Source organism: Molothrus ater, chromosome 1 (genome assembly GCF_012460135.2).
Source record: "Molothrus ater isolate BHLD 08-10-18 breed brown headed cowbird chromosome 1, BPBGC_Mater_1.1, whole genome shotgun sequence".
Taxonomy (NCBI): Eukaryota; Metazoa; Chordata; class Aves; order Passeriformes; family Icteridae; genus Molothrus; species Molothrus ater.
Window position 1 is genome coordinate 3833152 of NC_050478.2, and position 72089 is coordinate 3905240.

The window sequence follows — 72089 nt, forward strand, 5'->3', positions numbered from 1 at the left end:
GAAAACAATTTTTTTGGCAAGGTATGTCCTCAGCAAAGCTCAGAAATTTCTTCAGGCTAGGAAAGAAAACTTATGAAAGGCTGACAACTGAAACTCTCCCTCAAATCACTGGAAAACAAAAGTAAGGATAACCAAGACACTCCTTTAAAGGAAAAAGAACCCCAATTAACAAAAACCAAAACCAAATAACCATGCACCTTGAATCAATAAAGATATCTCTTTAAGTAATTGTTCTGGACACTTTTACTCCAATTTCTAAGCCCCCTATAATTGCTTATAATTTTAATTATGATTTTAATATATTTTTCCTACTGTAAAGATGGGCAACTAGAAGGAAAAAGAGCCAAGCCCTGACCAAGGTTAGACAAGGAGTCTGTTGAAAATTAGAGAATTAAACAAGGTCCCTTAACTTCTAGGCTAAGAACATATTTAAAAACACCAGCCAACAACAGAAAAATGTCAAAAAATAAGAAACAACCATAACTCACCCCCTCCCTTTTTTTTTTTTTTTACTAGAATCTAAGGTGTGAGAAATATTTTTCACCAAAGGCTGAAGAAAAAGCCCCAAAGCCTCATTTTGCACACCTTCAGAGCTGAGCACCACGAAGTGAGCAGCATTTTGGAGAGCCAGCACTCAGATGCAGTCACTCAGAAGTTGTGTGCTGTGTTTTCCCTCGCTCCTCAAACACCCAGGCACGTTTTCTGATGACAGCTTTATGCAAGTGACAGCTTCTCTGTCAGCAATATGCTGCTTCATGCAGGCAATTTGGCAAGCAGAAAGCCCCTTTTACCAGAAACAGGGTGTGAGATGATGTCATTTCTCTATAAAGATATCTTCTCCTAAAGAAAGCTCTGGTCAGTGAAAATACCTTCCCTAATAAATATTTTAGAGCTTTTTTTTTTTTTTTTTTTTGTTAATAGCTGTCTGTTCAAATCCTGCCTTCTGTATATGCACACCACAGATAAAATATTGGAGATCAGCCCTGTGTGCCTTTGCTTTGTGTCTTGCAGGAGCAAGGCAACATTTTGGAGCTGGGGGTGCTCAGCCTGGAGCAAAGGAGACTCAGGGCTGCCCCCATCACTCTCTGCAGCTCCTGAAAGGGGCCTGTGCTCAGCTGGCCCTGGGCTCTTTCTCCAGCAGCACTGACACAACCAGAGCACACAGCCTCGAGCTGCACCAGGGGAAATACAGGTTGGATATTGTGGAAAAGTGATAAAAGAGTGATAAAGTTCTGGAATGGCTGCCCAGGGAGGTGGTGGAGTCCCCATGCCTGGGTGTGTTTAACAAAGCCTGGATGTGGCACTGGGGGCCAGGGTTTAGTTGAGCTGTTGGGGCTGGGTTGGACTGGATGACCTTGAAGGTCCCTTCCAACCTGGTCATTCTGGGAATTCTGAGCCCCTTGTTTTGACACTGAGATTTGGGTTTAAAGGCAGGATTTGTGTCAGGGGAGGTACATCTGACCTGCACAGAGGGAGGCAGGGTGGAAGAATGTAGGGATGACTCTAGAGGTTGCTGCTCATGCCTTTGGATGAGAACAGATTGGAGGTGGCACAGGCACGATGCTGGCCATTTGTGGCAATGTAAATATAGACCTTCAGCAGGGTGGAGCAAATCTAGGAAATGAACATTGCCAAAAATTGTCAATTTTTTGTTTCTTTTCTGCTAAGGTTGGGATTAAATCGTGAGATGGGATTTTTTGTTCAGATCAGATGTTTATTAGTTCTTATCTATGTTACAGTCTCACAGAGTGTGAGTTCTGCAGTACTTTAACAAGCTACAAAATGGCCTCAAGTCTCTCTCTGCCAGGCTTTCTAAGGATGAACTGTCTAATTAAGAAATGATACTTAAATTACTTTTACTTCTAACCTAATAACTAACTACCCATGCTCTGCAATGTGGACTTTTTTATCCAATGATACAAAACCATCCAAACCCATGGAGAAGAAGGATTAGCTTCTGATTTAGAGCTTCTCTCTTGTTTTATATATATATTACTATTTTAAAACCATAAACTCTAAGTTTTCCACCATGTGATATTACACACTTTTATTCAAACTACACACTCATAATCTCAGTTTTATAATTTCATTTTGGAAGCTTCTCCAGGGCCTCAGGTCAATGCAGTGTTCTCTTGGGGGTCAGTGCCTGGCAGCGCAGAAAGTCTGAAATTCTCAGCAGCCAGGGTTCCAACAAAAAATAATTGAAACAAATGGAAATCTTTGTGATGTGCACTGGGAGTGCTGTGGGAGGCAGAGCTCTGCTCTGGCTCTGGAGCATGGGAGGAGCATCAGAGAGAGGCAGAGCTGGTCAGTGGAGGTTGATTCTCACATTGGGGGTTTCATTGGTCAGGTCAGGGCATTCTCCTCGTGCAAAACCAAAAGTGAATGCAAACCAAACATTAGTCTGGATTACATTGAAATTAAAAACTACCATGATGTCAAATGGAACTAAGACATTGTACAGCAATCCTTTCTAAAAAATATAATGAATAAGGATAATCTATTTTTCACAAGGGTGATGGACAAAGAGTGGGACAAGCTCAGTATGCTGTACTGCAGGACACTGAGATAAGCCCTGCTTGAGGCCTTTTGCTGTATTTAGTGCCCAACCCAGACACTCTAATCCAAAGGGGTTCATGGTCCTGGTGGGCCAATATTTACCAAAAAAATATGTCTCAAAAGGAGATTTTATTTAGTGTTTCAATATAAGGACTGGAATTCACTGTCACCTCTAGTCCTCTTGTCTTCTACTTGCAATTGTTGTCATGCAAATCGTGTATAAAATTATATTTTTAAGTTATCTTTATTAATTTCATATTTTAGAATAAGGATTGCTGTATTATGTTTTAGTTCTATTTGACATCATGGTAGTTTTTAATTTCAATTTAATCCAGAATAATTTATCTTTATAATCTGACTGCTATGTATAAGCACACAACTATTTCAACACACAAACTACCCATGAAGATTCAGAAGCACAGATCTATTACATATAAAAATGTAGACAAAAATCCATCTGTGCAGACATAAAGAAATGCAGATTAAAAACCAAGCTGTAAATTTATTTCTATTTCTTTTTGAATTTATTCAATTCCAAACTTGAAAACAAAGCTGGCATAGAAGACAGCATAAATACTGAGATATGGCTAACACAAGTCCATGTGTATTGTACTGTCAGTGCTGTCTCCTTGCTTACACCACCAATTTGGGAACAACTTTTAGCTTTGATTCAAATGTCTGCTCATTTTGAAAATGACAAATGAGTAGGAAAACATTTCCACTGACATGGGGACATTGGTTTCTTAGAACCCTCAGCTCCAAAAGCATTGGGTGGTCAAAATTATGAAAAATTGTATTCCATTTTCCCTGGGAGGGATGTATCTGAGACTGCCCAATTTCTTTTTATGCACTGCCACATTTATTACTATAGTAACAACATACAGCTCTCTAATTTGCTTGATTGCAGGCCGGGGATCAGAGAGAAAAGCAGATTGGGGAAATTCTCAGTAAGATATGAATCTTTCTACTTAAAAAATTGTCCGAGAAGGAACATTCAGTTCTCTGCTGTTGCTATACAAAAATGAAGCCATTTTATTTTTTGTCCTCAGCAAGACCTGATGGAAGAAAAAAACAAATTACTTTTGCTTTCTTTTAGCTTTTATTCCTTTTAGTTTTGTCACTGTGAATGTAGAACTTTCAGAAAACTTCCCCAACATTGATGCTTTCCATCCACTCTTCTTTTTTTTTAATTTCATTTTGGATTGTTTTGTTTTGTCATTGTTTTAACACCAGTAGCTCTAAAAACCAAGATTCCACTTAAATTTGTTTTCTCCTCAAATGCCACATACAAAGAAAGAGGAATCTTCTCATTGCTATCATTGTCCAATGATTTGGAGTTAAGAGAAGTGGATTTACTGAGGTTTTGCCACATCCTTTGCTCTGTTTTTAATCTTATGGACAACAAACACCATTTTTATATTTATCCTCCTGCACTTTGAGAAGGGTTGGGAGACCAGGCTTGTGCTGGTAAATTGGAATATCCTGAATTTGTATTTGCTGCCAAGTAGGGCAGCAATGACAAATTTCCCTGTGCTCCAGATGTCTCCTGTAGTTACAGACACCCAGAGAAATGCCCAGGGCAGGATTTCCCCCTCTTTTTCTCTGTATATATTTGAAAGCCTCTGGCAGAACTGCAAGAGAAGCACCCACAGGTTCTTGACTTAGACATTTACAACCAGCCTGGTTGAAATACAGCCACTGCCCCCCTCACTTCAAAGCAAAGTGCATTTTTGCCCTGCTAAAGCTAAACCTATTTTGGTGATTCTATACTATTCAGATTACTTAAAATCAGAAAGCCATTTTTTATGTTATTTTTCACTTGAATGTGAAATACTTTTATCCCGGGAATGCAAAACAGGAAATAAATTATATTTTGCTTGAGAAAAAAGTATTTTTGATAGAAAAAAAAAAAAAAAAACAGCTCACTTGCCTGGAGCTGTTATTATGTCTACCAAAACCAAAAGTGCTCTTAAGTTACCCTTAAAGCAGCATAATATGCACACAGCAAAAAATATAAAGCAGAAACTCTGCAAGTTACTCTCCAGTGTAATTCATTTCGGGATCCAGCTCCTCCAAAGTCATTATACACTTGGTAATAGAATGCTCCAAACCAAATACAGGATATGTTTTCTAAAGCCTATTATGGCTGACATCAAAAGAGTCAGGAAAGCAGATATTTCATACAATTTGAATAAACTAATTTAAATGCACTGCATCTGCCCAATGATCAAGACAATGTGTGGGACTGATAAGGCTTTTTTTCTTTTTTAGTTTTCTTTTTCATGCTTTCAAGGGTGATTTTTGTTACAATTTCCATCCTAATGGCAACTGTACTTTTGGAAGGAACTCATAAGAGATTTAAGTGAAAAACAAAGAGAGAAATACCAACATCCACATGAAAGTGCAGAGGTCATATAACTTCATGCTGAGTTCTGTATAACCTGAAACTCCATCAAGCAAATTGTCAACAACCTCTGGAAAATCCCTGTGGATGGAAAGGCACCACGCCATGAAGAGGAGGATCAGAGTATGAAGTACAGGATCCTGAAAATTAGGGAATCATAAAATGCTTTGGGTTGGAAAGGACCTTAAAATTCATCCATTGCCACTCCCTCTCATGGGCAGGGATATCTTCCACTGTCCCAGGTTGCTCCCAGCCCTGTCCAACCTGGCCTTGGACACTTCCAGGGATCCAGGGACAGCCACAGCTGCTCTGGGAACCTGTGCCACGGCCCCAGCACCCTCACAGGGAACAATTTCCTCCTAAACTCTAAACCAAGTTTCCCCTCTTCAATTTGAAGCTATTCCTCCTTGTCCCAAATCCTTCTCCAGCTCTCCTGGAGCTCCTTCAGGCCCTGGAAGGGGCTCTGAGCTCTCCCTGGATTTTCTCCTCTCCAGGTGAGCATCCCCAGCTCCCAGCCTGGCTCCAGAGCAAAGTTCCCCAACCCTCAAAGCATCTTTGTGGCCTCCTCTGGACTCCTTCCAGCAGCTCCACATCCTCCCCATGCTGTGATGAACCCATCACCAGCCCAAGCTGTTCTACAAGGTTATAATGCACTAAATCCTCTACCACAGGCCCATGGGATGATCCCAGTGATAAGGACAAGGCCCAAAATACTCAGGAGATAAGGAGATGAGGTGAAGTCAAGCTTTTCTTTGAAAAGGAGGGAAAATCAGTTCCCTAGCTTGAAACAAGTTCTCAACTTTTAACCAATTTTGTGTTGGCATTTTTGGCTGGTTGGTTGGTTGGTTGGTTGGTTGGTTGGTTGGTTGGTTGGTTATTTTGGGTGTGTGCTTCTTTTTTTTTTTTTTTTTTAACCAAACATACCCATTTAAAAAGGTAAAAGAGCACGAGTTTGCACGTGCAAAGGCACAGTGGAAGTGTGCAGCTTAATGGATAATTTGGGGAGGGTTGTACCCCACTTAACTCATAGCAGGAGAGAGAAAAAGAGTTCAGGATGGGATAGATGTGCCCTAATTTAATCCTTTTAAAGGTAGAGGTCTAATCTTGAGACAGTCATTGCCTTTGACATCCACAGAGGGAAATAAACACTCCTGTGGAATCATAAAAATTCATCACATGAGTGAGCTCTGGGGGAAACTGCTTCCAGTGACAGAAGAGAGCAGAAGGTGATCATTGATGTATTTGACAGAGAAAACACAGAGGAAAGAGTTTAATATCTTCCAGATTTAAATAAAAACCAAACAGGAGTTACTTCCCCCAGAATTTCATACACTCTCCTGAATTAATAGATTTCTGGTAGTTTTGTACATGAAGGTACAACCCAAGGTGAAGCAAAGCTCAGGAAAAAAGTTCCTTCAGATGAATTCTGGAAAATGTTTTTTAGGAGCACAGACATCCACTTCTCCCAATAATTACATTAAATATGAACTGGGTTTGGCACAGAAACAAGTTAATAAGTGTGAACCACTCAGAAGAGATGCTCCTCTAATTTTAATCAGTTTCACATGGGTAACTGTTAATTTCCTAGCAAAGTGAATAATCCTGTTGGAGAAACACAAATATGTGAGAGTAAACAAGCAGACTATAACCTTCAGCTGAGAGGGAAGGGGAAGGACTTTCAGAGTATGAAGTACAGTGAGTGAAAAATCAGCCATATTGCCAGCTATTACCCCTTGACAGTTGCTTTGGATACCAAGGAGCATTACTCTGCCTGTTTGTGCAATGTGAGAAGTGGAATTAAGATTTCAGGAGCATAGTTTATTATTCAGAGAGGCTAATACATATGCATAAGTTAGGAGCATTAGTTTTAATAATGAAATTCATTAGATTACCTAGAAGCATTTTATCAATTTTTATTAAAAATCCAAGTGGTACTCTGTTAAAAATAAATTACTGTTGGCTGATAAGGCCCAAATTATTTAGCTTCAACCTACTTTGTTATTTAATGCAATGAGAATATATGGTTTCTTCAGTGCTTTTGTGAAATGGGGGGCTATTAATAAATTTGATTTTGCTTGGCTTTCTCTTCAAGGAGACCTTTAAAATAGTTATATATTAATATTGAATTTATTTTTGGGGAGGGACAGACCCTTAGCTGGCCATCACTACCTCTTTTCTACCAAGGGCATGATTTATGCTAATTTCTTTTGGGTGAAAAGTATGAATATTCCAATACAATTAATTTGCTGAAGACAAAACTAGATCCTAAAAAGGAGCAGAAGTGCAGGCTTGCTCTGCAGTCTTTAAAGCTCCATGTTCAAAGAATTTCCTATAGATAGAGTATCTTTTGCAGTATTAATTGAATCAGAAATCAGAGGAATTTAGAGGTATTTATGTACCTGGAGAGGAGCTCAGGTACCCAACTCCTTTATGGAGGTCTCAACTGCAACACCTAAATTTACAGTTCTGGAACCTTTAGAGAGAGGACCTGAATTGCACCCCTAAAAATAAACACCACAACTTCTGTCCCTCTTTTTCCATGATATTTTCTCTCAGTCTCATTTAAAGGTCTTAAAATTTCAGAGTTTGGACAATTCAATCTCAGCTTATAATGGATAAAGGAAGATAAAATTAATGATTGGGGGATTTCCTCTAAAACTTTATTACATTCTGAGACATCTGAGGAAGAATAATTTAAATAATCCATTGTTGTGAAGAAATGGTCAAACCTACACTTGTCTATTGTGTTTATTTAATAAAATTCTGTGGCTTTTAAAATCCCACAGCTTTTAACAGGGCATTTCCCAGTCCAGCTTTGGCTGTGAACATTGCTTGAAACCAGACAGCAGAACATTTTAATGTGCAGTGAGAGTCAGGAGTGTAAGGTCTCTCTTTTTCAAAGAAAACAGGGCAATGAACATGGAGAGCCATGCTGGCGACAGACTTTGAAAAGGAGCAGGAATGTATCAAGGTCTTTAATTGAGCTCCTTCATTCTTAAAATGAATCCCTGGCAGGAGTAGCTGGGCTGTTCTCAAGAGCTGCCTGACAGTAACCACAAGGCCAAATTAATTCTCCTGACACCTGAAAGCATCAGCCCATCACATGATGACTTCATACTCATTAAAGTCTCTTCTAAACCACCTTTGATAAGCTGCAGGACTGCAGAGCAAAGAAGAAATAGACTTGGTGAAATTACTGCTCCTAATTTGTAGGACAAGGGTCGAAATTATCATTTTCTGTAACTCCTTGAAAAGAGAATGTAGCAAGAGGAGGGTCAGCCTCTTCTCCCAGACAGCCAGGGACAGGAAGAGAGGACCTGGCCTCAAGCTGTGACAGGGGAGGTTCAGGCTGGACACCAGAAAGGATTTCTGCACCAAAAGGGTTGTTAAATATTGGCATGTGCTGCCCAGGGAGGTAGCATTGCATTCTAAAATTTTAAGACCTTTAAATGAGACTGGGAGAAAATATCTTCTTGGAAAAAAGAGGGACAGAAGTTGTGGTGTTTATTTTTAGGGGTGCAATTCAGGTCCTCTCTCTAAAGGCTCCAGAAGTGTAAATTTAGGTGTTGCAGTTGAGACCTCCATAAAGGAGTTGGGTGCTCGAGCTCCTCTCCAGGTACATAAATACCTCTAAATTCCTCTAATTTCTGATTCAATAAATACTGGAGTCCTCATCCCTGGAGGTGTCCAAGGAAAGCCTGGATGTGGCACTCAGTGCTCTGGGCTGGGGACAAGGTGGGCATTGGGCACAGCTTGGGCTTGATGCTCTTTGAGGGCTTTTCCAACCTCAGTCATTCTGTGAAATTCCATCCCACGATCCTTTTTGAGGCTTTTTGTTTTCCTGACTGCAGCATGAAGATGAGGAAGTGTTTGAAGTTGCCCTTCAGCCAAGAAGTGGTGGTTGGACCATGTCCAAGCTGCTTTGCCAGGTGTGGTGTGAAGTGGAACCCTCTGGGAAAGGAGCCTTTTCCTGATATCCAACCTAAACCTCCACAGAAATCACAGGAAAACTCTGTTTTCTTTTTTAAAGGGCCAGTTTAGCTTCCTTCATAGTTAACAGGGGAAAAGAGAGAGTTATTTCAGGACATGGTTGGTTTAATCTATTTTGGATATTTATTTGGCCAGGGGTCAGTTTGTCACACAATCCACTGAATCTCCACTGTCAGAGGGAGTCAAAGGTCGAATATAAATATTGAAACTACAAATATTTACACTTTGCATATAAAACCCATATTCCACATTGAAAATCAGCCAGTCCTCTGGTTCCCAAACAGCCAATCTTGGGGAAAGCAGCAGGCAGCAACCACCAGCAGCCTCCCCACTACCAGAAAGAGTTCCTTCAGTGGCTGCAGTTCCAGCAGGCAGCTCCCAGGAGCAGATAAATGCTTCCTTTGGGACATGCCCACAGCCATCTACATTTGGATGACACAGAGCAGCCAAGCATGTAATTCATATTTATGTGCTGTCAGGATTTAAAACCCAATCATTTCTCCCAATCCAGTGAAAAGACATACAGAAAGAACATTTTTGCTGGAATTGTATGTTCAACAAATTGAGGCATTTTCTTTTTTCTCTTTTTTTTAATCCAGTAACTAGTGGTGAGATTTGAAATTTGTCTCAGCCAAGGAGAGCTAAACCCACGTAAACCTTTCCTAACCACTAAGCTGAAGTCTGGTGGGTTCTAAAATTCTCCTGACTTTTTTTTTGTTATTCATGCTAATTACCAGTTACCCATGCTCAAGGAAGGAATAGGATTTGTGGTTAGCTGATGCACCCAGGAGACAGGGAGCTGCATGTTCACCATGCTCTGATGAATGCATACATTACACATATTAATTGGAAGAGGGACTGAAACCTTGCTCCCTTTCCTCCAGTAAGTAACTGGCCTCTGGGGCTCAAAATCACATTTACTAATCTCTCTCTCTCTCTCAGTGGCCCAATTCATGCTGAATTATTTCATGCAAAGTGGAGGAGCTTAAGGAGAGAGTGGAAACATCTGCTTCCCACACACCAGACAAGTCCCCAGGAGCTGGGAACCTTTTGGCTGGAGGGTCTGGTGCACACACAGAGGGTTCATTTTTGGGATTATGCCAGGGTTTCTCACCATCAGGGGAGAGGTTCTGCTGCCCAGGTAAAGGGTGGCAGTATTTCCTCCATGCAAGAAAGGATTCCTCTTGATTTTGGGACTTATTTTTGGTTTGTGTGTTTGATTTTTTTTATACAGACAAAAGACTAAGTTGTTAAATTCCAGGAGCATACATAACTGTGAATTCCCCACAAAGAGAAGGCAGGTCCTTACAGTTCAGCATAAAACACTGAAATCCTCCAGATCAGTTCACAATTCAAGGGACAAACCCTCTTTAGAGTTACTTTTTGCCCAGCCAGCATTTTCCTATGGGCAGGACTGGCTGTTTTAGCTCTCCTCCTCCTCCTGCAATTCCAGCTTGGATGCCTCTGGGTTGTGCTCAGAAGCCTGGCACCTGAGGCCACTGTCCCCAGTAGCACATTATCCACCACCTCACCTGTGACACAGAGTGATTTATTAACTCTCACACAAGAAGTGTGTGGCAAATGGCAGGGCTGAACCTGTTTCCTGAGCCTTAATGTAATATCTTATCTGCTGGACTATGCTTTCTCTGAAGGTTTAAATTCTGAAAGTTTTGACAGCCAGATGCCTTTCAGTTACAATTTAATGTCTCAGAATTCAGTCATGCACATATTGCCCTGGTCAAATTCTGATTTGTGGTATCAAAGACAATTATTTTTCACTTTTTGGTTCCTGCGTAGGCAATTTGTAATGTGAAATGTAACTTGACTGTCCTGTTTGATGTATTGATGGCTCCTTTCCTACTTCACCTGGAAAAGATTATTATTTTCCTAAAACATTTTTCACATGCAATAAAATGGAATTAGTCCTTTCTTTTTCTCCCCATTCTTTTTCTTTTTTTTTTTTTTTTCCTAGCACAGCATACAAGGGACTTCTCATTCTGGTTACTGAAGCTTGAAAGAGAAGAGCAATACCTCCAACAAGGCTCAAGCCCTCAATGGAAATAAAAGTAGCTGAGCAGGATTATTTGGACTAAAACCCCATTCATTTACACTATCAATTTTATTCTGTGTGAGAGGGTTCAGTCCTCAAAAATTAAAGCCATTCTACACCTAAAAAAACAGTATGATTATCCTTATAAATCTGAACAAACCACAAGGGAGGCGATTCTCCCTCTCTGCTCTGCTCTTGTGAGATCTCACTTCCAGGTCTGGGGTCCTCAACATCAGAAGGATGTGGAGTTGTTGGAGAAAGTCCAGAGGAGGTCACAAAGATGCTCCAAAGGCTGGAGAACCCTTTTATGACCCACCTCTGAGGGATAATGAGTGAGGGTCTTGCTAATAGATCCCTTGGGGTGAATTAGAGTGAAAAAAAACTGAGCTAAAAGGCAGGTTTATTAAAAAAAAAAAAAGTTGCAGTGGAAAGGAGGTATTTGGTTCCTTTCTGTAAAAATATAAACATTTAATGAATATTTATGTAGGGGGAAGGAAGGGAGGGAGGAAGGGAGGGAGGGAGGAAGGAAGGAAGTGGCAGAAGGAAGGAAGTGGCGGAAGGAAGTGGCGGAAGGAAGGAAGTGGCGGAAGGAAGGAAGTGGCGGAAGGAAGGAAGGAAAAAAGGAAGGAAGGAAGGAAGGAAGGAAGGAAGGAAGGAAGGAAGGAAGGAAGGAAGGAAGGAAGGAAGGAAGGAAGGAAGGAAGGAAGGAAGGAAGGAAGGAAGGAAGGAAGGAAGGAAGGAAGGAAGGAAGGAAGGAAGGAAGGAAGGAAGGAAGGAAATAGTGCAGATGAAAGCTATCACTACCCATACATCCAGTGGCAAGGCTTGAGCCTTGTTCTGTAGTTTAAAATACACAAATTTAGTTGTCTAAACACAGATATCTACACATGTGCAAAGTATCTGAGTGCTCCTGCTGGCCAGTGAAGGTCTGATCAATGCTGTGGACTCCAGAGGGCTGTCCCAGGCACCAGGTGGAGGGTGGAACACCAGGATGGACCTTTGACCTTCCAGCACCTCCCTCAGCAGGCTGAGCTTGGTTTTTGGAGTTTTTGGTCCCTTGGGCCATCAGTGACTCACTGTGGATGACTCAGTGTGGGCATGTCCAGGACCACTTGACACTTGTGTCATCACAGCAGAATCAGGAGTGGGGTCTGGACACAGTGTCCACTGTGGATGAACAAGAGGCTGTTTGGAGAGAGGGATCAGAACTGCAGCCTGTCTGCTTTCACATGGGAAAATATTTGCAGACCATATTTGCCTCTTTGGGGTTGAACAATTTCCTTCTCCAGCAGAGCACGGAGAAAAGGTCACTCTGATTTTGAGATAATGGCTGCTATTATCTACAAGAGGGACAGAATGTGAGCACTGAAGCTCTTGCTTTGTGTATTCCAGACCATAAATTCCAGAGGGTACATTATTCTGAAAGTTTCTTACAGGGAGGGCTACAAGGTTTCTCTTTTCTAATGAGCAGTGAAGGAAGGAAGGTCATGTAAGAAGTAAAAAAGTCACAGAATCACAGAATGGTTTGGGCTGGAAGGGACCTTAAAGATCATCCCAATCCACGCCCTGCCATGGGCAGGGACACCTCCCACTATCTCAGTGGGTGCTCCAAGCCCCATCCAACCTGGCCTTGGACACTTCCAGGGGCAGCCACAGCTTCTCCAGGAAACCTGTGCCAGGGCATCACCACCTTCCCAGCCAGGAATTCCTTCCCAATCTCCCATCCATCCCTGCCCTCTGGCAGTGGCAGCCATTCCCTGGGTCCTGTCCCTCCACCTCTTGTCCCCAGTCCCTCTCCAGCTCTCCTGGAGCCCTTTCAGGCCCTGGAAGGGGCTCTGAGATCACCCTGGAGCCTTCTCCTCTCCAGGTGAGCACCCCCTATTGTAAATGCAGGGCCACTGATGAAGGAAGGAATGATGAGGATTCCATCTTATCAGAAGGCTAATTTATTATTTTATTATACTATATTATATTTAAAAATACTATACTATACTAAAGAACACAGAAAGGATACTTACAGAAGGCTAAAAAGATAATAAAGAAAACTCTTGAGTCTTTCCAGAGTCCTGACACAGCTTGGCCCTGATTGGCCAAAGAGTGAAAACAACTCACAGCAGAATCCAATGAAACAATCACCTGTGGGTAAACAATCTCCAAACACATTCCACATGGGCACAACATGAGATAAGAATTGTTTTCCTTTTTCTCTGAGGCTTCTCAGCTTCCCAGGAGGAAAACCCTGGCTGAAGGAATCACATTCAGAGAATGTGAATGCCTCAGCCCCCAGCTCTCCCAGCCTGTCTCGAGAGTAGAGTGGCTCCAGCCCCTAAAGCTTTATATTGGATAAACATTTATCTCAAATATTTGAGACACATAATACTCCTAAAGAACATTTATCCTACTGCTATCCAATCACTTTCTAGTTTTCACTTTCTGGTTTTGGTAACTGCTTCTAAAATCAAGCACCAGCTTTTAATTCTCATCTCACTTCCTCCTGCCTTAATTTTTTACTCTGGAGTAACAACTGATCATAGTGCCAGGGATTCACAATTCCTTGTTGCTCTGTGTCACAACAGGAGGACTCTCTGGAGAAATGGGTTTGATTCTTGACTCTGACATTGAGCTGTGACATGGTTTTGGGTAAATCTCCTTTTGATTTTGTCTTGGTTGGTTGAAAATTCTCATGAAATTTAATTTGTTTCATGTCCATATTTCTGTTTCTAGTCTTAGGTGAGATTTATTTATGCAAGGTAGGTTGGTTGCCTTTCAAAGCCTGAACTAGTCATCCTTTAAGATAAAAATTACCTTCTTAGGTGCCTATTTTCCCCATTCCTCTAAAAACTGGAAGACTTGCATAGACTGAGAGATGTAACTTTTAAATGCTTATAATTAGGTGAGGTGAATTTCATGTTTTATAAGTAGGACCTCAGGCAAAAACACTTTTAATATGTTGCTTATTTAAGTGGCTTAAATTGAGAGCTCTCATGATAAAATTAATTGTGATCAATTAACATATCAACCTGAATCCTTCTCTAAAGCTTGGGGAAGCATAAGATCTTGTGGTTTGTATTTGGCAGCAAAACCAAGGAAAAAAAAGAAAAAAAAACCACAACTGTGAAAGTTTTGAGGTTTGTCGGCTTTATTTTCTGTCATTTATGTGGTCAATTAACAAAAAAAACCACAACACAAATATTTTTATTTGCCTTTTTTGCTTTGGGATTTCAGCAGGGGCAGACTGCATAAATAGAATTATTTTATAAAATAATCTTTTATTTCATAATTTTATTTTATATTTTTTTATTTTATATTTATCTTATAAAATACTTCTTTAGGCAAGCAGGGCCTTCCTTGGAGAAGGAAAATAGGCATCCTCTGGAGGGCTTCCCAGCTGCTTTCCAATGATCTTTTTGGTTTTGTGCTTGGCTGCAAGGAAAATCTCGAGAGCGTGTCTGTCAGGCCATGGCTTTCATTGAGAGGAAATTGAAGGAAATCAGGAGCCAGGCTGCACACAGAGCTTCCAACCAGCCAGCTGAGCTCCTTGTTAGTGATACATGACTCAAAATGCACAATGATCACTTTGGAGCTTCGTTACAGCTTCAAATTTCATGTTTGTATGATCTCCCAATCATATCAACATGTTGTTAGTCCTCCATTAGCCTCCTCAATCATTTAACAGCACAGAACAAATAAATTGGCTCTTTTTAGGCTACTTGGAAGATGCTTGACAGGGAAATGCTTGATTTCCTGGAGCAGCATGTGCTATGGATAAACAGGCATGGAAATGGCTCCTTTTTCTCATGAATTAATGGCAGGGGGAAGAGCTTTTCTGGCATTCCAGGCTGGGAACAGTCCCTGAGCTTTTCTCTCCTGTGCTTTCCACAAAAGAGATTCTGGAAGGCATTAGGTCTGGAGTGGCAAAAGAAAGGTGGCAGGAAGAGCTCCTTCTGAGCAGAACTCCATCCACTTGATTAATGTGTGGAGAGATGATTTATGCTGTAAATTAACAGCAACAGCTGTTTGCCATGGTATTTTTAGTGGCTGCATCTGCAGTGAAGTCCTGACCACAATAAAAATCAAGCACTCACCCTTAATATATAAAATCTTCCATATTTCAGAGAATACCTCTCCCATGCTGGGTTTCTGTTGTGCTTCCTTGCTTCAGCTGTCCCTGACTCAGCTCTTCTGAATGAGAATTGCTTTCATTTTCCTCCAACTTTCCCTTTGCGGGGAGGAAATCATTCTGGGCTGTTCCACCAGGGAAAGAAAAGTGCTGATGTTCAAGTGGTTTGAGCAGCTCCGTGTTTGCCACCAGCTGACAACGAGTCCTGCAGAGCAGTGGCTGCCAGATGATGGGCAGATATTGCTGCCTGGAAGAGATGAGCACGGAGGAAAACAGTCAGACAAGGCAGCAGATGAATAGATCTGCTGCTCCCTGATTGTTTCTGCTGCCAAGATTACAAGTGTAAGAGACTGACTGATTGATTATCTTCCTCCTCGATACTTAATGGTTATAATAATAGCTGGGGTCAATCTGCCAGCAGTTGCTCATGAAAAGTAATTAATCTGGTTCATACCCTCACCCAGGGGAAAATAAATTATGGATGTATCTTCCTCTGGTTGTCCTTTGCAGAATTTCCTGGCTTCTAAAGCACTCTCACTCCTGACACAGAGTAAGGGCTTCTTTATTGAGAGAAATAGAAACTTAAAAATCTGTGAAAGCTCTGAAGGAAAATGTCAATCATCTAAAGGTGAAAGCAATAAACTTGGAGTCAACTCTTCATCTCTGCATTCACATCCTCTGGTACCCAGAAGGAATTGAGTTCTCTGTATGTTCACTGTCCTGCACTACAAACTGCTCGTGGGAATGAACAATCATCTTTTGAAAAACCCATTGTTTTGGGCAGACAGGTGAAACTGAATTTATTTCATCTAAAAGCAAAGTGTCTTTTCAAGTGAATTCATCAGAGGATTGGGCTGGATCATCATTGTAGGTCCCTTCCAGAGGAGAAATTCTATTCTATTCTATTCTATTCTATTCTATTCTATTCTATTCTATTCTATTCTATTCTATTCTATTCTATTCTATTCTATTCCATTCCATTCCATTCCATTCCATTCCATTCCATTCCATTCCATTCCAGTCAATTTTTGAAGCCAGATTTGTGGGTGGTCAGGGGAAACACAGAGACTCTTTCAAATGTCACTTGAATCTCCCTCTAAAATGCGGCCAAAAGAGGTTGGATGAAGTAGAGGTGGGAAGTTCTGGATTCCATCTCCCTGGATTTCATTTTAATGACAGTAGAGATGTTCTGCACAACCAGCTGGGATCTGATTCCTAACTTCAGGCTAGCTAAAAGAAGGCAAGAGAACTTCACCTGTTTACTTGTTTTGTCTGCACTAATTTATTTCCTTCACTCACTAAGACTTCTTTTCTGTCTCTGAAGGCTTCCTGAACATATTCCTGCCACCATTTCCCACAGTCTTCCCTGAGGCAATGTCTAAAAGTTACAGTGATGTCTAAATTGGGGATTTAAAGCTTGCTCCAGCAATTAGCCATGTAGGTTTAATTGCCAAGCACTCAGATTTATGCATCATCTGTTATGCACCTTTGAAAAATCTTTCCCTCCACCTAAGCAATAAAGATACACAAAGGCTCTCTTCTGCTTTCAGGCCTTTAGCAGCTGAGGACTCAACACTACAGAGATGCTCTATGGGGCCATGAATTTTGATTAATTCCCCCACAATTTGCATACCTAACTAAACAGATTTCCTTCATCATCTCAGCACTGCCACCAGTTCTTAGGATTATGTTTGGTTCCCTTTCCAAAGCTGCATTTTAGCTTTAAAATAAATATTTCATAAAAGAAGATGTTGCTTCATCAACTTTTGCTGTTCCAGTTCTTTCAGGCTTTGTTTTTCCTGAGACTCTGAAATGCTTGAAGTCTCTGTGGTTTCATTTCCATCCTCTTGAGGAGACACTACAGAGAAAGACCAGAACCAAACCTTGCCTGTGGCTTCTAACCTCCAGACAGGCATTAAAAATAAAACAAACTTTTTCTCAACTCTAACACTGGAACCCTATTTCTATGGTAACAGTGTCACTGGGTGAGGGCTGAGATCAGATTTTGTGGGACCCATTCTGCACCGCCCTTGGTCTGCAGAGCTGATCCTCTCACATAGCCTCACTCCTTTTTCTCTGGATGAAGTTGCAGGTGGCTTTTCCCCCCTTTTTAACTCTGGGATGCCAGAGTCACTCTCATTGTCACTGATGGGCTTGGCCTTGGACAGTGGCAGGCTCATGTTGGAGCCACATTGGACATGGGGGAATATTGGTTTCTCTGGGTTTGGATTGAAGGCACTTGAGACAGTAGTTCATGTTTGGATTCAAGTGTTTATTATTTCTTATCAGTAAAACAGTCTCACAACCATGAGTTCAGCAGCTTTTCATTAAAAGGCACAAAATGCCAACAATCTCTTGTTCCAAGGTCTTTTCAGACTAAACTATCCAATGAAGAGCTGACACCTGGATTATTTTCCCTTTTAACCCAATCACTGATCCCACAGAGCTGCAATGGGGACTTTTCTGCCCAATTACAAAATGCCACCCAAACCCATGGAGAAGGAGGAAGAAGAAGGTAAAGAAGAACAACCTGCCTCCACCCTAAAACCTCCACCTTGCTTCATATTTATTTCTGTATTCTAAAATCCCAAACTCTTAAGTTTCCCACCCTGTGATATCACACAATTCTAACCAACTGTAATTAACTACCTGTAATCCTAGTGCTATCAATCAATTTTGGAAGCCTTCTCCATGGCCTCAGGTCAATTGCAGTGTTCTCCTGTGGGTCTGTGCCTTTAAGCACAGAAAGTTTAAAATTCTCAGCATCCAGGGTTCCAACAGAGGAAGCTTCACAGCTTCTCACAGAAGCCACCTCTGTAGCCCTCACCACCCAAACCTCATGTGCAAACCTAATTTTCATGTGAAAATTGATACAGCTGATATGTGAAATATAGAGAGAAAGAATGTATGGAAAAGCTTGTTCTAAGGCAACTTTATTTTAGAGAATAACAGAAACTAGACAGCTGAAATCCTGAAGAATTCATAAAGCAGATTATAAGGTTTTCTTTGTTTGATTGCTTCTTGTTTATGTAAAACTTTGTTTCATGAACACTGACCAAGCAGAGCTGTAGAGAAAAGCAGATTGGAAAAATCAATTCATGTCGCAGATCTTCTTGATATTTTCAGTTTGCTCTCTGGAAGAATTCAGAACATGCAGCAACAGGTTTCTCCTCTTCACAGCCCTGAACATCTGAGATGTGAGGGGAGTAAATTAAACATTTCACTTGTTGAATGTGTCCAGAGCTGTCTCCTGAGTCTGCTGCAGAGGAGACTGAAATAAGCAGCACAGCAAACAAGAGGGGCAATGGAACAGGATTTGATGCTTCTCAGCAAGTTCACTGTGTTTCACCTGCTGCAGAGAAACTGCCCTGATTTTCTGTCTAATGTGTAGGTCTGTCTCTTCTGGTTTTCTTGGGTGGGCAGCTCCACCTGCCATCTCTTTTTCAGCTTCTGTGCCTGCAATGTCTCACAGAGCGCCTCTGTTCTTCGTTCTGCTTCTCCCTTAACTTTCCCTCTCACTCTTGGTACCCTGCATGTCTTGTTTCCTTAGGAAGCAGTGGGATACTGAAAGGGTGAAGGCTGTGGAGGATAAATCCTATGAGGACCAAGTGATGGAGCTGGGGGTGTTCAGCCTGGACCAAAGAAGGATGAGGCCAGGCTTTAGTGCTCTCTACAACCACCTTAGAACAGGTTGTAGCCAGAGCAGGGCAGTTTTTTCTCCAAAAAGTCCTGAGGAACTTGAGGACTTGGCCTCCATTTCCACCAGGGGAGGTTTAGATTGGATATTAGGAAAAACTTCTTCACAGGAAGGGGAAACAGGCTGGACAGAGAAGTGATGGAGTCCCCAGCCCTGGAGGTGTTCAAAAGACACAGATGTGGCATATGGGGATGGGGTTTAGTGGTGGGCCTGACAGTTCTGGGTTACTTGTTGGACTCAATGGTGTTACAGAGTTTTTTTCTTCCCCTCCTAAATTATTCTGTAGAAAAGATTCATCCCACTTTCAGCTGCAAGTCATTTACAAAAAAAATCACTTACACATGCATGCAGTAGAGATAGGATTCAGCTGTGATTCTTGAATTGGGATTCAAATGCTGCAATTTAGACACTTTTAAAAGTCAGATGCCTAAAAATTAAACTTCTAAATTAAACAGAGAACAGTTTAAAAGCCACTGCTGAGTGATAACACATCTGCAGTGTGGTTCATCTCACTGTTTTACACATTTTGCTTAGGAAAAAATAACCAGCCCCTAGAGGTGCCTGTATACCCTGCTGACTCCCTAGGAAGCCTCTGACACACACCTTGATCTGGATCAGAGAAAATCCAATAAATGTGGGACAGTATTTAGGGTCCAAGACAAGTTTTTAGCAATCATCAGATTCCCAAAGTTTAGCCACTGTAGTTTAGTTTTGCTGAAATGTTGTCAGGAGAATCAGAAGAGGGAACACATGAGTCAGAAGGTCTGAGATAGTAATTTTTAAACTTTGCATCCCTGTAAAAGCAAGAATACTCTGTGTCTCTGAGCTGCCTTCCCTGGCTGACTTTTACCAGGAAGAGCTTGAGTTGCACTCTGCTTCTTAGGCTTGATCTCATTTATATTTCATATCTTGGCTCAAAGATCCATCCTGAACCTCAGAGCTGAATTCCTGATGCACCTCTGCTGAAAATGGCAAGGCAGCTTTGGCCTGACTGGGACTTTTTTTTGGAGGTTTTGGTGACTTCGACCTCAGGCAGATTTTTAAGCACACCTTGCAAAGGAGAGTGTTGGAACTCTGGCTGCTGAGAATTTCAGATTTCTGTGCTGCCAGGCACTGACCCCCAAGAGAACACTGCACTGACCTGAGGCCATGGAGAAGCTTCCAAAATGAAATGATAGAACTGGGATTGTGGGGGTGGAGTTTGGATAGAAGTGTGTGATATCACAGGGTGGGAAACTCAGAGTTTAAGGGTTTAGAATACAGGAATGGATATAAAGCAAGATGGAGGTTTTAGGGTGGAGGCTGGTCCTTCTTCTTCTTCTTCTTCTTCTTCTTCACCTTCGTCTTTTTCACCTCCTTCTCCTTCTCCTTTTCCTTCTCCTTCTTCTCCTCCATGGGTTTGGGTGGTTTTGTGTAATTGGATAAAAACGTCCCCATTGCAGCCATGGGTGGTTGGTTATTGGGTTAAAAGTAAAAATAATTGAGATGTAATTTCTTAATTGGACAGTTGATCCTTCAAAGGCCTTGTAGAGAGAGAGATGAAGCTCCATTTTTAGTTTGTTAGAGTGAAGTGCTGCAGAACTCAGGGTTTGTGAGACTGTGACAGAGATAAGAACTGATAAACATCTGAGTTCCAGCACAAAATACCATCTCACACATTTAATCCTGACCTTGGCAGAGAAAAGAATTGGCAGAGAGCAGCTCCCCAGCACTAACAGCCTGCCCAGGGCTGAGCTGAGCCCGGGGCTCCCCTGCCAGCATCCCTCTGGCCCCACTGCTGCAGGACTGATTCCTGCTCTCCAGCTGAGCACAGCAGCCCGTGCCTCCTGGCCCTGCTGGGTTATTTATCCAGGCTCCCCAGCTGCACAGCCCCCCCAGCAAAGGGCTCTCACTCTGTGTTTTTCCCCCAGCACGTGTCAATCCCTGCAGTTCTCTGGCTTTCAAGGTGAGCACAGAGCAGCCACCAAGGCTTTGGACTGCCCTGCTGCTGATTCCTCTGCACATGTTCACCCAGTGGGAAACCAGCTGCTTGCTGTTTGCCCAATTTTGCTGCTAAAAGCCTTGTTTTTCTCATCAAAAAAAAAAAAAAAAAAAAAGCCCTCAGCACTCAAAATCTCAAAAGCCTCATGTTTTTTATGAGGATCTTTTATCAGCATATGTTCCATTGTTGCTTGTGTCTACTCTTGCTGATGGCACTCGCTGGCACAGACTGGTTATAATCTCTTTATTGAGACTTTTTGCTGGTTACAGCTCCTGGAGATATTTTATAAGTGCTCAGGTAAACAGACATGCAGGGGAAAAATGATGTGGGATTAGAGAATCACAAAATCATGGAATGGTTTGGGTTGGGAGGGATCTTCAAGATCATCTCATTCCAGCCCCTGCCATGGGCAGAGACAGTTTCCACTATCCCAGGTTGTTTCAAGCCCCATCCAGCCTGGTCTTGTGTCATAAACAAAACCATTATTGAGCAGATACCTGTTCCAACTGCTCAGAGGAGCCCTAAGGAAAATGCCAAAGTAAGATGTTCATAATTAGTCATGGTATTAAATTGCATTGAATTGTTCAGGTCTGACATCTGCATCTGAATTTTAGTTTTTCAGATAGATCAAAGATTTCAGCATGCACTTGAAAACCTTTTCTCAAATCTGTGAAAAACACCTTGTTTTCATTAAGGAAGGATTTTTGACACACACATTGAACTGTAATGGGAACACTTCATTTTTCTTTTGTTGTTTTATAAATCATTGCTCAAATCTGTGGCTATAAAGAAAGACAATTGGAGCACTCATAGAAGAGTAGTACATGACCAAAAGCTGAGCAGTCCTCTGTGAAGCAAAAAAGCAGAAAATTTAGAGGAATTTAACTTCCTGTTGTCTCAGTCTGTCATTACATGAGTCACCAAATATTCCTGTCCATCACACATCAGAAGCTGAGGTACCAATGTTCTGGCAGTTCCCTTGCTGGGTACAGAGGTAACAACTTCCTTCTAAAAGCATCTGAATTGTTGTGAAATAGCTGATAAATGCAAGCATCAGAGAGGAGAGGAGAGGAGGGGGGAAAGGCAGAAAAAATAAAAAAAAAAAGAGAGAAACAAAAAGAACCCAACATTTTAAATGTGAATGGTGAATTAATCCAATTAAATGTCCTCCACCGAGTCTCTGGGAGGAAAGAAAATTACTAGTGTTTCAAAAGCTTCTACTTTATTAAAAGCCACTCTATTTTTTTCTGCAAAGCTTTTAAAGCAGAGACAGATGGAGATTAAAATATAACCAGTAGTTAAAAGCTACTTTCCTTTTGTTACTGAGGTTCTGAAAGAGCCCTCAGAAAACAGATGGATTAAAAGCTGAGGCAGGAGGACAGACAGCACTTGCACCTGGTCACTGCAGTGTATTTTGTCCTGTTCCCATGTTTATGTAATGGAAAACAAAGCAAGTTTCATGTGCCAGGAAAACAGGTAAGTACATGCTTAGTTTAGTACTGAAAAAACCCTTCAGGATTGTCTGTGTAGTTGGGTGAGAGAAATCAGGATGTGAAAGAACATTAGGTGTATTTAATCTCAAAATAAGCTTGCAACTGCACTAGTAACCAAGACTGGGGCATTTTTAAGATGGTCAGAAGAGCTTCTCCAACACCCAGAGCAGAAAGCAGGGAGAGCTGGGCTACCACTTTCTGATCTGTGACAAAATTGACTGCCCCAAGAAATGGCTCTTGAGCAGCAGTGGAGCCAGGACAGAGAGATGGGATGAGCCCAGTGCCTGCATGGCCATGCAGGGCTCTGGGAGTGTCCTGGATGTGAGCCCTGAGGTGTCCTGGGGGATGCTGACACACAGTGCAGAGTTTGTGGATGCAGCAGGTGCCAAGCAGAAGAGCTGACTGCTAAAACTGCTCACAGCTGCTGGGAGCCAGCTTTGAGGAGACCCCAGGGTGGTCTTGAAAACTGTAGCTTTCAGAGAATTGTAGAATGGTTTGGGTAGGGAGGGATCTTAAAGATCATCCCATCCCACCCCCTGCCATGGGCAGGAACACCTTCCACTATCACAGGGTGACCCAAGCCCTGCCCAGCCTGGCCTTGGACACTGCCAGGGATCCAGGGACAGCCACAGCTGCTCTGGGAAACCTATCCCAGTACCTGACCACCCTCAAAACAAAGAATTTCTTCCTAATGTTCTACCTAACCCTTCCCTCTGTCAGTTTGCAGCCTTTATGTTTTGTCCTGTGCAGCGTCAGCCACCATTTCCTGCAATGTGTTCTGGGAGGGACCATCTGCCAAAACATCTACAGCTGACCCAGGTGGGATTCCCTTGAAAGCCAAGGAGACCCAGCAAGGGGAGCCTACTGTGCCATTCATCTCATTTTTACACTGAAATTCTAAAATGGATCAGGTAAATCACACCTCAAAATGTTCTCTTCCATCTATAAAGACAGCCTGGGTTGCCTGGGCTGAATTTAGGCACCTACCTTTTAGGCTACTAAATATTGTCAGATGAATCTCATCTCTTTGCACCTTCCTAGATGGTAAAAAGGATAAAAGTTTTATTCTCCTATTAAAAAAATATGAGACACACAATTCCTCTGAAATCTCTTCAGCAGGGAAAAAATAAAAGGTGGCCAACAGAAGGGAAATCCAGGATATTTTTCTGCAGTAGATGAGAAATGTATTTTGATTTTAAATGTTTTCTGCATTTCCTGATTAAAAATAGTAGTGCAAATTTAACATTAATAGAAATGAAACCAAATGATTGCTTTGGAATAATATAGAATTAAGTCTGTGTTCAGCACTGAACATGGGAATGGGTCAGTCTGGTTCCCACAGCTGGTGTGGATTGCTGCCCAAAGATGCAACAACCCTTCAGAAACATTACAGGGACTCTGAAATCATTGAAAAGAAAATGTTCATTTTCAATAAAATGTCAATATTTCCAAAATGTTCCATCTAGCCTTGGGTATGACACTAATAGGAAGTTACTTTTGCCAATACTTGCATTGTTGAAGCCTTTTTTTTTTTATCGGGAGAAAATTGCAAAAGCTATTTTCAGTCAGAATGGGAATGATATTTTCTAATCCCCTTTATAAAATGTAAGAGCTCTGGAGATTGTGACAGTGGTATGTGGAAAATATTTCCATTAACATTCATCATTCCATAACATCCATCAACATTCATAAAACCACTCTTCTCTTCTCTTCTCTTCTCTTCTCTTCTCTTCTCTTCTCTTCTCTTCTCTTCTCTTCTCTTCTCTTCTCTTCTCTTCTCTTCTCTTCTCTTCTCTTCTCTTCTCTTCTCTTCTCTTCTCTTCTCTTCTCTTCTCTTCTCTTCTCTTCTCTTCTCTTCTCTTCTCTTCTCTTCTCTTCTCTTCTCTTCTCTTCTCTCCTCTCCTCTCCTCTCCTCTCCTCTCCTCTCCTCTCCTCTCCTCTCCTCTCCTCTCCTCTCCTCTCCTCTCCTCTCCTCTCCTCTCCTCTCCTCTCCTCTCCTCTCCTCTCCTCTCCTCTCCTCTCCTCTCCTCTCCTCTCCTCTCCTCTCCTCTCCTCTCCTCTCCTCTCCTCCTATCCACAAAAAAAAATCCATTTTTTTTTTTACTTTAATAAAACCTAAAGATATCCAACCACCCACCAAAACCAGAATCCATCTTCACTTCAGGTCCAGGTTTTACCAAAACTGATCCTGACAGAGGTCACTATAAACCTACAAAGTTTTTTCTCAAAAAATCAACTGAAATGTATTTAAATAACATAAAATCCCTAAGGAAACAAAATAGCAGGGAACTGCTGAGGTTTTGTCACAATACTATGGTGGCACTTTACTAGACCTGACATCATAAATGTGTTCACTACTGTCACAACCAAATGACCAAGGGGACAACATGAATGAATTTCCCACAGCTGAGCAGCCAAGCAGCTGTGGCACTAAGCCCAGGCCAGCTGTTAATTTTTTTTTTCTTGACATCTCAGGTGGATTTAAAGCTTGGATTGACCTCTGTGTAACCACAACAACCCTGCTGCCTGCACTGAGCTCCAGGCTTTTTGGAACCCAGGACATTCCTCTGACTGCCCTGGAGGACTCGAGACCCTGGCAGGGGCTCAGAGACCTTGGCACAGAGTCACAAACACCTGTGCCTTTGATTTTAGCCCATGGAAACAATTACCAACTTTGTGTGAGGAGTTACAAGCCACAAGAGTTTGAGTAGAATAATGGTTAATTTGTCACAGGGTGAGAAAGTAGAATTTTGGGGATTTAGAAGGGGGGGGGTTCAAGAGGAAAGATGGAGGAATCTGGGCATGTCATGTCATTCTTCCTCCTTCTTGTCCTCCATCTTCTGCTGTGATGGTGACACTTCTGGATTGGTTTAGAGTAGAGACAAACTGTCTAACATAGGTGATAGGTATTGGAAAATTATTGTAAATAAAGTACACGTAGTTCTTAGTATAAAAAGCCAACACCACCCCAAGGGCAGTCAGTGTGCCACAACCCAACCTGCTGGACAGATCTCAGCAGGTCAGAGAAAGAATGTAACAGATAAGAGAAAATAAACAGCCTTGAAAAGCAGAACCGACAAATCTCAACTTCTTCTTTGGTCGCGGGGCTGGGAAAAAGAGACTTTCTAATGCCTTGGGGGTCATCTCAACCACAGAAACCCGAGACAGGCTTTTGCTCCAAACCCACATTTCCTGGGTGTTGGGATGTAGCCTGAGAGCCCTGCTCCTGGCAGGAGCTGCTTTACCTCAAACCCCAGCTCTGAGGCACTGATTAATCCCCCCAAATTATTCAGCCTTTGCTTTGGCAACTTTGCCATCTGCTGCTTCTCTAGAGTGAGGGGATGGCCCCACAGACCATCCCCTCCCAGGCACTCCACCAGCAACGCAAGGGAGTGCAATTTATTCCCATCATGCCTGGATTTGTCTGTCTGCTGCCATGGAATATCATGTCCCCGAGGGTGGGCTCCAGTGTGGCTGGAAAAGGGAAGTGACACATCTTCCACTTGGCTCTCAGTCACCAAAGTCCTCAAAATCAGCTCCCAGGCTACGTGCTGGATGGTCCAGGAGACTCTGTGTCGCCTTGATTTTTTAAGTTTTTCTAAGTCTTCTGATGTTTACATTCTTGTAATAAACTTTCTCACATGCTTTATGTAAATAACTTATTGTTTTGCATTCTTTTATGGAAGAGGAGAAATTTGATGGACTGTTGGTTTGTCCAGTGTCATTGAAGAGGTGGCACTGTCACAGCCCAATCCACTGTCACTTTTAGAAATCTATAAATGTTGGAGTCAGAAAAATAAAAGTCCCTTTTTTACCTTAGAAAGAGCAGCAAGTCCACACCTTGTTGTTTCGTGTCCTATAGTGACAACTCTGGATTTTATTCTGGGATGAGTGGGACCTCCAGCCACGCCTAAATCCACACCTGGGAATCTCACAACCTGCACAAGGTTTGGCAGGTTGGCCTCAAGGGCTGCTTGGGCTCACTCCACCAAGGGATGTCCAGCATAAATAGGTGGCACAACCTTCTTGAGGGACTTCCAGGTATTGTATTTGTGGGGCTCCCAGAAAAAGGAAGGAATGATGAATTTGACTTCATGTTTTTAGAAGGCTAATTTATTATTTTATGATCCTATATTATATAAAAGAATGCTATACTAAAACTATACTAAACTATACTAAGCTATACTAAACTATACTAAATATACTAAATAATAGAGAAAGGAAACTTACAGAAGGCTAAAAAGATAATAATGAAAACTTGTGACTTTTTCCAGAGTCCTGGACTGATTGGCTAACAGTCAGTCAAAACAATTCACATGAAACCAATGAAACAATCACCTGTTGAATAAACAATTTCCAACCACATTCTAAAGCAGCAAAACACAAGAGAAGCAAATGAGATAATTATTGTTTTCCCTTTTCTCTGAGGCTTCTCAGCTTCCCTGGAGAAAAATCCTGGGCAAAGGAATTTTTCCAGAAAATATGACTGCCACATCCAGGTGCTTTTGCAGCCATAAAATTGTCTAGATTGGGAAAAAACATCTTGTCCAACCTGGACAAGAAGCAAGGGAAATAAAGATGTCCTGGCTGTAGGATGGAGGGTGGAGTTCATTGGTGTGGAATGCTGAGGGTGTCACTGGAAGGGTGGTGAGATAATTCACCCTCTGGATGGAACATCTTACTCGGTGTGTGCCGAGGGAATCCGGCAAAAGGCGAATCCTGTGGCACAGGGATGGGCTCTGGGAAGGTCCTGGCTGCCATCTAGTGGAGTAGGGGTGTGTCTTTGGACTAAAATAAATATATAGGTAGCACATATCACAGAGAACGAGTCTCTGATCTGTAGGATAAATCGCATCTTTACGAGAGAAAAAATACATAAAAAATAAAGTAGCCTAGAAACCAGTGAAAATGGGGACAGAACCATGTTGTAATTGCAGGAAATGAGGGATGAAAGATCAGGAGGTAAAAGAACCCCTTGTCACTCTTTTCTGGAACAGTTTGCATCCTCCCTCTCACTTCCATGGGAAACCATACAAGGATTTTGATTCAAACTAAAGAAATTTTGGCCGTTTTCTGAGTAATCAGATGAAATTTCAGTTCCCCCACCCCAGTTTGTGGGCTACTGTGTGCTCTTTGCAACAAAACTGCACTTTTTTTTCTAGGAAAGGGGGCAGATGTTTTAACTGGAAGTTCATTTTGGAACTTTCTGATCAGCACTTTTTTAGTGTGTTCATCAGTGATGATGGTCAAACCTCACACCCAGAGAAGAGGGGAAGCTTAGGGCTGACATGTGATATGCTTTTCAGATTCCCCCTGGGCATTTTCCAAATTTTCCATTCATTTCTCCAACCTTGTCTTGAACCCACTTAGACTTTGCCTCTCTGGCAATGCTTTCAGTGTTGGGCAGGGTGTGAGGGAACTTTTCAAGGAAAAACCCTTTCACTTCCACCCTGACATTGTTCATTTTCCTTTAAAATGCTTCATTTTCCCTTATGGCATTTTACCTTTTCTCTGTAGGCCTCAGTGGCTAAGGAAGCACAGTTAACACAGAATAAAGAGAATATCTGGTGGTTGTTTTCCCATCAAGCTGATTTGGACTCAGAGTTCTGTTTTACTCACTGTCATTATCTGTTCACTCGGGAGATGGAGAAAATCCTTAACTTGTTAAGGCACTCTGTGGATTAGGTGTGGGTATTTCTCTGGTTTCTAAAATCCCTTAAAATCATCAGCAATTAACTCTGTTGCTGAAACCAGGTGTTTCTACAATTTCCTGTAGACCTAATCCTCGGGAACATGGGGCTTTTTCTGGCTGGAAACCCGAGTTATGAAAATAAAGCTTGTGCTTAGGAAGGGGAGGAGAAGCACTACCTCACCCTCTCATCATTTCCTAAACTTGATTTAGCTAAAGCAGCTGGAGATAAGTCCCACACCCAGTTTAAAGGTGTGGTTTTAGTTTGTCCTGAACCACAGAATCCTAGAATGAGTTGGAAGGTTCCTTAAAGATCATTTAGTTCCAACCCCCTCCATGGTCAGCTCTGCAAAGAACCAGTTGCTATATAGATAAAATTATGTCAAAAGTTAACTGAGTATTATAGAGGAAATAAAGAAACACAGATCCACTGCAGACATTTGTGTTAAAAAAATATATATATATTGTATGTATTCCTGTTGCTTTAAGAAAGGTATTTACTGTCCACTTTGACACATTGGTTTTGTTCAGTTACACCCAAAATGACAGGAAAATCCTATTGATCCCTAAAATTACAAAGAATATTTTAGCATTCTTTTGCCATACTCTTAAATTTTAATATATATTAAAAATTGGTGGCATTTGAAGCAAAATATTGTAGAAATAAACATTCCAGTCATGTAATTTATGTTACAAAATATGAACACAATGTATTTTTATTTGCAGCTAAACAACATTATGTTCTGCAAGCCCAAAAATCATGAAATATTCATAGAAACTGCAATTCTTTTTTTTTTAAGCTCTTTGGATATAGGATTTTCACAGTGTGCCATAAAACAATTTCCACTGACCAAAAAACTTCCCCATCAATCCGACAAATTTTGCAGTGGGCAGGATCTGATGAAAAGCTTTGTCCTTTAGGGACAGTGGCAGAACTGAAGAGTACCATATTAACATCTTAATTTGATAATAGCAGAGCACAATTGAGGCCAGACAGTGCTGGTGTAAATGTGATTGTGTCTCTTGCTATCAAAGCTGATCTCAATTTCAGTTTCCAGAGCTCTCCCTGACCAGCAGGGAACAGCAGAATCATCATTAAAGGATGTTCCAGGCTTGTTCCCAACCCATCACAGACAGACAGTGACATCTCCCTTTTCCTCCAGGCACCACAGCACTTCTGGGATCTTACATGGAACGATTTCAGCTACAAATTGGTTCAGGTAACAAATGATGCCAGTAGAATTTTTATTACAATAATCAATCTAAAGGACCTTTGGGCCACTTTTAATATTTTTGTTTTTTCTTCTCCAGTGTCCTACTCTAAGATCAATGTCATCACTGTGGGACATCCCTTGGAAGAGGTACCAAGGATTTGTTGCATCAGAGCTTGAATCATAATTCAAATAAAACAAAGTATTGAACAGTTATCTTTGCTTCACTGAAAATTGAAATTATTTGATGACATAAAAAACATAATAGTGACCTCTCCTTGATGTCAGATAAAGACAGAAGAACCAGGAGTGTTCTCTGATAGTTGTTATGGGATACACTGTTTAATTTTTTCATATAAAATATATGTTGTTAGTAGAAGAGAATTTGCCATTAAACTTAGCAGTTACAATGTGTGGGGAAGCATGTAAGGCACTAAGCTAGACAGAAAAAATCAGTGTAAAAGGGTTATTGCCTAACTGAGTGAAGATGAAAAAATAATGACAAAACTAGTGGGCAAAAGCCCAACAGAAAATGCCACCTGAATGTGAACATAAAAGAAACTAACCAAGTGCTCCCACAAAAAATGGGACATTTTCATTCAAAAAACTATTTGGAAGGTATTGCTTATTTTTAGATATCTGGCAGGTGTTTTTGAGGATAGGAGCAGAAAAGTTAACCAATATCATACAATGAGTTGTGGTAAGATATTATTTTGAGGCCAAGTGATTTAACTTACACCTAAACAAGCAGAAACTTGAAAATTAACACCTCAAACTGAATTTCTGTTACCTCTGCAGCCTGCAGTGAGATCATCTCATGCCCCCAGACCTGGAAGCACCTTTTTATTTCTGTCTTTACTCATAGGATTGTAAACCCTGTAGCAATTTGCACACCCTTGAATAATTTTCTGCCTTCAACCTAGCTTTTGTTGCTCTGGCCCTACTTCAAGTGAAAGCAAACCACACTTAGCCAAATTTATTCTTCAAAGGTTAAGGAGTTTCTGCTGCTTATACTTTTCATACTTTTGTTATCAAACCTTGCATGTGACAGACAAGAACGTGTAGAAAAATAATCTTATGTGATAAGTGTGCACATGCTCCTAAACTCATGTTAAGGCCATAAAAATAATCTAAATTCAATGCAATTCCCATCCTGAAAAGCTGAATTGCTTCAGTTTTTGAATCCTGCTCAACATTTTATGTTCAGTATGGGATTTAGTAAAAGTGTAATGCAATCCTAATCTCCATTTCATGCCTTGTCATAACTGATACTAATACTCTAATTAAATATTTTGAGTCATATCTGGTGATTTTAACCACTTCTGTTTCCAGTTTCAGCAATATCCAAGGAAATCATTCCCTAGATAATAGCTAAGGTTTATTTCAGGAAGGGAGAAATTGATATCTTTAAGATTCCTGCTCTTTTCAATGCTAGAAAAAGCTGAGATGACTGGAGAAGGACAAAGACTCAGTGTGTAATAACCCTATTTAGGTGACAATGGATGCCACAGGTACTGGAATGGAGCCAAATAATTGTTATTATAGGTGATACAAAGCCAATGGAAATTATTTGGACAGACCAACTGTTTTTGATGCAGAGGATTTTGGGGTCAATCCCTTAATCCAAATTTCTCTAAAAACAAGAGCCCCGAGAAGTCCCTGTGTTCATGTGTCTTCATATCTGTTACTAACCCATCCTTTTAAAGACAGAGTCAACGTGGAAACCCCATTTCAGAATTTCAGGGGCTAATTACAATCCAAAAAATCAATTTGATATGGTCAAGAATCTTAATATGACACTTTAAAACCTTATTTGAGACAGGGAGACCAGAAAGTGCCATCACACATTCAGAAATCAGCTGAGCCTCACAGTGGTTGATCTGTTCAGGAGAAGGAATTTTATTTGATTTTTATTGCTTTTTGTCTTATGCTTTTCAAGCACGATGGTGTTCACTGTAAATTTGCTGATTTTCACACCAGCAGCAATGCAGCAGCTGCAAGAAATTTTCTATCTAAAGATTTATGGGGAGAGATGGGTAAAATTTATCTGTCCTTCCTGAGTTATCGTTTTAGCTGATAGAGACCATGATCTTTGGGAGGCTGAAAACCATTCTTCTCCAGGAAAGAGCTCATGTTTGCTGCTTATGCCACTTTTCCACCAGGGCTGGGTGCTGTGGGACACTGACAGCCATGTGAAGGCTTCTCTCTGTTCATTCCTCCTCTCCACCCAGATCAGCTGGAATTCTTCTGGATAATGGAAGGAAACTAGTAAAAAACAATGTCTTGGGCTCCACATTGGAGCATAAAATGTGTTTCAAGGAGCCATTTCAGAAATGGAAATAAACAACTTCTCCCACCCTTAGGTCTGAATCCAGCCATTGCTGTAATTTTCACAGGTAGAAGAATAACAAAGAAAAAAAATTAAAAACAACACCTTAACATCTTTTTTTTTTTTTTTTTTTAATTATTATTTTTTAAATTGGAAGAGGAAAATCATGGCCAGTGAACTTCTGTTCAAAAATTAGGTAAAGCAGCATTCTATTTCTTCAGGTTAGCTGTAATTACCTGGACGCAGCAAAGGGAAATTTCTGTTTTTAATCAGATCTAGCAGCTCACTGAAATGCCCAGAAGAGCAGGATGAAGTGTATTGATGCAATGATCCTCACTGGTTGGTACAGCTTAACTTTCTTCACCCCTTTCCAAGCCCTGATATTCCCATCAAAAAGTTTAATCCATCTTTTAAGTTACAGGTTACAATAACCATTGTGGAAAAAAAACCAAAATAAAACAAAACAAAACCACTCAAGTACAAACACTGGGAATCCAAGTTTATTTTCAAGCTTCTGAATCTTTTACAACACTGGAAAGCAAAAACAGTCACACATAAGAAAATATTTAGCAATATTCCCAGCAGTCTCCCAGTCCACATCCTGGGGGTCTCATTCTCTTTCTGTGCAAAATTTGGCTTTTTCTTTTCATTTCCTTGCAAAGAATTTCTTTAATGATTATCATATGGAGTTTTGGCCTTCCCAATGCCTCCCTTTCCTGCTACTTGGCTGTCAGGAATTTTCTAACCTGTAACTCCTGAAATAACATCAGAACCTGAGGGTGTTTTATGGTGAAATTGAATCTTTTTGCTACTAAAGAGACAATGCAAAAAGACAACATAAAAGGGCTTTTTTTCTGATGCACTTCAGCAAGACTTTGGGCTTCTTATTTATATGCCTATGGAATCAGAACATGGAACAAAGCTTGAAGAAGCTGGATAGACTCCAGCTCCCACTAAATTAGAATTTAATTCTGTTTTCCAGAGGTGGTCATCTATGGTGTCACTGGAGGATGCTACTGGTGTCCATTCATAAGAACTTTGTGCTCTGTCACCATCATATTTTCTGAAAAATTCCCTTGCCCAGGATTCTTCTCCTGGGAAGCTGAGAAGCCTCAGAGAAAAAGGAAAACAATATTATCTGATTTGCTTCTCCTGTGTTTTGCTGCTTTGGAATGTGGTTTGGAGATTGTTTATCCAACAGGTGATTGTTTGATTGGTTTCATGTGAATTGTTTTGACTTAATGACCAATCACAGTCAGGCTGTGTTGGGACTCTGGAAGAAGTCAGGAGTTTTTCATTACTATCTTTTAGCCTTCTGTCTGTATCCTTTCTGTATTCTTTAGTATAGGTTAGTATAGCATTCTTTAATATAATATAATAAAATAATAAATTAGCCTTCTAAGAACATGGAGTCAGATTCATCTTTCCTGCCCTTGATGGGGGACCCCGAAAATACCACAGTGCTCTACCAGTGAAAGTGTAGAAGTGAACCAGAACAGGTGATTTTTATGTGTGCTGTGGTGCACACAGAGTTATCACTGAGAGGATTATTTTGTTTTAGAAGATTAATCAGGGTTTAATCTGTCCTTGCAATGCTTTTCCTGCAGAAAAGCCCCATGGTCAGAATTGAAGGATCCTTCTCCAATTTGCTCGGGATAAACTGTAATAGTTATGTTTGGTAAAATTTTGTTTGTTTGGTTGGATTTTTTCCCTCCAGAGCCTGAGGCCATTTTCAGCACACAGATGTGGTCATTTTCACCCCAGAGCTGGAGGGCACAGTCCACCTGGTCCTCCTCCACACTGGCACCAGCCCATATCTCTTCCTGTGCCACCTCCGGCCGATTTCCGCTTGCACCTGAGGAACAAAGGAAAAAGCCGGTTGAATTTTTGTGGTGGAATTCTTCTGGGGAGCAGACAGTGGGAAAGAAGCAGGACAGAAAAAGGGGCTAGAAAAGAATAAACCTTTTAGACATCTCTGGACAAGTTAGTTTCCTTTTTAGCTGATAGAGAGAAGTAGAATCCTGTCTCAGCATGGCCATCTTTCTGCACTGATGAAAACTTCTCCTGAAGTTCTATCAGTACTAAGCTTGAGGTCTCTAGCACTGTAAACCATTTTCTCCATTTCTAAAACATCTCAGCTTTTTTTTTCATATACCTTCTCCTTTTTTTTTAAATATTCCTATGAATATTTATTCTACCATCGATCTCACCAACGTAGCCTACACAATGAAATCTATTTTCTCCACATTGCCTGCTCTTTCTCAGTTGCTAAGGGATGTTTTCTTGGTTCCATCTGCTTCTAGAAAAGTGTAATCTGCAGCAAGTTTCTTAATCAGCATTCTCCAATTTGTGGCTGGGAAATAATGCTGATTTGCCATCTGAGATGATGAGGGGAAAGCCAGCAGCAGTCAGGAGAGGTTTGCTGTGTGCTGTTGACAGCTGTGTCATTGTGTGTCATCTACTGGCATGTTCACAGGAGCACAGAGAGGGTCCAGGCCACCCACCAAAGCCTCCTGTCACATCTGATTCTTGTTAGGAGTGTGATTCCCCAGATGTTTAGTAGGGAGGGAATTTCTGTATGGAAGTGCTGTGTGTCTGGATGTGCAGCTGTGGTCTGTGGTTAGAAGGGATTAGGGTTATTAACAAACTAATGACAGGATTTTTATCTAAACACAAGCATCATTAAACCAGTAATTCATGGCCATAAACTCAACCAAAAGGCTAAGAATGTTAATATATTTAAAAATATTTAATTTAATATTTCAGAAAATTCTGATAGAGTTCAGAAAGTTTGGCCCATGGCACATGTAGGTGATTAAATACTGTTTGAAAGCTTAATCAGCCCTTGAATTTAAACTGGAAAATGAAGGTTTAGCAATACAGTCCAGGGAGTCTAGAGTGATCAGGGGCAGGATTCATCTCCTAAAAACACCTTTGACCCTCCAGGGATGCCCTTTCTGGAGAGAAGGGTGGACATATGTGGAACAGGATTCTCCTTTTCAGGAGCTGCAGACAGAATCCAGCAGAGTGTTAGTCTGAAACTGAATCCCAGTCATATCCCAAAGGAGCAATCTCAGCTACTCTGGAGTCAGAAAATGAGGGAAAATCCCAGAGTTTCAACATATTCTAAAATGTGGAGGATAAACTTTCACATTTTCTGTAGAATTCCTTTAAGATGCATTATTATCGCATCTAGACTGGATATGGACACTAAGCTAAAAGACAGACTCCTCTCCCATCAACAGTAAAATTCTGACTTATACTTTCTAAACAGAAAATCAGATTTACCAACATGAAGAAATACTGAGATGCTTCATGAGACTATTAAAAATACTAAAAATTATATTTCACTATTGGGCAAAGGTATATATTTAAATTCTTTCCAATTTAAACATAGACCTTCAGTAAATGGAGATCCCTCTGCATCACTGAAGCAAGTTGTATTTTCAGATCTGGACTTAGCAGGGGTTTTCCAAGCCCTGCTATAGGACAAAAATGTGCAGAAAGGATCAAAAATACTTGACAGAGTAGCAAAGTTGTAAAAGTTCATTTCTCCACTAGATGGCTTCATTCCCATGAAGATCACTGAAATGAAATTCATCAACATCACTACCCATGTAACAGTCATAAGAAAATGAAAGATTTGGTTATCTTTTGTATGAAACTGATTGTTAACTATATATTTGCCACTGAAGGCAGTATTGTGGAAAATATATCTGATATAGTTCCCTTACCTCTTGGTTCAGGAAACAGTAGAGAACTGCCACAATAAACCCCTGAAAAAGACCAGAAAAAAAAAAAGTTTTGAGGGATAACACAGTCTGAAAAAGCCAGTTACATTATCTGACTTAATGTTATGTGAATTAGTGAGTATCAATATAGGTGGGAGATTGCTGGAAGTTGAAAGATAATTTATGGATCTCCAATAAAGCTGAATGGCTTTAAAGATAAACACCTGGTTAGTGGCATTTCATCAAAATCAGGCACAAGCTATGAATTCACAAATGTGATTGATGATTATGGAAGTGTGGTCCATTCTCCAGCCCAACTCACTGACAGCTGGAAAGAAAGTAAAACAGAGACTGCTGAAGCAGATCCATGGATGGGTCACACAGCTCTCCAGCCAAATTCTGTATTTCTGTAGACTACCAGATGAGAGCCAAATCTGTGCTATTGAATGTGTTTGTTAAGATTCTGAACTGAGATAAATCCAGGACAAATCCTAGGAGGTCAAAGGATCTACATGACCAGATCCTGGCTCAACACCTTGACCTTTTATTCTATTAAATTATTCATTAACTACTCATTAGCTCAGTGAAGGTCCCCTCCCTGTACAGAGGGTCAGGATTGATGGACACGGTTTGTTGGGCAGGACTGACACAGCAGAGTCAATCCTCAAGAGGAATAAACCAGCACCAAACTCATGGATTGCTGGTGATGCTCCCTGAGAACCATCCCATGAAGAATCCCATGGACCCATCCTGGGAGAGATCTGGTCCCTGGGGAGGTTTGGAGGCATTCCCACAACTGCTGCTTTGGACTGAGGTGCAGCACAGGGAACAGGAGGGAAGCAAAGGGAAATCAGATCCTGCCCAGCTCATAACTCAGGCAGCAAAACCACCTGGAGGGGACACCAGAGCAGGAATTTTCTTGTTGGCATCAAGCTCCTCAAGCTCTCCATGCCCTGTGTGCCAATCCAGAGCAGTGGGGGCCATCAACCCAATATTTTCAGGAGGGGAAGGGACGTGGCATTCCTTGGGACAGCAGCCAGTGTGGGGCTGGTACATGCACCAGACACTGCTTGATGCTTATGTTTAATTATCAATTTATTCTTTAACAAAGAATTAGCAAGGCAGCTGGACACACAACTTTGATTGCCTCTGGAGGATTCAAATCAGCCCAAGTCAGCTTGAATTTGTTAGTGGAGTCAGGGAAGGCAGGTGGACAAGTACTGGTAGCAAGCAAGATTTTCCATGCTTGACTTTGGCCAACCCATCCGATTTACACACTTATCTGAAATTTTGTATTTCCAAAATCTGGAGGCCAGCCTAGAGCCAAGCAGGGTTTGTCACCTCTTCAGACATTTTAACTCAGCAGAGAACCAGGAACTTTGTGAGCAGACACTGGTTTCAGAATCTGAGGATTCTTTTTGTGCAATTCTTGTGATGAGGACAAAAGGCTAAAATAAAAAAACTGGTAAGAAGGAACCAAAGGATCTGTGGTAATTTTACCTGAAAAGATCCAACACAGAGCTCCAAATAAAGACGAACCCCCAGGCTGGTATATTCTGGGAGGAAGTTGAAGACAATGTAATGGGTTCCAAATAAAGGAATCAGAAGCAGAGTTGACCTTGACAGACGTCTAGCACAGGAGATGAGAAGAAATAAGGTAATATCATTTTTCTGAGTAAAAGCTAATGCACTCAGTGAGCCACAGTGGGAACAGAAGTGAAAAAGGAACTAGTATATGTGTATATATATATATATATATATATATATATATATATGTATATATGTATATATATATATAAATATAATATAAGTAAATATGATGTCTTCCTTTGCAGTTCTCATACAGAGAAAGGCAGATATAGAAGGTAATTTTTCCTGTCCTAAATAAGAGATTTAATTCCAATTGAATTAATTTCATTGTCTCCCCATTGATTTTAATTGGAAGGCAGACATCTGAGCTGATCTGAATACATCCCATTGGCCAATATGAGGTGGCTTGAGTCTCACCCTTTGACTAATTTCCTTTGGAGTGGGATAAGGTTGGGAATTCTAAAATTTAATACCAATTTAACTGAGCCTGTCTGTGACACTGAGCAAGTACTTCTCTGTTTAGAAAAGACAACATATTTTTTTATTATTAATATTGAAATAATTGATTTTTTAAAAAATATTCCATACATTACCTGTACTGAGAAGAATTATTGAAGTTGATTTGTCTAGGGTCTAGTTTTTTCAGCAAAATTCTGATGATGTTGATAAATAGGACAAAATTGACCTGTTCATAACATTTGAGGGGTGAGAGGGAAGAAAAAGAAAAGGTTAATTTCGGATGGAAAACTTTGCAGAGAAAATCTGGTAAGTCTTCTTTTTTTACTTTGGTTACAATGTAATTTGTGCAGTTTTAATGTAAGGTTGTTAATGCTATCCCTGCTGGCAGCGTACAAGTATTTAAATAAGTTGCATTCCTGCTTGAAGAAATGGCTGAAGGTGAAAACTTGAGACTTTCACTTTGTTCAGCAAAATATTTTCATCACTTATGTTTTACCTCTTTTACATTTTGTAGCACAAATCCATTGGATTCTCCTCAGAGACAAACATTGCATTAAGTTCTGGCTGATCTCTCTGGGCACTATTAGAATTTTTCTGCCTAAATACCTCTACAATGAGATATTTCCATCAGAGCTGATCACCCTGCTCTGCCTTTGCAGTCAGTGGAGTACCAGCCAGGAGAGTGAATAGAGCTTCAGGTGGGCTTGGGGGCAGCTCACCTCCTCCCAAGGCAGATATTCAGGTGAATCTGAATCTGAAACTTGCCAAAAGTGCCCATTTCCCTTTGTGGGCCTTAAGGAGCCCTTGAGGAGCATTAGCTCAGCTCTAAAGCAGTCAGGGTCCATCCTAACTTGCAAATAAATTCTTCTGCAGTTGTAATCTGGCACAGCTTTACGCAAAGTCTGTGAGGCTGCTCGGTTTTTCATGATCAGAGGGATTCTCCCCAAGCATTTTTGGAGTGTCTGTGCACACCAGATCTTCCTTAAGTGAGGCTGAATGTTTAATTTTGTCTAAGAATGTCCTCATTTTACCAGAAAGTCCACTCTCATTCTATCCATTAGTGATGCTCTATGTGAATTCCAGCAGAAGAAATAACAGAGGTTGAAGGATATGAAATATTTTATTGAAACACAGCAAGCTCTGGCCAGAATTCAACTTGAGATTCTTCACTCACATTGTTTGTGTGTATCTTTAAGGTCCCTTCCAACCCAAATTCTGTGATTCCATACCCCTCATTTGCATCCATCTGTCCTCCAATTAAATTAAGCTTTAATAGCTGACCTTAAGGTCATCCATTAACTGCTTTCTCAAGCACTGCTTGGGTTTAATGACTTGTGAGAGTAAACATTTGTGATGATCATTTAAAGTCCATCAGTTTATTCAATAAATGCCAGGCTCAAGAGCTGTTATCAGTTGTCAGCTCTGAACAGAAACCTATTTCCCTTGACAGTTTTGTATTAAAATTTATGTCTGATTCTGAGCTCTTATGCTAAAATTTTGTTTTCAAATATAAGGAATATTGAGTCCACTAATTTGCTATTAATTTCAACTAAACTGACAATTCTAGGAAAGTTTCAATTTGTTTGAAGGATGAACTTTTTAGTTTGCATTGGACCCAGGCAATTAACAGTAGAAATTTATCATTCCTGTTCCTACAACTCAGCAAAGAAACTCAATTTTAATTCAAAAGCCTTTTTTTCTTCTAAGTAATATCAGCAAACTGAGAAGTACCTACCCCCACAGAAATTATTATTGGTCCTTTGATTAGCCACCAATAAGGAGAGCCTTGATTAATATCCCAACATCTGTGAACATGATAATAAGTTTAGAAAAACATAAGTATATAATCACTGCAATCAATTAAAAATATAACTCAAGGATATGGAATAGTGTGGGAAACAAAGACTTACGCTGTGTCTTCAAAGTAGAATTTTGTCAATATCCATATAAGGGTGAAAAGTGTTGGAAAACCTGACAGATATTTCAAAATAAGGTATAATTAATCCAATTGTCCACTGAAATTCTGGTGCAATGATACAGATCAATCATTTTTGAGAGCTGGAATTATCTTTTGGGGTCAGTACCTGTAACAGGAATTGTTTTAAACACAGTCCCTAAAACACAAAAAGTGATTCTATTTGCTGAGTTGTCTGCCCTCTCTTAATCTTTGATGGCAACAGACATGGATTTCCCCCCCTGAAGCAATAAAATATTCCTCTGGCCAAGAGCATTCACCTGCCATAGAGGAGTGCTCTGCTTTTTCCTTCCCCAGCAACTCTCTGTGGGCACCCACTTGGTTTCAGATCCCTAAGTCTGAACAATTCAATTTATTCCAGACAACAACAAAATCGGAGGGGAGCTGTTTCTGTTTCACTGCCTGTCCTGTTATTTAGTGGACAGAGCTGCTCCATTCATACAATATCTCAGTGCAAAAAATGGGCTGTAGAAATGCCAGGAATAAAAAAGTTCCTGATTAGGAAAAAAACAATTCCCTTTCCCAACCTGTGTAACCATTCTGAACAAAGAGAACAAGGCACATTGAATTCTGGTGTTTGTGATAATTCCTCAGAGGTGTTTTCAGTGGGGTGAAGAAGGTTGAGACTGCAGGATGCCTCTTTGTGCATTCTCAAATATAATTGATTTTCCACCCCTTTCACAAGGGCTTTATTGCCATAAAAAACTTGATTGCTTCTGGCTAGTATGCACATAAAAATAAAATGGAAGCAAGGCCCAGGTTAGGTTCTTTAGTTAGATCAACTGGGTTCCACATCCAGTATTTTTAATGGGAATGGATCATGCAATCATAGAATCATAAAATTGTAGGGTCATAGATCCATGAAATTATGGAATCATAGAGTCATAGAATCATAGAACTGGGGAATCATAGAATTGTAGAATCGTAGAATCATTGAGTCATTGAATCATAGAACCATGGAATCATGGAATGATGGAGTCATAGAATGGCCTGAGGGAGAAGCCACCTTAAAAATCACCTGGTTCCAACCCACAGGACACCTTCCACTGTCCCAGGTTGCTCAGATCTCCATCCAACCTGGCCTTGGACATTTCCAGGCATGGAGAGTCCACAGCCTCCCTGGGCAACCTGTGCCAGGGTCTCACCACTCTCACAGTACGGAATTTCCCTGTCCCATCACGCCATTCCTTGGGAAAAATCCCTCTCCAGCTTTCTTGTACCCCTTGGAAGTTGCTCTGTAGTCTCTGTGAAGCCTTATCTTCTCCAGCCTCATTTAACACCCTGCCTTTTACTAATTTCCTTTAAAATTCGTAAAAACCTACCCCAGCCAAAGAGAACCAGCCACCAAAAATATCTTCTTCCATGAGAAAGGGATGAGAGCAGCAGGCAGTTCAGGTAGAGAGCCTCCACCAGCAGCCACATGAAATTGGTCATCATGAAGTAGTGACAGAAAACCACAGAGATCTTGCATTCAGTCTGAGGAACAGGAAAGTCACACTTTAGGCATTGCTTGGAGACACAGCTCTTGGTTTGACCATGGAGGACACATCTGTGATATTGGCTGGGTTCTACCCAGAACAAGATCTCACTATTAACTGATGTTTAAACTGAGAGCTTCAAATGTAAAATGGATTTCTGAGTAGTAAGGCTTTAGCCATGATAAAACTTTGGAATCCCCTCTGCATTTTGCTTTCCGTCTCCCTGTTAGAAATGTAACTTGGGCTCCCAAGCATGTGAGTTCTCTCCCAAATTCACTGCCTTGAGTGTACCTTCAGTGTCAAATGCTCCTTGAATAAAGGTTCAGGGACCCATTTTTCTCCTTATGCTCAGCTCTAAAATTCTGCGTGGCTGTGAGCAGTGCAGAACCATCCCATAAACCTCGGCTTGAAAACCATTGCCAAGATCTGGGGCTGGATGAATGCTAAATTCATTGTCTGGTACCTTGAGTGCCTTGTGCTTTACAGATCAGAGCTTCCAACCAGAACAGGAAACCCAGCATTTCCAGAAGAATAAGCTTTAAAAGTTGTTCTTTGATGTACTCAGAGATCTTCAATTTTAGACTTCAGGTTATTGACACATAACAGTGTAATGATACTACTTTGTTGCTATGTCAAAGTCCAAATTTCATTTAGAGCGCTGCAACATCACAAATGGATGCTTTAAGAACATAGGAGACCATAATGCACATATTTATGGAAGTAAAATATACTGAATGAAAGAATTATATCATTTTCATTATCAGAAAAATTCGTAAAAAAGAGGGATGAAAAGTGAAACCATAAATAAATGGTACATAAAAACATCAAATACCACAATATCCCGCTTTTCATGTGCTTACTGTAGAGAAGCTGCAGTGATCAATGCCTTCCTCCTGGAAAAGGACAGCATCCTTAATGAAAATGGCAATAGCCTTTAAGATGAATGTAAAAAAGAGCTGTACATGGATATAATTCCTGGGACAGCGAAGCCTCCTGGGAAAAAAGAGAGGTCACTCTGAGGTAATTAACTTTGTTGTGCTGCAGTAAATAAAATAGACAATAAACCCTTGTTTTATCTCAGGTACTTCCCGACACATTTAGGAAGAACATTTTGATCCACTGAGCTCTTGCAGAGAGAGGCAGAAAACTTCCTCATGTGAAGCAAATCAGCCCCAATCTACATTTTAATCTCTTTACTTGTTAACCAGAATTATAGGTTTTTCCTTACTTTGCCAAAGTTATTTTGATGAATTAAGTAAAAGCACAGAAGAGCTTTAAAACAATTTGGCACATCTGCTTTAAATTCAATTTGCACATCTACTTTAAATTCAATTCACACATCTACCTTAAATTCCCAGTTAACTAAGATTAAATTTTTGCTGTTATTATATACAGATTTTGAGGGAGTTATACAGCTTCATGCTTTCATTTGGAGATGAGGACTTGAGTTAATAATCAGAGTTCCACTAAAAGCCAAATTCTATCCAGACCCAGTAATCTGAGGGTCACCTAATCTGAAAGTTCACCTGGAGTGTGCAGAATTTTATTGCTGACCTCAAATGTCAACCCCATTGTTAATTATGACTTTTTCCTCCCTATTACTGCGTCTCCTTATGTCCATTGTTTCTTTCTTTCCCCTCATTTGGGCTGGTTTGTTTTCCTGAGGTCAGAGTGGATGTCAATAAACATATCTGGTGGCTTCCAGACATGAACTAGGAACCAGCAGAGGTCAAGAAATTTTCCCTAGAGAACCCTGATTCTCACAGCATAATAATAAAACTCCTGCCTTTTTTTTTCTTTTTCTATTTTTTTTTGTCTCACAGAAATACAATAAATAAAATAAAAAATTAATAAAATAAATCCCACATGGTGGCAGACATTAAATCTACATGAAATTATAAAATACTTTTAGTCTTAATTAGACCTGAAAATATCTATAAATATGTATAAAATACCTAACTCAGTAAGAAAGAATTCTCACCAAATGTGACCAAATTCTGAAACTAACTTTAAAACATGTCTTTAGTGGTAAATGTTTCAATAGTAATCAATCCAATGAACAGGATAGGAACATTCATTCATTCAGAATCAAGTCCTTTGTGTATATTCTTATTAAAAATTTCCTGGAGCCATTTCCAGGCAGGCATGCATAGTTTATGAAAAAAATCTTCATTCCAGCCTAAAGCAAGTAAATTTTTCTGTTGGTTCTTCAGGATCAAAGTGAGTTGCTGAGTTTTGCCAAGACACAGCCTGGGTTTATTCCCCAGATCTGAATCTTATTCCTGGCTCTCTCTGATGCCTTTTAATTTCCAGCTTCAGTTTCATATTATTTAACCAACATAGCTGGATTTTTTTTAAACTTTTATTCGCCTGAATTTCTACTTATATTATTTTGTTATGTCTAATGTTGTCTTCCACAGTCTAAGAAATTAAGAACTGTGAAAAGAATCTTGGTTAGATAACACCTTTACCTGAATGCAATCAGAACTGTCACAGCAATAATGAGGGAGGAGATGGACACGCTGTATCCCACAGTGTAGATGATCTTTATAGTAGAAAAGTAGGATTGCTAGAAAAGAGAACAATTTGTCACACAAGTTGCTGTTAAATGACAGGCTTTTACTAAATTGTCTCTTTTACTTTGTTTGGTGCTTCCATTCTGTTGACATCCCTAACAGCCTAATTTTCCCCCTCTTCTTTCCCACGGCAAAATTCAACTTAAATCACTCATTATGTTTCTTTTGTGTAATCCCATTCCACAGGTGTGTGGATGCAGCCCAATCTGATGCTGAAATATGTATTGATCTGGGTAGTTTGGAGCTCATTCACAAAAACATAAAAAACCCACACCAGTCTTCAAAAAGACATTGTTCAAAATCTTACACAATTTTTATAAATGTTGTGTTCTGTACCATGTTTTCTCCCGAGCAGTTAGCAGGACAATGCTTCTGGCAGCATGATGAATACAGAATTCTATCAGCATTTCTCTATTTTTCTCCGCTTTCCTGCTCTCTGCTTCCCTACTTCCATTTTTGCTGTCTATTCCTCCTTTCAGTTTTTATTGTGTTGTGGTGGGTTGTTTTGGTGGGGTTTTTTTTGTTTTGTTTTGTTTTTTGGAGCTTTTTTTGTGGTTGGTTTTTTTTTTCCCCCTGGGGTTGTTTCTTTCCTCTGTTTTTCTTGCTGCCAAACTCAACTGCTGCTCAGTTGGAATGCCAGTCAAAATCCATTTCAATTTAAGTGGCTCCTCTATCAGACACAATCCCTGAGTGAGGATAAGTTGACTTCAGCTATCACAGATGAAAGCAGAAAACAGAATGAATAAACTCTAGGCTGCAAATCTAACTCCAGTCTAACATGATCTGTCTCTGGGGTCCCATTTCAATGCTTTTATTACCTAAAATCTGCACAGCTGTGCAGTTCATTCCTACAGTTCACTTGGGGAAAGGGAGATGCTCATTTTGAGCCTTAAATGGAACTTCACGCATTATAAGACTGATATTTATTTAATTTATTTAGGTGCTTAAAAATTAGCTGCCTAAATATGAGTCTGTAGTAGAATGAGAAGAGCCTGGCCACAGGGTTGAGCTGTTTAATTATTAATACAAACCTGTTTTTTCTCATCCTTTTACTTTTATAGTTAATGAAGGAAAACACTCTCAGAAGACAATCCAAGTCTTTAGAAAATGAGACGTCATTGGTTTCTGTGACCCACAAAAAGGATCTATCACTACAACTGCCTTAGAAAGAGCAGGTCATAGAATCATAAATCCTTTACTGGTTTGGGTTGGAAGGGACCTCCAATTTCATGTACTTCCAACTCCTGGATTAGTAGAGTGAAACCTTTTATGCCAAGGACTTTGCATCCAAGTGTGCACATTTATGATTATCCACAGTCTAACCCAATGGGCTGAGCTGTTGTTACTGCTCAGAGCACAGCAGGTGCACCCTGAATTTACCTTCCAGTTCAATTTTATCCATAAGAAACCAGATGATCCTTTCTGGGAGCATGCCTCAGTGTGAATGCAGTAAGTGGGGACAGCCAAGAGACATCCCTGGAAAGTTCCCACCTGATCCTGACCAAAGCACTAAGACAGATCCATGGTGCAGAGATTGGCTCCAATTTTCACAGTATTCTTTTGAGACTGATGAAGTTAAATGGGGTGGAAACCAGGCATAATGGGGTTTTTCTGTCTAATGGGTGAACTGTGAGTCATATAGGATTAACCAAATCTCTGACTATGCACAATTCCAGCCAGAGCTCACTGAAGTGCCTCAGAGCTCCAAATCTTGCCAGGAAGTCTGGATGCACCATTCCATGAGAAACATCAAAACTGTGCTAGGCTGGCCATAGCTGGCAACAAATCAGATGTGTAAAACAGAAAATAATCAACTTCTTAAGTGGATAAATCCACAACTGAGTTTCCTTTAGGCAGAATAATGGAATCATTACAGAATGGGTTGGGAGGGATCTTAAAGAGCATCCAGTGCCATCCCCTGCCATGGGCAGGGACACCTTCCACCATCCCAGGTTGTGTCAAGCCCTGTCCAACCTGGCCTTGGACACTTCCAGGGATCCAGGGGCAACCACAGCCACTCTGAGAACCTGTACAAGATCTCTCCATGGTGATATGAGCCATGTTTCATCCTTATTAATTAAAGGTCAAGCACTATATTTTTCCTCTGCCTGTAACCTCAAAATATCACCAACAGTGAAAATCTGGCTGAAGAAATATGTCAAATTCTGATCTGCATTACAGAGATTTTGGGACTTTTTTTTTTCCATTGTTGAATTAGATATTTAATGCAGCATGAGACACCCCAAACCCCTCTTTTCCTTAGATATTGCTAAATTTGGAACAGTGGTCTTTTAACAGCACATTTTCTGTACAGATGCTGTGATACTACAAATTCATCTTGCTGACTGATATTACTGAAATTTCTTAATTCACATTTTATGAGCATTTTGTGGTACATCTTTGTCTGTTATACTTGTGAATTTACAGGTGGCTTTGTTATTGTTACACCTGAACAATAAAACAGTCTCGGTTATCTTACAAAATAAGTGGCCAGAGTAAAAATTGGAATTTTTTCCCATACTTAGAAAGAAATTTCAGCTTCTTTCTGAATTTTCCTCTTCAGGAATAGAAAGGAATACTGTAACATCAGCACACCACTCACATATATTTGTGTAATTGAACTTACTTCTTCAAGAGGGATCTCATCTTCTACTGGACAGGCCACATGGTAGGGAGGGAATGGATCAGACCAGCCCTTTTTTGTGCAGTTTCTTTTTATCATCCCAGCTGGAAAAGAAGTCTTTAATTTTCTCAATGAGGGGCAAGATAATATGGGAAATAAAAACCAGGAGAAGACCTCTGGCTGGTACAAAGGTGTACCAGGAGAAGATGATCATTAGCATCTCACAGAGTCAGTAGGAAAATTTTCCTGTGCACATTCAGATACAAAACTTTGTATTTTATTTACAGACAAACAATGGGAAGAAGGGAGAGAAGAGGTGATGGAGTAGAGGTGGGAAGGACTAAGGAAGGAATTATATCGGGCACACTGGAGAAGACTGGGAAGTACTTGCTCCATAAATTTCTGCTCTGCACAGCAGTCATCCGTCCACCATATCCCTTCTCATTCCCACCTCCCCTGGGGCTTACTCTTCCCTAGCAGATCAGAAGCTGGGATAAGCAGCCCCTTCCCTGCTTCCACAAACAATATTTATGAGTCAGATGAAGGAGAAGTCAAGAATCCCAGGGCAGGAAATGAATCTGCACAGATGAAAGGGATTTTCCTTATCCCTTGGTTATAACAAGCATGTGTTGGATGTGGCTGAGGTTGGGCTTTGCAGATTCTTTTTCTTGTGGAACTGCCAAATCCAGGTCTTTCCTGGAAGGTGGTTTGCTCCTTGTGGGCTCACATTTTGTTACTGGCCACGTTCACCCAGAGAGGGAGCAGAAACAAAGGCATTTGTTTGCAGTTTTGCAGCACATGTGCTGCTCCAAGGCCTAAATTCTGCTTTGAATCTCCAACCTTGGTCTTAAAGAGCAATCACATTGTTCATTCCTCTGCCTTTCATTTCATCCCACACCAATCACAGCATAAATCTCAAGAAACCCCAAGCTTAAGTTCTGACCTAGACAGCCTCCAGATGAGCTTTGAAGGAAACTCACACAACAAACTGATCCCAAAGCACATGGAAACCAAGGAATTACTTGTGGCATTCATATTTTCTGGAAAAATCCCTTCACCCAGGATTTTTCTCCTGGGAAAGTGAGAAGCCTCAGAGAAAAGGGAAACAATTCTTATCTCATTTGCTTCTGCTGTGTTGTGCTCATGTGGAATGTGTTTGGAGATTGTTCACCCACAGGTGATTGTTTCATTGGATTCTGCTGTGAGTTGTTTTCACTCATTGGCCAATTGGGGCCAAACTGTGTGGAGACTGGACAGAGTCAGGAGTTTTCATTGTTATCTTTTTAGCCTTCTGCAAGTATCCTTTCTGTATTCCTTAGTATAGTTTAGTATAGCATTCTTTAGTATAATATAGTATCATAAAGTCATAAATTAGCCTTCTGAGAACATAGAGTCAGATTCGTCATTCCTCCCTGCCACAGGGCACCCCACAAATACAATAATCACTCCTTGTATTTCAGCATATTTTTGAACCAGGGCCTCATCAGAGACTATGGAAATCAAATCCAGTTATGGATAATCCTTAAAATATGAGAAGAACTGCTAAGGTCCCTCAGATCCTCCTAAAATCTTTGCAGTAATTCTCTGATCCAGCTCATGGGAACATGAAATTCTCTGTCTTCACCCTCCCTTTTTAGAAATGTTCTTGCCAGACACACATCAGGAATAACCATGGTAGGACATCACCTGGCTCCTTCATGAAGTGAAAGAGGATGTTTGGACATGGTAAGGCAAGAATCTCTCCAGCATCTGCCTCTGGCCAGCACAACAATTTGTCCCAAGTTCTCTTGCAACCTCAGACAGAAAGTGAAATATATTTTTAAGCATGGTTAAATTTGAGCAAAATAAAACCCCAAACCTTTTTAAACTCTGCCACTCCACCCCTTCCATATCTTATAAAAATAGTTTAGCCACAGTTTTTATTATGAGAAATAAACACCCCCAGAGTGCTATTTAATCTGCTTTAGTTAGACCCCTGTGTTAGACTGAGGTGAGTTTTCAGAAAGAATGCAATAAATGAAGAGTGAGGCTGGAAGAAAGATCAGATCACCATAATTGTTCAGGGGTTGCCCTATTTTTAAAGATCAGCACATCCTCACAAACAAGCAAGCATGATGCCAAGGAATTAGACATGGTCACAAGGATTGACTCTGGTAAATATTTGAATGTGAAGGACTGTGGAAAAATAAAAAAAAATGGGAAAGAATGGGAGTAGATGGAAGAAGAGCTGACAACACAACAGCATGTGGGAGCATAAATAAAATTCTCATGTCCTTTGGCAGCCCTGGCCATGTCCTGACTCTGGTCCCTTCCCTCTCCCTCACACATGGATGGATACCTGGTGATGTTGCATTTCCATGCTCTTGTGGGGCCTCCAGACATTCAGCCTCCTTTTTCTTCAGCTCCACCATAAAATCACATTCTGGGTGGACATTCCCAGCAACCTACCAGGAGGAGAATTTTGGGGGATTAGTTAGAAGGGATTGGATGGGATCTCGTCAGGTATTAAGTCCAGACCTACTTTTGCATCTAAAAAGGTTTAAGGACACAGAACAGTGCTTAGGGTTTCCATCCAAAGGCTGCTTGTCTCTGCACAAGCTGGTAGTTACAGCTCTGTACTGAAAAGTTTATCAATTCCTCTGGCTACATTCAGAATAAAAGATCTCTTTGCTAGAGCCTGAGTTTGAGTGCAGGATTCATTTACACCCTAACTTAAGCTAGACCCTGTTAAATAAGGCCCCAGAAAAGCACAATGCCCCTGATCAGGCTCATTTTCTTATCAGTGCTGCAGGAAATGCTGCAGAACCTGAGCACAGACAAAGCCCTGCCAACCTCCAAAGAAGCAGCATCATGAAATCACAGACAATTACTGCAAAACCGTCACCTGAAAGAGCTCTTCACTCCAAAAGGAGTGAATCTGTTCTCTCCTTTCTGCCATCTGCCTTTCTTTACACAGGGTGGGAGGCAAAACTCCTTTATTGGAAAATAAAAAAGCATTCTGCACCAAAGCATTTGTTGGTTTGGTATGATGGTGTGAAGAAAAAAGTGACACCCAGGGTTTGAACAGCAGGAGACATTCAGTTGTTTAGTCCTTATTTAGACTTATATGGGAACCACAGAAGGATCTGAAGGTATACAGAGAACTTTGGGCAGGAAAAGGACAAAATCTGCCCAGGCTGTTACACCCAGGATGCTGAGGATGCACCACCGGGCTGAAGTGCACAGGACTATTTCACAAAAATTAAAAAATATGTGCTTGTCCAGCCTTAACCTCTGTCCCCAGTCCCAAAAGATGAGTTGTGATCAGAGACACTCTGACTTTTATCTCTTCACCCTGGCCACTGGTACTGGTGTGCTCTGCATGTGTGAATATAGACACAAAAACACAGAGACAAAACAGAAAATGAACCCAGGATGAGACTTGCATGGTAAACAGGTGGCTGGCATATGGCTCAGTTTTCTTCCACCCATAGAAGATTAATATTCAGGGAATTTGGAAAATAACTCTCTGGCTTTCAGTTCATTCAGAGGGCAGATTGTGTCCTTTCCAATAAGCTGGTCTTTCCCCTCCAGGTTCATGTCCATGTCTCCTGTTGGCCTGCAGAGCATTTGAACTGCATATTGACCAAAAATTCGAGGCTCTCAGGCTGCTGGAGAGCAGCTGTGGATTAATTACACAACATTTGTTTTTCTGGGGTTTGGGCCCTGGTAGTTAAAAATGTCATTATCTCCACATGTTTGCCCTGCAAGATCATCTGCTTCTCATTTACTGCACTTTTAGGAGGATGTGGTTTTCCTGCCAAATTTGCAGACAGCAGTGCCATGGATCTGTTTAAGGCAGCAGTGAAAAGCAGAGCTCCTTCTCCAGGCTGAATGGAGTTTGGTGTGTGTGAGAGGAGGGGAACTGTGGATGGATGGAGGGATGGATGGATGGAGGGATGGATGGAGGGATGGATGGATGGATGGATGGATGGATGGATGGATGGATGGATGGATGGATGGATGGATGGAGGGATGGATGGATGGATGGATGGATGGATGGATGGATGGATGGATGGATGGATGGATGGATGATGGAGGGATGGATGGATGGATAGATGGATGGAGGGATGGATGGATGGATGGATGGATGGATGGATGGATGGATGATGGAGGGATGGATGGATGGATGGATGGATGGATGGATGGATGGATGGATGGATGGATGGAGGGATGGATGGATGGATGAGGGATGGAGGGATAGATGAGGGATGGATGGATGGAGGGATGGATGGATGGATGGATGGATGGATGGATGGATGAGGGATGGAGGGATGGATGAGGGATGGATGGATGGATGGATGGATGGACGGATGGATGGATGGATGGATGGATGGATGATGGATGGATGGATGATGGATGGATGGATGGATGGATGATGGATGGATGGATGGATGGATGGATGGATGGATGGATGGATGGATGATGGAGGGATGGATGGAGGGATGGATGGATGATGGATGGATGGATGGATGGATGGATGGATGGATGGATGGATGGATGAGGGATGGAGGGATGGATGAGGGATGGATGGATGGATGGATGGATGGATGGATGGATGGATGGATGGATGGAGGGATGGATGGATGATGGATGGAGGGATGGATGGATGGATGGATGGATGGATGGATGGATGGTGGATGGATGGATGAGGGATGGAGGGATGGATGATGGATGGTGGATGGATGGTGGATGGATGGATGGATGGATGGATGGATGGATGGATGGATGGATGATGGATGGATGGATGGTGGATGGATGGATGGATGGATGGATGGATGGATGGATGGATGGATGGATGGTGGATGGAGGGATGGATGGATGGATGGATGGATGGATGGATGGAGGGATGGATGGATGGAGGGATGGATGGATGGATGGATGGATGGATGAGGGATGGAGGGATGGATGAGGGATGGATGGATAGATGGATGGATGGATGAGGATGGATGGATGGATGGATGATGGATGGATGGAGTAGAGCACAGACATTGCCCTGCCCCAGGAGGAGGAGATCTGACCTGTGAGGTGCCCCAGGGGTGTCATGCAGATCAGTTGAACCAGGGGGTCTAGAGAGACCCTCCATTTCTCTTCACTAAGAAATGCAATGGCAGGCAGAATTACAGAAAATTGGCATCTCTCTTGAAAAGCTTTGCTGTCTTGATGCCTCTTTTCATGCCAACATATATTATTTCTCCCCTTGTGCTCACCCTGGACAGTGACTGCAGGAAAATTCCCTAACCACGGTGTATGACAGCTATTGCAAGAAGCAGCTTTATTAGTCAGTAGAAAAAACAGTCAAACCATTTACTGAAAATCTCTTTTACAACATTCTCTTGGTTCAGCGAACTGTGCCCAGAAAAACCTCAGCAGGAGGAAATGCACCCATTTGCACTATTCTAAATTATTTCTCCTGGCAAAAAAACATTGCTAGATTTTGCCTGGCAAAACTCCCTTTGCTCTCTGAAATGTTCATGGCAAGAGCAAAGCTTGTTTGGCTCATTCACCAGTCCAGGAACTCCAGGAAAGTCTTTTTTTTCTACTTTTACTTTCTAAGTCTCCAGATTGTGATAACACTTAATTTAGCACATGCATCTCAAATGAAAAGATGAGGCTGATCCAGTACCAGGTATTTAAATTGTTGCCTCTTCCTTCAAGAAGAGCCAGCCTTAGGAGGTGCTGTCACAGTTGATTTTCAAGTCAGCACTAACCACTGCCTGAGCAGACACTGAGTGCCAGATCTGATATGACAGAAACTCAGGTTAAATAAACGAAAAAGATTTATTCCACTCCCAGGCTGTGTTTTAGGTATATTTATCACCTCAAACCACTTTACCTCTAGCAGACCCCCAGTTTAAGGAGATGAGAGTCAGTCTCTTAAGCATTCCAAACCTCTCCAGGAGCTGAGTTCATATTTTCCAGAGAAAGCACATGAAGAAATTACACCCACAACAAAAACAGAGCTGCTTTTCCACCATTTTATACTCAAATGAGGGTTGTTCACCTATCCTCTAGTATGCAACCCAGGCTAGGAGATTTTCATTCTACACTAACACATAGACTTGGTTTTGATCAGTATATAATTGTATATAAGTAATAATAATAATAATAATAATAATAATAATAATAATAATAATAATAATAATATAGAAAGCAACCCAAATTTGTAGAAGAAAATTCTGTTTCTCTTGGGTAAATGAGGCAGGTTCTTATGGAGACCTTCAGTCATATGTTTAACCATTAGCACTGAATCCTGATATTCTACTTAAGAACAATCACTCTGATCTACTCCTACTACAGAGAAGTGGGTTTGTCACACAGGTGATACAAAGGAATCTCTTGTTTCACATCAGTAAAAAGTCTGTTCAGTCATTTCACAGTGGTTTATTTTCCTCAATGAAGAAAAAAAAAACCTCAAGCTGCTGTGTCACTCCTCATGAAATGTCCCTTCAGGGAAGAGATTCCCAGGAAAGAAGAAAAGGATGTAGAGGAGGCATGGCAAAAGGAAGATGCTGAAGATGTGATTGTTCTCAAAAGCAAAGATAATATCCTGCCCCTGATTTGCACAAACCTTTCCTGATACTGGTGTGATCTTGGTTTGCCAATCTCTGTCCAAAGTGAGATATCAACAAGACCTCCAAGCTTTCTAATGGCTTTGGATTTTTCTAAATCTACTCTAAACATCCCTGCTGGTTCCACTCTTTTGTTACCTGCAGCATCTCTGCTGCTCACATGCCAAATAATATCAGTGCTACCACCAAGGCAGATGAAATTGTAACAAAAGAAACCCTGCAGAATCTGAAATTAAAGAAAACTCTATCAAAACTCAGCTGCTCTGGTGTAACAGCCCTCCTCCAGTTTTTTCTTCTTTGTCACTGTCTTTCAAAGCCCACACACACAAAATAAGAGTTTCTCTTTATGTGTTTCTCTGTACTGAGTGTGTCACAAGAAAGCAGAGAAATAAACTGATATAAAGATCCCGCAACGTGGGTCCCTTCTGCTGCTGTTCACACTTTTCATTGCAGCTTGCTTTGTTTAACTGGAATCCAAAGCAAACAGAGAGAAAAGAGACTCATGAAAAAAAATTAAAATAAAGCTGTATCTGACCATCTGCTCCCACAAGGAAATGAACAATTATTGAAAGACAATGAAGTAAAAGCTTTTTTTTTTCCCATGCAATTACTTACAAGCACTGCCAGACTCAGGGTGTGCAGGGCACTGTGATATAAAGAATAAGAGTTCATGTTCCAAAGCAAGAGCCAGACCTCACTTCTTCAGCTTCTCTTAGCATCTTTCACCTGCTTTTTGGCTTCTCTTTCTCCTCTCAGTTGCTGATTTGAAGCATTTATCTTTTTGCACAGAAGTGACGTAACAGGGATGTGAAGTGGGAGATAAATATTAACAATTCTCCACGCTGTTTTCAAGCTTTGCAACTTTTTGATTTTGCCCAAAGACTGGACTGGACGAATTGAGTGATTGATGCCAGGATTATGGAAATTCTCTATGATCCTGGCAAGACTAATTTCTTTCTTTAAATACAAAAATGGTTTTGGAGGGATGGACAGTCCTAAGTGTTCCTAATCCCCTAATAAATCAACATGATTGGCATAAGAGAAACACTCTCCTAAGAGTTAGTATCAATTTTTTATAATGAAACCTTTTTCTTATGTGGATCCAGTGTATCTGGGTGTTTTTATGGAGTGTAATGACTGCCATGCTACACTTTAAAATGCAAAAATCAAAGCCTCCTGACAGGCACATGAACACAAATTTTGCTGTGTACCTGTTTGGGCATTGAGTTGAAGGCAAAATTCACAGAGGATTCTTCCCAGTTTGCTTCTGACTTCTGAAAGTTCAGTGTCTGAATGTCAATGAGTCGAGTCTCTTAGCCAAAGTCTAGAAATACAAACACTCAGCTCATTCATCTCATCCTGAGCTTCAAGGCAGGCCAGCGGAATTCCATTTCAGAAATACCCATTCTTACTCAGAACTAAAGGGAAATTTATTTCATTTGTCTCTCAGTTTGTATCATCTTGATATCCTGTTGAAGGACTTCAAATTCCCCATCAACATTAGGCAAGTGTCAACATCGCAAGATCAGAGACTCAAGATATGAAATCTCTTTCAAATATCATTCTCTGTTCTTCTATTCTCATCTCATGTCAGTCCTTAAATTAATTTATAACCCCCAGCTCCCAGCTTTCCACACAAAAGTCCATCCTACAACCCTGTTTTCACCTCTGGCATGGCTCTTTGTCCATCAACCCTGCTCATCTTTTTCAATTCTTTCAGATGTTTTCTGTCTGCTTCCCTACACAGGGAATGCTGAGAGCCTGGAAAGAAGCTTCTCCCCTCCCAGAGTCACTACAGCTGTGAGGAACTGAAGTTGTACCTGCTTTTGGGAATATCTCTTGAAGCCTCCAGGACCTGGTTGTAGGTTGGGTCTGGGAGGGAACTGAGCATATCCAATGCAAGAAAGTGTCTTTGGAGAGCTGAAGGGGGTAAATGTTCCTTGCAGTGTATGCTTAAGGATTTATTTCAGTTTCCTCTAAAGCCTTATACCTTCCTTAATTATGCTAACTTTCAAAGGCTTGTCTAAAACAAAATTAGAGCTGTGTTCCTGTCAGTTTTAATCAGCTCATTCCAGAGGATGAAGCCCTAGACTGGTAAATGAACACTTGTAAATGTATTTATCATGGGCAAATCTCATACTTTTTCCTAAACTCATTTCAGAAGCTACAGAATCTCAAGAACTGTAAGATTTCCCTGCAGAGGTGTAACATGGAAAAAATTCAGCCCATAATGTTACATCTACTTTTTCAGTAGTAATGAAAAAAAGCTGGTAAGAGAAATTAAACTGACAAAGTTTTAATTCACCATCACACATACCTTCAAAATAATGTTTGCTGACAATATTCAGTTCTTACCTGCATTTTGCTGATTACCTTGTATTCCCACTTGGGGAGAATGTAAATATTCAAGTTGTCCTGAATTCCAAGTGCTTTCAGTAGTAAGACTGCAACAGTTAGATGTCTTACAAACATTTAATATTATTATAACCCTTGAAAATCTTATAAAACCATCACGACCAGTGCTGTCATCACAAGATCATGCCAGAATTTGGACACATTCCCCTCCTTCCCAGAAAACATTGCAGATTTAAGAAAAAAATTCTGGCTGAGCACCCATCAGGTTTCATGCAATGCCTCAGTGCTTGAAGGTTAATAACCTTTAGGCTGTCCCACAAATTGTCTACTGACCATGCACCCCACAGCCACTTCAACCAGTGTTTGAAGAAGGATCATGAACAGACTCATTTCAGAGGAGCAACGTCTCCCATTCCTCGGGGTTGCACTTTTTTGGTCCATGTATTAGAAAAATAAATTGCCTCTGAGTAAGCTTCTGGTGTCCACATCAGAATTTTCCATTTCAGCCACCACATCTGAAGCACTCTGTGTGTTTATTCAGCACTGTTGAAGTCATGGCTATAAAAACCACAGAAGGCATTGCCTGCCACTTTTCATCCTAGGAGGGAACACGGAGAAAGCCCAGTGTAAGATATCTCAAAAGGTTTTCATTTTTCAGGCAAAATGAATATTGGTATAGAGAGGTTTTATGCTGAAATCTACAATATAGGAGCTCTGATCCCCATGGATCATCTTGGAAAACCTGGCTTTTCTGTGTTTTCAGCCTGATTCTGCCACTCTGCAGCTCAGACATTCCATTAAAATGAATTCCTTCCTACTGTTGCTGTTGTGTGCAAATTTCCAGCTGTTTGTGGTTAAGGAGAAAGACACGTCTAAAGGAAAATAATGGGCTTGTGGGTCTTTATTATTATTATTATTATTATTATTATTATTATTTCATTTAAATAACTTTTCTTTTTTTTTTTTTTTTACATTTAAACAAAAAAGTTTCCACAATAACCAACAGAACTTCGAGCTGATTAGCTTCACCATAAAAGCACATCTGAAGGACCAATTTTCCACAGGCACAAACTTCTCACTTCCTACCCGTCCTGGAACACCACCACCTGTGCAAACGGGCTCCCACACTCCTCCTGAGCAGAGGCAGGCACGTAGTAGATCAGTAATTACTACATCTTCTCTCCACTCATCACCTCCACCATCAACACACTCCCTGTTCCAGCAGCTCCTCTGCCAAGTTTTCTAGTGGTGGCAGTTTGCCTTCAGGATGGCACAGCTGCAGAGGAGACACTGGATATGCAGTAAAAGGAGCTGCTTTTCTCCCCTTGAGCTTTCCAAAGGTGAAAACCTGACATTTTCACGGCTCTCTCAAGGATTCCCTTGCAGCTTTTTGTGGAATGATTTTAGTTTTTGTTGAAAGTTTGCACAGTTTGTGAAATATCGGGTGATTTCACAGCAACTTGTTGCCTCCTCCCAGCCCTGCCACATCCCTGTTTCTGCACTCTTGTCCCTACACACAGAACAACATCCCAAAACTTATAAAAACCTCTTGGATTTTTTTTTTCCTGCCACTTTTTCTCCCTCTACAACACCTCTCCATTATCACAGAATCACAGAGTGCTTTGGCTTGGAAAGGACCTTAAAATCATCTGGTCCCAACCTTCCACAACACCAGGTTGCTCCAAGCCCCATCTAGGCTGAGCTTCAATACTTCCAGGAATGGGGTTTCCACAACTTCTCTGGGGAAACTCTTGCACTTACAAAGAATTTACACATAGATTAATCTACAGCTGAAATGTTCAACAGGCTTGGGCAGGGCTTGGTGCCACCTGGGATAGTGGGAAGTGTCCCTGTCCATGGCAGGGGATTGGAACTGGATGGTCCCTTTTGATCTAAACCAGTCCATAATTCATGATTTTAGTTTTCTTATGATGATGGAAAGATGAAGGACACCTTAACACTCTAAATTATTATTTCACAATTTAACTAAAAAAAGGCGGTAACAACTTACTTCATCGACACATAAACCCCATGGATTTTCCAAAGCTAAAAGCAAATAATTTGAGTTGAATAGTTACAGCTTCTGAGATGATGTTGCTGCAGCTTCATATTTCCCAAAGAACCAAAGAAATACCAATACCAAAAAAATACCAATACCAAAAAAAGGTATTAAATTCATTACTGGGGGGAAAAAAAGCTACAGGTGGCATTTTTCTTGAAGTCACTAACGCAACCAGCAGTGTCCAAAGTGAAAATGGACCTAGGAATGCTTCTGTGTAATACTGGGAGCAAATCTACAGAGAAATAAAAGGAAATTTCAGTCTCTACTGGTGTCTCACAGTCTCTTATTGCCATGATGTTTCTCTAATACTATTGAGATTTAGAGGGAAGGTGTGGGAGGGGAGGAGGAAGGCTGGGCCTTAGTAATTTAACCACAGTTCCAAGAATAGGCGGTTTTGCAGATGTGACGGATGAATATTTCATTTCCCAGGAAAAAAGGGAATGTTCAAAACTTTATACAGCCCAGAGCTCAAAGAAGAATTATAAGTGAAGCCCTGAATTATCATTTTTTAAGATTGAAAATATGCAGAGTCAATAATCATGCAGTCAAATTAATTTTTCCTTGCAGTGTAAGAGGTTGGTAATTTTTCTCATTTTGCTCATATAATGTATTAAATGGGCTGATGGATTTCAACTAAAGCTGCTTAAACAGCAAAAAATGCAGAGCATTAACTCTTTATCATGTGAAATTAAATCTGTTTAAGCACTTGAAATTAAATCTGTTTAAGAATATGGGGCCTGTACCAGCGTGCTTGATTGGTTTTATTTCCACTGGGATAATATTTTTTAGCTTGGCAGCAAGGCTATGGCACAGCTAGTTGCCCACACAGTGCTTCAGCTCTTCTTTCCTCTCCCATTTCAACTTCTTTTGGGCTGCTCCCTCTCTGCCACAGCCATTTGTGGGCATTGCAGGGAGCAGGAGCAGGGAGCTGATCCAGACTAGAAATACACATTATTTTCCCCCAGCAGAATCAGTTCCCCAGGGCACGTCATAAATGCTGGCAGTGGAAGAGAGAGGGCAGCCCCTGGTTAGGAGAGTGAGGCCAGTTTTAGGAGAGGGCAGGTGCCCATCAGGTGATATTTCCAGACAAACAGACTTTGCCATTTGAGTGCTGCATTTAACATTTCTCTTAATGTGGTAGAAAAAAAAAACCCAAAAACCCAGAAGGTTTTGGATGCTGAAATACAGGAAGATTGTTACTATGTGGTCCAAAATATCTCTCTTGCTCCTCTTTTAATCAGTTACTCATTAAGACCTTTCAAGTTCTAAAAATGGTCCTTAAATTCACAATTCCTCACTATCTGGTGGTCATACTCAACCAGTGCCTTATATCAGAGAAGGAAAATAATTCACTTTCTACACTAAGAATTTCAGGATAAAATATGACAGAAAGAGCTGCAAAAATCAACAGGCCTCCAAGAAAGCACCCAAGGGTTGAGGTGGCTACACAAGGTGATGTCAGTGATGTCATAATACCAGAGAAAGGGCAAAATTATTGGGTGTAAAAATGAAGGAATCATTTATTGTGACAGTGTGCACAGGGGTTTTCTGGTGAGGGAAGAGACGAAAATGTTGACTCCATCTTCAGAAGGCTTGATTTATTATTTTATGATATATATATTACATTATAACTATACTAAAAAGAATAGAAGGAAAAGTTTCAGCTCAGAAGGCTGGCTAAGCTAAGAATAGGAAGGAGAAGAATGAAAACAAAGGTCTGTGGCTCAGACAGAGAGAGAGAGAGACAGCTCTGCCATGAGTGGTCACTAATTCCAAACATCCACACGAGACCATCACAGATCCACCTGTTGCATTCCACAGCAGCAGATAACCATTGCTTACATTTTGTTTCTGAGGCCTCAGCTTCTCAGAAGGGAAAAAATCCTAAGGAAAGGATTTCCACAAAAAGATGTCTATGACAACTTATTTCCCGCATAAAGAAAAACTTATGGTGGTAAGCAGTCAAACTGCCAGAGCAATTTGGACGGTCTAAGACAAAGCCTTTTTAGGAAGTATTTTTCAAGAAAGCTTTGGATGTGCAGGAAAGAATCCAGAGGCAAGCAGAGAGTTTGAGGAGAGGCCAGGAAAATGCAGAGTAAGGGGAAAGGTCAGAAGGAAAGCGATGGTTTTGCCAAAAGAGAAGATGAAGCGGACACATCACAGAAGCACAGGGTCATGGAATGGTTTGGGTTGGAAGGGACATTAAAGATCATCCAGTTCCAACCCCATGCTGTGGGCAGGGACACCTTCCACTACACCACAGTGACATGACATATCTGGTACTTTAAAAGACCTTTGGAAAGGAAACAGGAATTATTTTGCTGTGTCAGGTCAGGCAAAAAGACACTGGCTAAAGGTACAAGAGGGAAATTGTGGATGGGATGTCTGGAAAAATCTTTGTGTCAGTAAAAACTGTTAAAATCTTTAAGAAATGAAGAGAAGAAAATGTAGAATCTCTGTCATTGGATGGGTTTTGGAAAAGATCAAACACCATGGGAGTGAGGTCTTAGACTGCCTGGAGGTTGGACAATGGCTCAGTTGATGTCTTGAAGTCTTTTCAAGCTGTTTTCCTATATTTTGTTGGAATTTTGTCAGTCACAGAAGATCAGTCCTTGAAGTGCTGTGCCAAGAGAGATGTCTTTAGGGGTAGGCAAAGTGAGTAGAATTTGAGAGGAGAAAACAGTTTACAATAGTGTCATACTTCCTCTTCCACACCAAGAATTCATTTCCTAGCGAACTGGCAGAAAAAACAGAATTAATTATTCTACTTTTTATTTTTTTAAGTTCAAAAACTTATGAGAGAAAAGACAATTTTTTCTATCCATTTTTTTTCTAGACAACAGGTTGAAACTGTCACTACCACTCATGTCTCTGAGATGAACTTCAGTATGAGCTCCATTGTACAAATGTTCCAAACCTTGTAAAATCACAAAATATTTTTACTGAAAGAATGAGTAGGAATAAGATATAAAAGGGATATTATTTCTCTAAATTAATGGAACAATTTCTGGCAAAAAAAAGATCTTAGTCAGTGGAAATAGGAATGTTTGCCATGCTCTCAGTAAGAAGTAAACCTATTTGTTCTTGATACACCATACAGAAAATCACAGATAGTGCTAGAATATTAATAATAAACTAAAGAGACTCACTGAAGCAGTCTTTAGGGGCCTTTCTTTTTTCATTGAGTAGAGTAGGATTTAGGTATTTTCTCCTAACTCTTCTCTAATAAACTGTTGCTATCCTCGTCAGGGACTAAGCAAAATTCACTCAGGAAGGAACATTTGTATTTAATTAAGCAGGTGGATAGCAATTTCATTACTTAAATTATAACCCTGTTCTTTTACAAAATCACGTTTATTTCTTCCGAGCCAATGCACTGCCAAATTTTACTTTGGGAAGGGCAGTGGCTGTTGTTTTGATTGTATCATTGGCCAAAGGTTAAGATAATCAGTAAATCCCTGAACATCATAATCATGGGAGAGGCTGAGAAAAAAGTGGGCTGATGACAGACACCAATGAGGCTTTTTTGGTCTTTTTTTCCCCCTGACTAATGACAATACCAGAGTACTATGCATTCAAAAATGGAATTCATTAACCATGGATGCTGGAAAAGCCAGGACTCCGTGGTTCTGCTTCACTCTCTGTGCTGCTCATTAACAAATCCAACTCTTTTTAATGCAAGAACACAGAGTGCAGCCATCTCATGACCGGAGGTGAACAATGTGATGAGACCTATAAAGGATGGCTGAATATCTTTCTTTTGGCAGTGACTTTTTTTACCTTCCTAATGGAAAATTGCCTCCTGACACATTGAAAAGGTCCTTGTGGAATTCCATGTGCACCCAGACATCTGGGATGGGATTCAGTTACCTGAACATATGTGGTTGTTGATATTTGAGCTGTTCTGGTTCATCCTGCTCAGCCTCAAGCCAGGCAGGAATAGCACAGGTGTTCCCTGAATCCATCAACATGGGTGTGTTCAATACCCTGGCATTTCTCAAATGTCCACAGACATCATGTTAGGACAAGGACATTGAGTGCCTGGGTCTGAAATTTCTCCCTCTGCACACATATGTTTAGGTGCTAAAAAAAAAGGTGTCCAGATTTCAGTCTGGACCTTGTCCCTGGCTCTGCTGGGCCTGGCTGAGGTGGAATTAATTTTCCACAGAGCAGCTGAGCTGTGTGTTGGTGGTTAGAAAGGTGTTGGGGACACAGGAGCATTTTGGCTACTGCTGAGCATCAACCTGTTGGAGTGAGTCCAGAGGAGGCACCAGGATGATTAGAGGGATGGAGCAGCTCTGCTGGGAGAATTGGGACTGTTCAGGCTGAAAAAGAGGAGGATTTGTGCGACCTTACTGTGGCCTTTCAGTACCTGGAGGCAGCCTGCAAGAGGATGAAGAGAGATTGTTTACAAGAGCTTGGAGTGACAGGACAGGGGGAAAAGGCTTCAGACTAAAGAGGGGAACTTGGTTTAGATTTTAGGAAGGAATTACTCCCTGTGAGGGGGCTGAGACCCTGGCACAGACAACCAGAGCAGCTGTGGCTGCCCCTGGATCCCTGGAAGTGTCCAAGGCCAGGCTGGAGAAGGCTTGGAATACCCTGGCACAGTGGAAGGTGTCCCTGCCCATGGCAGGGGAGTTGGAATGAGCTGAACTTTAAGCTCTCTTTAACCCAAACCAATCTGAGATTCTATGATTTTGTCCAACATTTCTCCCTCACTACAGGGCAGGGTTTGGGCAGGATCTTGGTTTCCCAAGATCACAGTCAGGACAACTGATCCGAACCTCACTTACAGGATATTCTGAGTTGGAAAGGACCCACAAGAACCATCAAGTCCAACTTTGAAATGAATGGCCCATAAAGAGATTGAACTCACAACCTAGCACCTGACCAGAGGGATGCTCCACACCATATCACATGTGCTCAGCAATAAAACTTAAGGGAAGGGGCTGGGAGGGCATTTGTTGTCACAGCATTTTTCTTCCAAAGCAGCCACCAAGTGTACTAAAGCCCTACTTCCCAGGAAGTGGGACAGCCCCTTCTGACACCAAGTAGAGAATAAATCTTGTGTTTTTCTTTGCTTCTGCATGAGGCCTTTGCTTTATTGAGCAGGCCTTTCCTGACCTGTGACATTTATCCATTTTATTTCCTTCCCTCCCTTCCTATCCTGCTGAGGAGGGGAGTGATAGGGTGGCTTGGTGGGAACCTCACATCCAGAGAGGGTTGCTAATCACACTAATTCAAAAATTCTTATGATATGCTGCTTCTAGAATAAATGGACAGAAGAAGGGTCAAAATTTGAGTGAGGTCAGAGACCAACCTCTTGCTCAGAGATCTTAATTTCTAGAGACTCAGTAATTATCAGACATCTTCACACAGCACCCATCAGAGTGGGGGCTCAGACTGGAAGGGAAAAAAAAAACAATAATGAAGTCAGTGACACCCAGCTGGTGATGGTGGTGTTAATTATGAGTGGCATGAGATGAGTTAAGTCAACTCTTCTCTCTTGGCGGCCCATGGGCCACAGATAAGCCTGTGTCTGTGGTCATTCTGCAAATGGTTTCACACTCTCACATTCTGGGCCAAAAAGTAAGGGTTCTGGTTGAACTGGTTACAACAGTGATGAGAAAAGTAAGAAAGATATTGTTATTTTGATTGCACAGTAGTAGCTGAGTAATTACACAACATGGTGATTCAGGGCTGACTAAAGAGAAAAGAGAACCATAATTAACTCCTCTATCTTGCAACACAGACCCTTATTTGAGGAAATGACATAATAACATGGAAGGGCTCTCTCTTTACAAACCTAAGGGCCATAGAAATAGTTCTCAGCTCAGACAAATTGTTCACCTTCGGGAAAAACTGGAATAAAAGATTTTGAAGGAAAACAGCAAGGAATATATACAAATAAAAGTAGAGATGAGTGTGGAAATGGTTCAACTGTGATGATTATGATACATTTGCCAGTTTGGGGGAAGAATAAATTCTGACTCTTTTCCAACAAGCCACCAGATCCAATGTCTTTGCATGCACAGGTTTGAACTGCTTTTCTAGAAAGATCAGGAACTATTTAATTTTGGAGACTGCATATCTGAAATCCTGAAACCAACTTCAGGGCTCAGTAGAAGGACAAAAGATGAAATTAACCCAATAAGCCAAGTTTCTGTTTCAGCCTCTACAGACTGATCAGGATATTTATGATATGATTGCCATATTTTATCTAACCCTTGAATAACTCCATAATTTAGCAGGAGTTTACAAAGACTCAAGGGTTTTGTCTATGAGAAATTGGGGTTTTTTTTTCCACAGATTGTCTACTGTCTCACTCCTAAGTGCTATCTTTAAAAATCAGAATTGATCACTGCTCTTTTTGCTTACTCCTTAAAGCTCCTGGTACCCTTCAGAAGTTTGTGTCTTCCTGAACTAAAGCCCTGGGTAAGGATAAAAACCATCCATGTTTGCAGCAGAGAAGAAAGGGAGAGACAAATTTCAAATTTTAATATATTTTAATAATTCTATGATAAACAGAGAAGGGACAGCTCACCCATGACTTTTTTCTCACTGCAATTTAGACTAAGGCATATCTGTACCTCTTTTCCTTACAAGGAATTCCTTATTCAGCTTCCTGGGATGCAAACAGATTTTGGAAGTTTACTGGAAGAACCAAGAGAGATATTCTCCATCTATCCCATTATATTTGCTGTATCTTGGTGGTTTCCTGTAATGGATAAATAGAAGGAAAAGCAAAATGTAGCAGCTGTTTTATTACACAATCCTTCACAGACACAGGGCATAACAAAAGGGGGAAAAAAGACAACAAAACCTGAAACGAAAAACAAAAAAACAGGTTTCACTTGGGTTATCCATAACTATGAATACCAGTTATGCAAGATTTGCTCTAACTGCAATAACAGCAATAACTAATTCAAGAATTAGTTAGAATTAGAATTTCAACCCTATTCTAATACTACAATGGAGATTAAATTCTGCAACAGATGGCTGTTCAACTACAGAGATCTTCTCTGACAGTGATTCACATCCTCCCCTTGGCAACCAACTCCACTGCCTGGTTTTCCTTGTAGCTATGAAGATTTTTTTTTGTAGTTGTGATGTTTTTCTTGATATTTGGTCTAATTCCTCCCTGCTGCCTTGTAAACCCTTTTCTCCTGCCCATAATGATGAGAAGGAATAACTGATGCTTGTCTCTTATGTAACATCTATTTTAGCCATCCTCAGTGAATCACGAATCTTCCTTTCCCTCTGGAATCACACACCCAGTTCTTTAAGGTTTCTTCTGGATCTTCCTTATCCAGCTTCTCCATTCTTTCAGCTTTGTCTGAGCTCACTCTGGTCCCTCTGCTTTATTTAATAGCAGAGTTGCAGTATTTATAAGTATATTGTATACTAAAAACCCAAAAAGCCAAAATTTTAAAGATTCTTTTAAATGCTTCCATGTAAAAGCCAATGTGTCAAAAGCTTTGCTCCCAACCTAAATGTGACCAAAAAAACCGTGACAATTCTGCCAAAGATTGGCTATAGGGAGTAAGAAACACTTGGAGAATTTTCTACCTTTTCTCCAGCTGTCCAGTCCCTCCTGCTCACAGAACTGGACAGTTCTTGTAGAACTTTGGGACTTCCACATCAATGAGTTTTCCGGAGGGTTTGACATTTTCTTTGTAAAGAATGTGGCTCTACCCTTATTTTCTCCCAGTTGATCACAAGCCTGCTGGAACTTTTTCAGGGAAAGAGTGAGAAAGTTCTGGAATGGCTGCCCAGGGAGGTGGTGGAGTCCCCATGCCTGGGTGTGTTTAACAAAGCCTGGATGTGGCACTGGGGGCCAGGGTTTGGTTGAGCTGTTGGGGCTGGGTTGGACTCCATGATCTTGAAGGTCTCTTCCAACCTGGTCATTCTGGGAATTCTGTGAATTTAAACTGCAGGGAGCATCTGGATTATGTGGTTTTCTAAGCTTTGTTCCTCGTAAAGACAAAGGGAGAGGGCTGAGAATGACTGAGCCATCTCACTGGAAATGGACAGTGTGACCCACTGACCTCTGAAACAGCAAAAGTCATTGAGCTTCCCGTTTGTTCTCTGCTCAGAACAGGGGAAGTGTAGCAATTTCCCCCTCTCATTCCCCTCTTGCTGTGTCAGGACAGCCACCCAACTATCAAATCACCACATCCATGCTGGGGTGGGGAGAGGCTTGTTACAGGAAGAAATCAAACAACTGCAAACAAAGCTGAGTTGTAAACTTAGCCGAGAGGCCTTGTCAGAAGCAGGAAATCATTTATAAATCTGCTTCACTTCTGGGAAGTTGGTGGTATAGGATGTAGAGAGGGCAGAACTTGTGCAACAGCAATTCTCATCAGGTAGGTTCCTAGAGGATAAGCAAGAAGGCTCAAAAATTTCCTTATTTATCATGTGGTAGCAGTGAAGTGCAGTGATCAGTGTGTGTGCATTCCTTGTGTAAGAACAATACAAATGAGCAGTGAAATGTATTGTCTTGCCCTGATGAGTGCAAAGATTCACCCATTTCCCCCCATGAACAGTAAGAATAAAGCAGAAATCTGCCTCCCAAACTGATTCACCATTTCAGGCAATGCCCCTGTGTGGATCTCACTTCCTGGGAAGTTCCAAGCAGTGAAATCATTCCTGACACCTTGGCCCTGCCCAAGAACTATGTGTGATTTTCACACCAAAGTGACTCCAGGATGGGAAGTTTGGATGAGGATAAGAGAGCAAAGTGTTGGGAACATCTTGATTTGTGTGACACAGGACACAAGAATGTCCCAGCTGGAATTTCTGTCTCCAGAAGTGCAGCCTTTGATGTTTACAGCAGGCATCTCACCATGGTTATTAAATCACTGCTTGCCTCTGATCACACCCATTAATGTGAGGTTGCTGAAACTCTGAATATCAGCCCAGAAATAGCTGCTGCCCTGTGGATAAAACATATTATAGAAATTTTTGTCCAGGTTTAGCAACAAAGCACAAGACAGACCCACTCTCTTTCCCTTTTCTGATGGGTTGGGGAAGACAACTGGAAAAGAAAATAGAAGTCATGGTTTGGGATAAGAACAGTTTCATAATTGAAACAAATAAAAGATAATAGTAATGATAATACTAATTATTACAATTAATAATGGTCATTACAATATAGCAGAGGAAGACAGTGCAATAAAACCCAAAAAGACAAGATATGCCCAATGCAGTTTGTCACCACCCAGTGACAGAAACCCAGATTGAAACCCAGTGATTGAAACCACCCAAACCCATCCCCTGGCTGTGATTAGCCCCAGCTTCCCCCAGTTTATTCACTGGGCATGGTGTCCCACGGGATGGAACACCCTCTGGCCAGTTCAGGTTGGTGTCCTGGCCATGCTCCCCTCCAGATTCCTGGGTAGCTTCTCACTGGCAGAGCATGAGGCACTGGAAAGTCCTTGATTTAGGGTGAGCACAGCTTAGTAACAGCCAAAACATCAGCGTGGTGTCAACATGATCCTTCTGCTGAATCCAAAACACTGCACTGAACCAGCCACTTAAAAGAAAATTAACTCTCCCTGAGCCAAACCCAGAAGATTTCAGAAAGCCTTTTAGATGAAGGGTTTAGTTTTTGATTTTGCTATTGGATTGTTTCTCCCTTTTCAGTACACATATAATCACTTCCACTTAGGCCATGAGGGCTGACTTTTGGTTATTTTATTTTTCTTTTTCAGGAAATATTTGTTTTTCCCTGAGTGTTACTATTGTGTACATTGTCCATACTTCTATATAAACCTTTTTCCAAAGACTACATGATTAATATTGGTTGTGTTGTTTTTCTTTTTTTAAAGTTAATTTCCTTGTTGCTAAAGAATAAACAGCTTTTTCCTTTTTCACTATTTGTTTTGTTTCAGGGTTTTTTTCTTGGGTTTTTTTTTTTTTGGTTGTTTGGTTGGTTGACTGAGTTTGAGTTTTTCTGGTTTTTTTGGGTTGGTTTGGTTTGGTTTGGTGTTGTTTTGTTTTATTTTTGTTGGGTTTTTTGTTTGTTGGGTTGGTTTGGTTTGGTTTGGTGTTTTGGGGTTTGGTTTGGTTTTTTTGGGTTTGGTTTGATTTTTTGGGGTTTGGTTTGGTTTGGTTTGGGTTGGGTTGGGCTGGGATGGGTTTTTTGGTTTGGTTTGGTTTGGGTTTTTTGGATTTGGTTTGGTTTGTTTTTTTTGGGTTTGGTTTGGTTTGGGGGGTTTTTTTTGTTTGTTTTGGTTTGATTTTTGGTTTTGGGGATTTTTTTTTTTCTTCTCTCTCTTCTGGAATCTCTGGAATTTGACCAGAAAGACCCAGCTGTGAATGCAAGGTACCTCACCCCTCTGTCAGAATCTCCTCATTCCCTCTGACAGAGCCCGTGCAGGCCATCAGCACTGCTTGGGTGACAGTTCTGGGAGTTTCAAAGGAACTGTGTCTGCTTGTGGGTAAGTCCCTCACTGCTGAATCCATCTTCTGTGAGTTTGAAAAGGTCATGAGTTCATCCCACTTGACCTGGGCAAAAAGGCAGATTTGTGGCTGAAGATGAGAGTTTGAGCAATAATTCTCCAGAGGGTGAAGAGGAACAGCTATGGAGGAAGAGAGGGAGCTACTTACAAAGCAATTTTAATTGTAAACCATCAGTGACATCAAAGTATCTGCTAAAGTGAACAAGTGAGTTGAAAACTGTATAAAAAAAAACCCCAAAACTACATGAGTAGCATCTTCATGTCCTCTGAAGCACTTCTTAAATTGTGAAAGGGAGAGAGTTATTTAAAAAATCCTCAAAAGGCTTCAAGAAAGCAGAAGTACCAGATGAGTGCTATCATAAACAGTCAGGCATTTAAATACTCAAATACATAGTGTTTCTTTTTGTTTTTTTCTTTTCTATGCTTCCAGCTTGGACAAGAAAATTGGAATAACTCAGCTCAAAGCAAGATTTTATTGTTTCTTCTTTTTTCTTCCTTAATAGCCCTCCAGAGAAGAGCTGGCACAACTTTCAGAGAGTACCACATTGTGGTGTTTTGTTTATAGTCATCACATAAAATATTTTCTGAGTAATGAAAAAGTAGAGGATATCTAAATTAAAAAAAAAAAAAAACAAAAAAACCAATAATTCCTCACAATGTGAAGAAAGAAAAAAAATGCCAAATTGAATGGGACACCAGAGTATCCTTTTCATTAATTACACATTAAATTGTTTGATGTAGATCTTGCTAGGGCATTGCCCTGCCTTTTTAAAATATTAAAAATATACACAGGATTGCAATGCAGCAAGGACCAGATTTAAACACTCAGACCTGAAGAAATAGATATTAAGCTAGGAATATTTGCTATAACTTCATCCTGTGAAATTATATACATTAAAATGACAATAAATACTATATGAAAACTGTAACTCAGAGTATTTGCAGATCTTAAGTAATTAAAGTTCACAGGAACCTTGCATGGTAATAAAATGTTGCTTTTGCAGTTTTAATATTAAAATATTAAATTATTTTAATAATAAAGTATTGAGAGAGATCTTGCTCCTAGTGATAGATTTGATGTAAAATACAATTATTTTTCACACACAACCCCTGTCCCAGACAGAGATAGGAAAACACAGAAAATTACACATCACAGGAATTCAGAAATGTGAGTAAATTAGGAACAGAAGTTCCCAGAAAATAAGGTTGAGATCTGAGCTCCTAATTCAGTCCAATATCTTCCAAAATCTCACCTGAGAGGAAGAAAAGTACAACTTGTGTGTTTGTCTTGTACATCCATATTTAGGGGAATGTTACAGTGTGACACCAGAATACTCTGAAGTCCTGCAAATATTCCAGGTTTGGGTGGTGGGGTTTTTTTGGTTGGTTGGGGTTTTGGTGGGTTTTGTTTGTTTGTTTGTTTGTTTGGTTTGCTTTGTTTTGGTGATTTTTTGTTTTTATTTGGTGTTTGTTTGTTTGTTTTTAGGTGGTTTTTTTTTGGTGGTGGTGGTGGTGGTTTTTGGGTTTTTTTTTACCAGCTTTTATTTGTATGCTGCTTCTTTTTCCTTCAGGATAGCAAATATTGGCTAACATGATTTTCTGGGACATGAATGGAACTGATTGGCTGGGCCAGGAGCAAAACCCTTCCTCCACTCTCACTTTCTAGACATTAGCTCATGTTATTTGAAAGCTTCATGCTGCACCTTCACTGCTATCACAGCCTGCATTATGCTGTAAATTGGGATGACTTGGCTGCTGCTCTGCTTAACTGGACCCCTTATCACAGCCCAAAAAAAGCTCTCGTTGTGCGTTTTCCCAGAACACAACAATATTGGCACAGCCCCAGGCTGGCACTCTGCACCCTGTGCCCTGGCTGGGAAATGAAATCGGTAACTACATCCCCATGCACCCTCCAGAAGCGCTGCAAACTTATTTGAGATGTAAAGAAAAAAAAAAAAAAAAGCCACCTTGATCCAGTGTGAAAACACCAGTTCCCACTCTTGGTGGCTGTGAGGTCATTGAAGCCTTTCAGACACCAGCATTTTGTAATCTCTTCTCTCCCTGTAGAAGAGTTGCTTCAAATTTTTAAAAAAAGGTTTAAGAAATCACTATTTTTTCCTTTAATTGGAGCACATCCCTGGTGGTACCTCTTCCTTTCCCAGTTCCTTTCATTGCTGGCTATATTTATGAAAGGCAGGCACCCAAATCTTTGTTAGTAGGGATGGAGAAAACACATTGGACATCCCACCCATGTGAACTTCCTGGCAAGTTACTTGGGTCTCCCTGTCTCCTTATTCTGCCGGTGTGAAGGATCTATTTTTGTTTTTCTTTAAAGAGCAGAGTCCTTCAGACTGGCTAGTAACAAGCCCTGTCTCTGGCTGCCAAAGGGACAACACAGAGCCACTTTGTGACGAAGAGAGAGGGGCCTGACCAAGAAGTGCACTTGGATGGTGCTGAAAAACATTTGTCAAGCTGTCAAATGGTCTGTGCACCTCATTGGAGCCAGCCCTGGTAGAGAGAGCAGGGAAATCTCCATCCCCAAAGTGTCTCTGTCACACTGGGAGGTTGAGAATTGGCTTTTGTCATTGGTAAGAGTTGGACATGAGAGAGACAACTGCTGGGAGAAACCTCTCTGCATCCAATGCACTGAGGCCAAAATCATGGAGGTTTCCCTTGGCAAGCTGCACTGGTCATATCCCCTCCCAGTATCTTCAGGCTGTGTTCTGATTGTCTTCAAAGGGCCTTTCTCTCACTAAATCAGAGTGTGTTCTGCTCATCCCTCTTTCCCAGCCAGTAAAAAGGACACTGGGCGAGAAGCATCCAAAGGAATTTGTTAGAATCCTGGATGCTGAGAATTTTAAACTTTCTGTTCTTAAATGCACAGACCCCCAAGAGGACACTGCATTTGACCTGAGGATGTGGAGAAGGCTTCCAAAATTGATTGATAGTACTGGGATTGTGGGTGTGTAGCTGGTTAGAAGTGTGTAATATCACAGGGTGGGAAACTTAAGAGTTTGGGGTTTTAGAATATAGAAATAAATATGAAGCAAGATGGAGGTTTTAGGGTGGAGGCAGGTTGTTCTTCTTTACCTTCTTCCTCCTTCTTGATGTGTCTGGCTGATGGTTTGTAATTGGACAGAAAAGTCCCCATTGCGGGCTTCCAGGGATCAGTTATTGGGTTAAAAGGGAAAATAATCCAGGTGTCAGTTCTTAATTGGATAGTTTAGTCTGAAAAGACCTTGGAACAAGAGATTGTTGGCATTTTGTGCCTTCTAATGAAAAGCTGCCAAACTCATGGTTGTGAGACTGTTTTACTGATAAGAAATAATAAACACCTGAGTCCAAACATGAACTACTGTCTCAAGTGCCTTCAATCCAGACCCAGAGAAACTGATAGAACTCAAGGTACTAACTCCCTTGGTGGTGCAGGAGGGCTCTGACACAGCTCAGAACCCTGAAGACAATGTGCTTTCCACTGCAGCAGGCCTTGGCTTGGCAAAGCCTTTCCATCCAGTGACTTATCTGCGTGGGCAGCAGCACTTCCCTCTCCCCCCTCAGCCATTGTCAACCTTTCAGTCCCAGCTGCAGCCCAGTCTAGCAGCCGTCATTTCTTTTGGCCACCCTTCAGATTGTTTTAAACTGTCTGACAAAGCCTTGAAATGACTTAATCCATGGAGAAAACTCTTGAAGATTACATTTGCTGGAATAAATGCTGGTTTTAGATTTCCTGTCTCTCCCTTAGCTCAGGGGAGGAGGTGTGTTCCTCGGTGACATAATGGCAGCAAACACAGGCTGGATACTGTACCCACCATATGATTTCTGCCTTTCTGCTGCTCAGATTGCACTGATATCTCTCTGCAAGAGGCCTCAAGTCCTGTCCTGACATCTCAGGGATGTGGTTTTCTTGTTCGACACAAATATTCTTCAGAACTCCATCACTGAAGGATGACACATGTCCTTCACCACTGGGATGTCATTGAAGGTTTGCTGCTCACTGGAAGAAATGCAAGCTTTGCCTTCAGGTAGTTCAGCTTGTGCTATGCCCCTATTTGTTTATTAGCCTAATATTTATTGTCATTTCAAATTCTAATGAGATGTTTGGGTAAAGGCAAGAAATCAAGCAGGACATCCAGATATTTTCAGCCAGCTGAAAATAGAGACAGCAACTTCTACAGCATTTTACAGAAATGCTCTAGACACAAATTAAGGAGGAAATCCAGGTCTATAAAATGTTTTAGGGCATCTTTTTCAAACCTGATATATTTAAGAAAAGTGTCTTTCTTCTGTGGACAAAAAAAATATAAAGGAATTCAAGACAAAGAGAATAAAAACAAAATAAATGGTCCATCATTAACAGTCCAAGTCAAAGCTGTTCAGTGGGAATGCTACTGGATATTTTGGCAGGGAAAATGAAAAAAAGACTCCTAATTTTACCTACTCCAAAAAATGGATGACCTGAATACATGGATGTGCCAGAAACCCTGTGAGAAGGGTGGGAGCTGAGCAGCCCAGTGCTGCTTGCCTGGTGTGCTGCTGGGTGAAGAACATCTGCTCTGAAAGCCAATGAGGGAAGATGCTGCAGAACTGAGAGAATAAATTCCTTTTAAGGCAGTGACAAAGGTGTGAAATACATCATCATCATC

General features: G+C 40.9%; 1 protein-coding gene across 1 annotated transcript; it reads right to left on the reverse strand.

The window, feature by feature from the left end:
- Positions 1–33255: 33255 nt before the first annotated feature.
- On the reverse strand, positions 33256–53238 carry GHRHR (growth hormone releasing hormone receptor). Its single transcript, XM_036396195.1, has 13 exons — positions 53182–53238; positions 48294–48399; positions 47642–47749; positions 45959–46059; positions 43228–43325; positions 41617–41749; positions 40601–40754; positions 39214–39274; positions 39039–39108; positions 37438–37529; positions 36755–36884; positions 35258–35299; positions 33256–33378 (listed from the first exon to the last, which is right to left on the reverse strand). Exons 1-13 carry the CDS (start codon positions 53236–53238, stop codon positions 33256–33258), a joined length of 1275 nt encoding a protein of 424 aa, XP_036252088.1.
- Positions 53239–72089: the final 18851 nt, after the last annotated feature.

Excerpts from the sequence above, each read along its gene's own strand:
- GHRHR (XM_036396195.1), bottom strand. The coding sequence starts at position 53,238 with ATGAACTCTTATTCTTTATATCACAGTGCCCTGCACACCCTGAGTCTG. Across the intron at positions 35,300-36,754 it reads TCTGTGTTGGATCTTTTCAG|GGGTTTATTGTGGCAGTTCT; the intron begins GTAAAATTACCA and ends GGTCTTTTTCAG. Across the intron at positions 33,379-35,257 it reads ACTGTTTCCTGAACCAAGAG|GTGCAAGCGGAAATCGGCCG; the intron begins GTAAGGGAACTA and ends TTTGTTCCTCAG.